Below are 70,639 nucleotides of genomic sequence, written 5' to 3' on the forward strand. Positions count from 1 at the left end.
TGCATGGCACAGCCAAAAGCATAGAAATTTACCCAATTTTGGTTTCTTTTCTCTGCAGACATTTCTCAAGTCTGCCCATTTATTATTGAGGTTCCAAACCATGCACAGCCCTGGTTGACTTGTTTTGAATTGATGAATACTCTTGCCCTGCATGTTGGCTCACACATAGTCTATATTGGATCTAAAGAAGCCAAAAATGCAAGACAAGTTTCAAGTTCATCTCCCTGGTCCTATTTACATTTTATCAACTTGCAACCTGAAGTAATTTTTTTCTCTCTTTTTTTTCTACACAGCTGTTTTGGATGTTTGCAAAGCCACTGGAAGATTCAGAGGCAAACGCCAGGATCTCTCTTAGTTGCCTACTGAGTTTCTCTTGTTCTTAAATGGTTTTGGGGTCTGAACTTGATAATGTTCCTAGAAAACTCTCAGGCATTTTCCTCATTGAAGATATCTGGCTAAAAAGGCAATGGTGTCCTGATGCCCAGACAGGAAGTTGGTGACAAGTAGAACATGTTACTGTGGGATTCTCAGTCACTTGATGACTAAGATCTTATTAATTTTCCCACAATGGAGATTCAGTATGGAAAAACTATGATTATGGAAGAAAAAAAAAAAAGGTTCTGATGCCTTACTGGAAAGAATGTGATTTTGTGTGACTTTTGCCCCAAACCGCTCTGCCCTGGGTTGCCCACCTTTGCTCCCCACTTGCATATTCCCTCCCTTTACACCTGGGTCTTGAAAAGCCCAAAACCAACACCGGACTCAGAGTAACCTCAGAGACTTATGGTAAAAATAAATCAACATCTGGGCCGTCTGCAGTGTCAGTGTCTTAACAAGTCATGGGGGTGGCATTATGATGATCGGGTTTCTCCTGCTTCATTCTGCACCGAAATAAACTCGATTCCCTCTCATTTTTCTTGAGCCTTTCAAAAATAAATGGCGTCTCTGCCTCAGTGCCCCACTGCACCAGCATCTGGAACTCTCAGAGAACATAAACTCATGCTGTTTCAGGACCCTCAGCTAGACTAGGTGCTGCCTGCCGAGGCACACCCTGATCTGGAGCTTGAGGCCCCTGGGTGGCACGCTTTCTAGGAGGGTCTGGAAATCTGATTCAGGGAGGAGCTAGGGGACGTGTCTGAAAGATGGAGTCTTGTGAGTAATAGTAACAACAACATTAACAGCAAGCACTTAACGGGTAATTCTAGATGGTTTCAAGGATTATCCTATTTCTTGCTCAAGACACACTTGTGGAGACGATTCTTTGAAATTCTCTTTTGGCAGATGAGGAAACTGAAGCACAGGGAGGTCTCATCCCTCATCCAGGGGCACAGGGCCACAGGTGGACAAGCCCAGCCAATATTCCCATCACACCCGCACTTTCTACCTAATGCTCGCTTTCGGAAGAAGCTAGTGGAGAGGCTCACCGGAAATCATTAGCAGGCTAAGGCGCCCCCAAACTTCCCTCGGGGCTGCCCCTGCGGGATAGGAGGTGGGTAACTTCTTCAAAGGACACTTGAGGTTTTCTCTAGGGTGAGCTAGCCATGGGCACTCGGGCAAAAGTGACTTCACCCCCCTGCCAAAGGTCACACCATTCAACTTTCTGCCAAAAATAACTTTTCGAAGGAAGCCCGAGAACTCTTAGGGGCAGCGGCGCGCAGGTGTCCCAGCGCACTTCCCCTTTCCTCTCCTCATCCCGTGATTCCTCGGCTCGAACTCGAACTTGGGAGGTTCACAGGGCAGCGGCCCTCCTCACTCTCTCCTCTCGGCTCTCGAGGACGGTTGGGCCGCGACTCCCCGGTGCCCCTGCGGCACAGCGCGGTCCCAGGCGGGGTGCGAAGGCGCAGCTGGAGGCGCGGACGTTTCCTCTGGCAGACGTTTCCTGGGGCGGCCGTGCGGGCGGGAGGCAGCCGGATCCGGCGACGAGCCTGGAAGAGCCCTGGCCCGGGGTGTCCGGGGCCCTTCTCATCCCCACCTGCTCCCACCACAAGGATTCCGCCAGTGAAAGGGCTTTACTGAGTGCGCTCTCCCACAGAGGCCGGGCGGGGGAACCCAAACAGCAGGAGAGGCTCCTCTAACTGGTCCCGGACCCCGAGGAGGGGGACCCTTCGGCGAGAGGGACGGGAGGGGGCGCTCATCCCAGGACTAATGGCCAAGGACCTCCTCCCTCGCGGCGCCCACCGACTCGGACGCGTCGCGGCGGTTCCAGTGGGCGTCACCTCGGGGCCGCTCTTTTCACACCCGCGCGTCGCCCTGGCACCTTTGCGCGCTGAGGTTCCTCCCGCAACCTTCTCTGGAGGCCTGCCGCCCTTGCCCTACAAGCTGGTTCTCCCAGGTGTTCTCGAAGGGAACCTAGCATCCAGAACCCCAAGAGCCGTCGTCTTCCCACTCAGAGCATCCCAAGCCCCAGCCAGGCCCTGGAGACCCAACTTCTCCCTCTTCCGGCCAGGCGGATGCGGCGCCTGCGCAGTAGGAGCAAGGGAGCCCGGCACGCGAGCGCCCGGAGGCTCAGTGACCACAAGGGAGGGTGGAGCAAGGCTCTGGTGGTTCAGGTGCTTCTGATACATCTGAAATAATTTCTCCAGTGGCCGGGCCGGATAAGAGAGCTTCTGCATCAGATGCTAAAACTCACTGAAGAGCCCAGTCTCCCAATCGGGGCTCAGAGAAGAGTCCTGTGGGCTGTAGCCGCACAGTCTTAGGGCTTGGCTCTTCGCAGCTCTCTGCAGGGAGTAGGGAGTCCAGAGGTCTGAGCATCCGCTACTCCCAGAGAGAGGAGCGTCCAGCTGGGAAGACTCCTGCGGGCAACTGTGCCCGAGGTACCCCATCAGGGCTTAGGGAAGGCTTGGAGCCAGCCCGCCCTCTCTTTTTCTTTGTTTTATTCCCGCCAGCTAGCAGACATTTCTCTGGGAAGTCAGAGGTGGTTTGTGAGAGGGTGCGCGGTGCCGCGGAAAGCAGCCTTTCTCGGAAGACACTGCGAGCATGGTTTTACGTTTTTCTCTTCCGCAGTGGAAACCGGTTAATGAGTGCCAGTGTCATTGGGGTAAAATTGGGAGCGAGGTAAGTCTTCTGTACGAAGGCTGCTTAGGTGGGTCCCTGTGTTTTTGTTGCCCCGCACAACTAGGCTTTAGAGTTGTCTCTGCGAAGCCCCGAGGGAAGGCAGGGAAGAAGACGGGATGCTGCGGAAGGGCCCCAAATCTCTCCCAAGATGATGAAGCAGTAACAGGACACTCGGATTCAAAAGGGGAAGGGGAACATCACATCGTTTATTTCCAAAGAAAATAGCAAAACGGAGCTCCATGTACACAAAAGCCTTTGGAGGGAAAAGGAATCACAGATTTTAATTCACTTTTACATATTTACAGCAAGATTAAACCACAGCTTTCAACTATGTTTTCATTCAACAATCACTTTCAGTCAAATACATGACAACTTTTTTTTTCTTTCAAGTTAGTTCATAATTTAAGGATGCTAAGGGGACAGGTGATAAATCACAAACAGTGTGGCTAGAGAGGGTACCAAATAGTCTAAGATTTCAGTCAGGCTTTCTTGCGTGTGTGAATTATGATTACAAAACATTTGCCTGTCTGTATAATTCACATTCATTGCAATCATTACATTGTCCCATAAATTAGCAATATAAACAAACATATGGGGACCTCCAGTAAACAAATAAAAATCAATATAAGAGACAACATTTTGTAGCAACTATAATAACAGCATGGGTTACAGCTTGGGGAAACTTCTTTACAAATCATTTAGTCAGCACACACGGGGTGGGGAGGCTGGAACATCCTTGTTTATTTAAACCACCTTTAAAACTACATCAGAAGGTTTGGGGAAAGCTGGACGGGTGAAAGTTTCTTTCTTGGGCACAATATGAAATGAAGAACTGCACATGTGGATGGGAGGGGGGCGTTTGCATGCACTTTGGGGTCGTGGACCTTCTGAACTCCAACTGCCAAGATTCTGAAGAAAACAGGAAATTATAAAAATGTCTGTCTCCCTCAAGCCACTCTCCTTTCTATTAATGGCAGAAAGAGCTTGCTGATTGCTGCTAGTGGGAAGAAACACACAATGGGTCTATTTTTAGCAAAGATTGTCTTCGAAGGAGCAGGAAATAGTAACAATTGCTTGGCTGCAGCCTTGGTTCCAAGGATTCGGAGCAAGAATATTGGGAGCTTGAGGGGTCTCTAGGTGACCTGACTTGGACTAATTGAGTGCAGACCAGAGAAGAGAGAAGCAGACATACAGTGTAGGCTTAGGGTGTATACCCTCTGCCTGCGCTGTCTCTGCATTCTTTCCCTCCTGTCCCAGAGCCTGGGCAAAGGGCCCCTCAACATCTGCACACCTCCGCAGGCTCTGGACCTAATGTCTCTGCATTGCTTTTGTTTTTCCCTTAGCAGGACTTGGCCCTAAGTTATCAGTTAGTGTAGTGTGCATGTATTTAAAAAAAAGAAGTTAGATTTTATCTCTTTAGAAACGGTTTGAAACTAACGGGGCAGAGGGAGTTTGACAGAGAGGAGAACAAATCGCTGACAAAGAACCTTTTACGTTTCATCAGCGTTGTTAGGACGACAAGCAGGAATGTCTCAGATAATAACTCCCACTTCAAAGATTTCTCAGCTCAATAGAAAGCGGACCATCCTTTTTATTCAACCACAAGGACTGGCACTAAAGAAGACTCCACTGTTTGATTTTTTTTCCACCGTGTTTATTTTTCCCCTATTCACTGGGGTACTTGGATAAAATAAACAACAAGACAATTAAGGGAACATGGACTTCTAACTTTCCTGCCATCTTCCCTATCCCCTTGGCCTTGGGCTCTTGAGTCTGTGCCCAGGGCCAGCGCAGGCCTGAGGGGTACCATACACCCCACCCTGCGGAGAAACAAGTTTGGGGGTCTGTGAGAAACTTCCGGGATAGAGGGGCAGAATGGGCTGGGCTGGGGGCCAGAGTGAAAATGTCCCAAAGGCACAGTCTGAACTCCCCAGACTCATCCAGGGTGGCTCCTTTCCTTCCCCCAAGTCCCATTGAAATTCAGGCCTCCAACACGCTCAAGATGCTGACAGGCACTTGGCACAAAACCTAGCTGGGGATGCTCATTTGTTAAGCTTCTGAGCTCGTCCTAAACTTATTTACTTCTGACCCTGGAGCCTCTTTGGGGCGCAGTCAAGATGCACGAGTCTGGCTCCTCCCTTTCCTGAAAGCTTCCCTGCTGCCAAAGCGCCCCTCCCCCGCCCCCATCGGAGTGCCAGGTGAACCCCTAAACGCTGGCGAGGCAGGTCCTAAGGAGGAAGTATATACTGGAGAGCACAGTGACAGTATTAAATGGCGTGAAAGCAAAGGTCAGCGCAAATGTATCTTAATAGAGTGTCTGCAGTGAAGTGTGCCGCCTTTGAAGCGGCCGCTCCCCGCGCGCATTTCCATGGCGAGCCTAACGCGGCATGCTGATGCACCGTCAAACTCACACTTTCAACCCCAAAACCCGACTCTTTGAACAACCCGAGCTTGATTAGACCTTTCTCCTTTTCTTTCCCCTCTTACAAACCATTTCCTCGCCTTTAGAAACTCGCCATCAAACCCAAATGCGCCCTCTGATCACCGCAGAAAGCAGAAACAAAGGGAGCTGAGCGGCGATTCAAGCGGCCCTTTTCTTCCCTCACATTATTATCCATTTTTATTATGATCGGGAACAAGTGCCCATTCGCGTGGGTTTTGTTTACCGGAAATTAAATGAAAATGATTTAGTCCGCGTCAAACAAAAATATATACTTGTATACACAAGAAAAAAGGCCTGTTAGACGTAAATATTATGTCCTTAATGAAAAGCCTGGACGGGCTCCAGGCTCGGCCTTTCAGGATTTCAGTGCGACTTGCCCATTGCCATAGAAATCCTAACTTACCATGAAGATGCACCGTGGCGAAGAAACATTGCTTTGTGCGCGGGCCCTTTGATGTCGCAGGCGCAAGATGCGGGCGCTCAGCTGCGCAGGGCGAGATTACCTTGCGAGCAACGCGGAGGACATCTGTAACAAGCAAATGAAAAATTAAAGGCGATTAGTGACCGACTACGCATTTTTATTTTATTTCATTATTTTGGATGGGGGTGGGAGGCAAAATGGGGCCTAGAAATAGAAGAGAAAGAAAGGAGTCCTCTTTGGAGAGGGGGAAATTTTTTAACATCTTCAGAAGAAGCAAGTTCCCCAGATGCCCTCTGCACCTTGGCGGTGGGGCGGGTGTTTCCCGATGGGAAAGAGTTGTTTGCTGCCGACCGCCGGCCCTTGGCTAGGAGGCCTCTGGGCCCTATTGTAGTGGCGGCAGGGCGGGAAGGGGATTGCAGACACCCTTCCACAAGGACGGATTCACTAAGGATGTATTTGGAAGATTCTGGTTTTTATTAGGAGTAATGAAAACAGTCCCTCTCCAGTTAGGACGTTATTTATCTGATGGAAGTGTGCGGCCACGGGGCAGGAGTGAGAATCTTCGAATGGTGTCTGAAGGGGAAAGAACAGAAGAAAATCCAGCAGAGTGGCAGAATCAGGGCTTGTTTGCTGGGCTCAGCTTTTTAAATTGAGCTCTTTGGGGGCTCCCCCTAGGTAGGAGTACCACATCCCTACTTATCTCCAAATTCTTAGGGGAGTGGGATGGGTCTACCAAAACTTTCTCCCCCTCCGTTTTATTCACGTTCCCCCCCCCCACCCCAAGTCTTAGCAAGAATTTGGAGCAGCACCATCCTCTCTGCAGAGGGTGACAGACTGGGAACCAGGCCCTGATTTTTTCCCCCCTTGGCAACAATTGCACAGACTTTTTCTCTTCCCTGCCCCCAACATCTGGTTCCTTTTCAGGGGATTTGGTACCCAGCATATCAAATACACATTCAATCTAGACCCATTGGGTGTTTGCCTTTAAAACATTTATTATTGCAGTTCATCTCTTGTTCCCCTCCCCCCGGCCTTTTTAAAACTAAGACCAACATTGTGCAATTTTTGACAAAGACCATCACAGAATTGATGTGATTCGTCCAGACACTGTAGCCTAAGCTGGATCCCTTTGCCGTGGAGGCCTGGCCTCAGTGACATCATTGGCCCATTCTGCACCCTCAATGCCAAGCACCCAAAAGATTCCACAGGCAGCTCCTCAACAATTGTGGGGTGTGAGGAGAGGGTGATTGGTCTGAGGAGGCCTCAGAGCATTGAATCCTAAAGCCCCTTTACCGCTCTTTTGTCTGTAATTCCTGTTGTTTGGACTCCCCTCTTACCCCGAGTATATAACGCATACAGAGCAGACAGACAGGCAGACAGATGTCTCTGTGTGCTTGGGCCAGTCTCTGGGGGAGGGGCATAAAATCCCTAGGGAAGATGCTGAACCTCCCCTCTCTTCCCTATCATCTCCTTTATAGAAGCAGTTGGAAAATTTTGCATCTGGGATTTAAATAGCTGGGGGAGGGGAGGTGTAGGGAGGCAAAAGGGGAAGGAAAGAGGACGGAAGACAACGGCTCAGGAATTCCCTCTGCCACCTTCCCGCCACAGGAACTTCCGAGGAGGCTCCGACTGGGAGCTGGGAGTGGAGTAGGGGTGGCTGTCGGGGCGGCCCAGGCCTCGAGGAAAACATTTCCCATTCTGTGAACCACACAGGGACTTTGTGGTGTTACTTTTGCCGACTGCAGTTGCCAAGATTGCACAGAAACTCTCCTAATATGTTTTTTTGTTTACCTTCTGCCTGTCTCTTTTATTTTCTTTACCCCAACCCTGGTTTCAAGGTACCCAGTTATGAGGGCGTCTGGGGTGGGGGGGTGGGTGCTGGATGTGACTGTAGAATCCATATGGGTACCATATTGATATTTTAAGACAATGGACATTATATCAGCATATTCACTGAGCTCTAACAACTATTAGTGGTGACCTTCCTCCCTTCCTGCCTTTCCTGCTTCCTTCCTCACTCTCTCTTCAAGCCTCAATAACCCGGCCTAGACCTGGCAGTCAGGGTACGCGGAAGCAGCAATCACAGCAGCAACCCTAGTACAGAAGGCGGCGGCGGCGGCGGCGGCGGCGGCGGCGGCGGGGCCGGGTGGCGGCGCGGGGCTTGGGGGCGCTGCGGGGGCAGCGGGGGCGGGGCCCGCGCCCTGACACACGTACCATTCGCTCAGGTCGGCGCTACGCGCCGCCACCGCCGCCGAGGAGGCCACCGGGGGCTCGCGGCCGAAGTCCGACGAGGGCGACACGAGGGCAGACGGTGTGGCCGAGTCGTAGCCAGAGCTGGGCGGCGGCGGCGAGCGTCCGTGCACCTTCATGTGCTTACGCAGCGAGCTGGGGTGCGTGTAGCACTTGTCGCAGCCGCGCACTTTGCACGTGTAGGGCTTGTCACTCGTGTGCACGTGCGAGTGCTTCTTGCGGTCGCTGCTGTTGGCGAAGCGCCGCTCGCAGCCCTCGAACTCGCACCTGAAGGGCTTCTCCCCTGGTGGAGGCAACGCAGAGACATTAGTGCGCGTGGGCTGTGGCCCCGGCTCGGCCTCACTACCCTACCCCAATTTCTCTGCCATTTTTGGGAGGAGAGCCACCAAAAAATTCAGAAACCTCTTTCCCCGGCGCCGCAAGCCCGGGACCCCTTTCGCCGCTCAGAGCGCGCCCCCTGAGCTCCCTCCTGCACGCCTCCCCCCCTCCCCTTCTCCCGCCGGGACCTGGGGGAGGGGACGGCGCAAGAGCCACAAAGACTCCATCTTAGTCGAGTTTCCTTCCTGGAAAATCCTGATCCACTCCGGTTGTTTTCCTCCAGATTTTCTCCACCTGGAGCCAGAAGCACCTTTGCCCGGAGAATAGAGTTGACTGAGGAGCTCGCATCTGCTCAAAACTGCTGTTCCAGCCAAATGTCTTTGCTCCCCACTCCCCGCCCAGCGGTCCACCCCAAACACATCCTGGCCCAAATTGTTTCTTAAAGTAGGTTTCCTGCAAACGCCAAGGCGATGGAATAATTTAAGGATGCGCAGCCGATGCACACGGCATGTGCATAATGTGGATTCGTGCTGCAGGGAAAGGTACTCCGAGCAATTCACTTCAGACGCGATTTTTACGGGGAATGGAGCCCCCTCCCCCTTCCCCTCTACCCCCTGAGGGCAAACATTTAGTAGCATTCTTCAAATCTTGCCTAAACCGTCCGGGATCCCTCCAGATACTCGCGCCGGCAATAATATTTTATTACGCTGCTCCAGCGGCTTCCCGGAGACTCCGCCGCGGAGAGCCTGCTCTCCCAGTCCGAACTGACTGTGAAAGGTCGAGCGGCCTCCCTAGACCACCCATGGCCCACGGTCCGGCCTCCCCAGCCTGAGCCGAGAAACCGGCAAGGCAGGTTCTGCCCGGGCCAAGAGGGATCCGGGGCCGTTCCCGCGATCGCACCCGTGGTCGCGGTGGCTTCAGGATGAGCGCAGCTGCTGCGATCAGGCGAGGCCTGGCTCCGCGGACCGGAGGGCAAGCGGGCAGCCGGGGTAGGCCCGGGAGGGGCTCTGATCAGTGGTGTGATGCCCTGTAGAGCCGCGGGAAGGCGCGAGCGCGCGCTAGGGTGGAAATATTGGCCGAGGACAGAGTCCCAATCCGGGAGCTCACCGCCGGCTGGATTTGCTAGCGTGTGGGGGAGGAAAGGACCCCAGGTTCCTCTGGAACTGCAGATGCTAAAGGAAGGAGAGAAAGAAATATCCGGGTGCTGCAACAAATGGATGCTGCCGGGCGCCCTGGGTTGAGGGAGAGACTACCAAGCGTCTGGCTAAGGAGGGAGAGATGCCCGGCTGGTGGAATGTTGCCTTTGTGGTTGCTTCTCCCGCCGCTTCCAGGAAAGATGGGTGCTTTGGGGCAGGTTTGAATAAACAAAGCCCCTACTCCCGAGTCCTGTTGAGGCTTAGGCAGAGTCAGAGTTTTACGCACAACCCTCGCCTCCGCACGGCAACGGGTTAGAAGCCCAGCGCTCCTGCACTGCGCGGCCGCTGCGTCCTCCCGCTGCAGGAGTATTGTCAGTACAGTGGAACACTGGACAGTGCTGGCATCTGCCGTTTCTCGGCATACCGGTATAGTTTTATTTAGAAAAATAGAAAGATGCAGAATAAACCCTATGTCCCTATGTGCCCCTCGTTTTCTCCCCTCATCCCTGTTAGCATCTGCAAAACTAAAACTTTTCTTCCTCCCTTCCTTCTGTCTTTTCTTTCTAAAATCACTTACAAGAACCATGTAATTCAGGACCTGCAAAAGAAAGCAAGATCTGCTAAGACAACAGAGGAGAAATAGAATTTGAGGTTGATTGCCACCCCCCAAGTATTCCCACCACCCCCCCCCCACACACACACACACTTATCCCATCTTGTGACCGCCTTGTTGGACATTCATGTAAAACAGAAACAATGATTTTGTCCCAGACGAGGTAACTGAGGCGAAAAAAGCAGGGCACTGAAGGTGATATGGGCAGCCTGGAAGTTCCAAGGCCCCTGGGAGGACAGGTGAGGCCGCGCCCCCGCGCCCTCCCGGCCTCTCCCCAGCAGCAGGAGGAGCCCCGGACTCCTCGCCTAACTCTGCACACCCCCCGCCCCACCCAACACGCAGCCTCCCTCCCTCTCCCTCCCACCAGATCTGGGCGCTGAGCCCTAGGTGGGTGGGTGGATGGATGTGGAGAAGCAGGGTTGGGCCGGGACCCCGCAGCCCGCCCTGAGTAGCCTGGGCCTGAGGCTGAGTCCTGAAAGGCCCGGGGTCTCCCCCTAGAGCCTCAGCAGCCGCGAGAGGTCTCTGCCCCGGTCCGGCGCCAGGCCCGCCCGACAAAGTTGGCAGTGGCGGGGCGGTTCGACTCGCGCCATTTTCTCGCACTTGTGGCTGGGCCGGGCTGTGCGAGCATTCCGCCCCGGCGCGGTCTCTTCTCCTCTGCCTCGGATCCCAGCCCTACCTCCCTCTACCGACTGCCTGGGAGAGTGGGGCGAGCCCCCAACACAGGGGTCCCGGGATGGGCGGCGGGCCCGCGTCTCCCTCGCGGCGGCAACATTGTTCCGGGATTTCTGTGACAGCCGCAAAGCGAAAGCTTTCGGAGTGGGATCGGAGCCGCTGCCTCCGAAGCCAGGCCCGGGATTCAGATCCCGGAAAATCTCAACTCCTGAGAAAGCAGCCTATTCGCCACTTCCGCGACTCGAGGAAATGAAACGCCATTAATATTTGAAAAGGCAATTATTTTCCTGTTGAATCGAGAACCGTCTTCATGAATAATTTGTAGTGAGGTCTATTGCCATTTGAGAAACATTTTGTTGTTGTTGTTGTTTTCTCCTCTTTTCATTACTTAGGAGGAGGGTTTGAGGGAAACGCCAGAGCAGGAGAGGCTCTGTAGATTTTTTTTTTTTTTTTTAACTCCGGTGATACTGAATCAGGACTGCCAGTGGAAAGGGAAAGGATGCACTTAGAATTCTGTTCTGAATAGACGCAAACCTGAGCCAGCTCGGGCGCACTGAACTTGATTCTCTGCTGTAGGTCGATTGCACTGAGAATTTAACCATTTTCTGCTTCACGGACTTCAAACAGTAGGCCGGCAAAGAGCAGTAAAAGTTTGTTGAAAACCCCCCTGTCATTAAAAATGAGTTCCTACTCTGGCTCAGGACTTCGAGTCTACCTTCGTGGTGCGGGCCGCCAGCTCAATGAATGGGGAGCCTGAGGGCGGCGATCTGGGTCTCACTTCTCTCCTTCTTCCCCTGGATAAAAATCGGAGGGAGGGAGGAGTGGGGGGACAAATGCTTGCGAGAGGTTGGGGGGGGGATCCCGGAAACAGCTCAGAAAAACTATACATTTCCGAAATAAAGTAGGAGACTTAAAAGTGGACTTTAATCTGGCCTCCGAGTGTGCCAATGTCCTGGCCAGGGACCTTCCCCAAGACTGCAGGGTTTGGCGGGAGAAGGTGGGATTTAGCAAGCTTCTTTTCCGGGTAGTGCCAACCTGGGTGAGTTCTTTGACTCTAATAATTGCTGATGTTTTCACCAAGAATAGAGGTGCGTAAGGCAGAGTGCCAGGGAGTAGAAGTGGGGCACCAAGCTGGAACTTATTTCATCCTCTCTGTCTCTCCCATCGGTCCCCTTCTCCCGCACCCAAAATGGAAGAGGGGAGATGTTGACTTCTTAAACTTTGAGGAAGCGAGGGCAAGAAAACCCTAGCTAAGAAGAGTACAAACATCCGGCTGCTAAACGAATTAATGTAACTTAACAGGCTGTTCTGGGAAGTGTGAAAACTTTCTCCTTGCAATTGCATTAATTAGAGATGCTTCTGGCCAGAGGAGTTCAACTTCGCAGGCTTTTGAGAGGGCTCATTTTCTTTCTGTTAACTAGAACTAACACATGTGGTTGACACATGTCCCCATTTCACTTAACAGCTCAGTAAATGACATTTAAGGTGAATGAGTCTCCTTGGGTCTCTGCTAAAGCAAAAGGGAGGGTTTGTGAAACGTCCTGAGTGTGGGTCACCAAGGCTCCAAAACAGGGGCAAAATTAGCCCATGAGACCCTCAAATACTAAAGAAGTCACTAAGGGCCTGGTGCACTCTCACTTCAAGTGGCAGTCAGGTTGTCAGGCTGACTATTGGAAGAGTGCACCTCACACAATTCCAAAGGGACAGGGAAAAATTAAATTGTTCCTATGTCTTTACAACTTTGGGGAACAGTGCCCTTTAAAATACCTTAAAATCAAACTCCGTAAGCAGGGACCACACATTTGCACACACAGAAACCCGAGCATCCCCTTCACAACCCCGAGAGCAGAAATCTCATACTATCCTTCCCACACACAGCCTCAGGAAACTTCTGTGATTCTAATTGAAGGGCATAATTAATATTTTATGAACTTGGCTCATGGAAACACCAAAATATCCCCCCTCTCCGCCCAGGTGGAACTTGAGGAAATCCAGCTCCGAGGGCCCGGAAGAGGCCCCCTGCCTCCCCAGAGGGTCCGAACGAGACAGACAGTGGCGAATACTGACCTGTGTGAGTTCTTTTGTGTATTTTGAGATTTTCTGATCTAGCAAAGACTTTCCCACACCCCGGGAAAGGACAAGGGAAGGGCTTCTCGCCCGTGTGCACGCGGATGTGATTTACAAGTTTGTATTTGGCTTTAAAGGGCTTGCCCTGGCGCGGACACTCCTCCCAGAAGCAGATGTGGTTACTCTGCTCAGGGCCTCCGACGTGCTCCACGGTGACGTGCGTGACCAGCTCGTGCATGTTGCTGAAAGTTTTGGAGCAGAGGCGCGGGGGTGCGGGGCCGTCGGCCGCCAGCCACTTGCAGATGAGCTCCTGTTTGATGGGCTGGCGCATGTAGCGGAAGAAGGCGCCGGGACCGTGGGGTGCGGCGAGGTTCATGGTCAGGTTCATGCCCCCGTAGTTGTGCAGGGCTGCGGCAGCTGCCAGGGCGTCGCTGCGGGCCACAGGTCCCGGCGGGAAGGGTTCGGGCCGTGCGTACATGTCTCCGGGGAGCCCCAGACGCAGGAGTCCGTTCAAAGTGCAGCTAGGGGAGGCCTGGGGAGGCTGCTCGTGAAAGCCCGGTAACACCGAGGGGCTGGAGGCGGCAGCGAGCTGGGGGCCATGGTGTCCGGAGCTGCTACCTGTTGTTGAGACAAATAGCGCGAGTGAGAACGGGTGGCGAGGGCTGAGCGTCCTACCCGGCCCCAGGGGGCAGGCCCAGCCCAGCCACACCACGGCCTCGGCGGTCAACGCCGGCACCGAAAGCCAGACTGCGGCGGCAGCGATCCGGGTGGACAACGCGAGGCCAAGCGCCTCCACCGCGGTCCGGCTGGGTGGCTGTTCGATAGAGCCCCCTGTCGCTTCATGAGCAGGAGAGTGATGGTGGCGGCGGGGTGGGTGGAAGGGACAGTGGGGTGCGCAATGCTGAGGCTGTGGGTTGCTGGGTGTCCCTGGGCTCTGCTCCAAAGGGGTCCGACTGGCGCTCCGAGCGCGCTTTGGCGGCCAACTCCCCCGGGCCCTCGGGGCCGCGGAGCCCTGCGGGGGAGTGGAGGTGGGGGAAGTGGTGATGTTGTAGGTGGTGGTGGTGCCCAAGAGCTGCGGCCATATATACGAATTTCAGCGCCCAGCTCGGCTGGGAGAGGGAGGCCTGCTGCATCCCGGCCGGGACTCCCCGGAGCTCCTTAGGTCGGGGCGCTCACGCCACCGTCACCTGACAGCGGGGAGGGGTAAGAACAGCCATAGACAACTTCTGCAAAGTTCCCCCCCATCAAGTTTTGGGTTGTGACTTTTTTTTCTCCCTCTCTATCAGTCTTTAATGCCTACTTGAAATCCTGTACACTACAGAGGCAGCAGCGGGGCGCGTGAGGAAGTGAATAGAGATTCGGGGCCGTGGCCCGGGCCCGCCGAGAGGAACAATCGCCTAGGTCGCCCATTGGCCCGCGTCCCGGTCCGACGTCAGCGATGACAGGTCCCTCAGCACGGGGACACACACACACTCACACACACACACACACACACACAGAGTCACAACTGCTCCCGCTCCCCTCCCCACCCCCCAGCTCGCGCTTCTACTGCACATGCGCTCTGACCCGGGCACGGATTCTTTTCTCTACTCGTGAGCCCCCTCCCCCTTCTCTCCCCGAAAGCTGGGCAGATCTGCTCTGCCTCGCCGCTGTTGGAAGTGAGCGGGGCTGGGTTATGCCTCCATTCCCCACGGCTTTGGGGAGGGGGCGTTGCGCTGCACGTAATGTCCTTCCGGGCAGACCGGACCCCACAGCCCTGCCGGGGCCGATGGGCAGCACCCGGAGCGCGGGGACTGCGGCCTGCTTCGGCAGCTTGTCCCGGGAGTCGGGAGGAGGCGAGGGCCGGGATCCAGGGAGGAAAGGCGGCTGCAGACTAGGAGGCCGGGAGCGGGGGAGATCCTAGGCTAACAGCCCTTGCGCCTAATTTTGTTTTCTCGCTTTTCCAAATTTTCTCGCGTCGCTCAGCTTTCTCGCTCTCGCTCTTTCTCTAGCTCTCGCTCTCAGTTCCACGAACCCCCTGACCACACTTCGCCTTCCTACTTGGATCCTTTCTTCTCCCCTCCCCCTCTGTCTTCTCCCCTCTCCATTCTTCCCACTTAGCCTTGCCGGCCCGTCCTCCCGGGTGCCTGGAGCGCCCAGAGACTGGCGGACCCAAGAATCTGGCCCTGAGCCGAGCCCCAGGACGGGGCCGGAGACGGTGATGAGCTGGGAGAGGCTGGCTTCGAACCCACACCGCCCGCCCAAGAGGGCCTAAGAATCCTTCCCGCCGCAAATCACACCGACCCGCGGGCGACGGGCCAGAGAAATAAAGGCGAGGGGAGCGCAGCGAGGAGAAGCGGGTCCTCACCCCAGGTCTCTCTCCCACTGTCAAATTGCGGTCCTGAGCTCTGTACCCTGCCGCCGGGCGGAGCCTTTGGGAAAGGGAACTTAAGAATCGTTTCCACTTTGAGCTCCCTCTGGCCACTTGTTGCCCGCGGCCGGAGTCTGTGTCTCTACTCGCTTGCCTAGAGCCGAGGCCACCTTTCCCGGCCCAGGCTGTGAGAGCGACCTCGGGCCACGGCCTTCTCTCGCGGGATGCCCTCCCGGGCTGCGGGTTCCGCTTTCTTGGGGTGGGGATCGGCCGGTGGAAGAAACCTTCAGTTCTGGACCAGCCGAGTGTGGCATAAACAGGGGGGAGTGTCCTTTGTTTGTGCCGACCGGCTAGGGCCGGCTGCATCGCCCGGCGATTTAAAGTGCTGCTGGCCCTCAAGCCTGCGTTGCACTCAGTAGCCGAAAATGCCAACCTAAGTTCTCTCGGGGCTCCCCGGCAGCCATAGAAAGCGCCCTCAAAGCAGTGAAAGACTTGGGTTTTTAAGAGAAGTTTGAAGGATTGAGTAAAAGACCCCGCTCCCCTAGCAGAGGTGAGAAGTTTGGACAGATTACAAGGAACTCTGATGAAGTTGATTGAGCTGCCCCAGCCATCTCCAGCACCAAGAACTATTCTTAAACATTTCCTGGTCAGTAAATAACGGTTTCTTTTAAATTTTTAAAAATAATTAACTTATTTATAATGGTTGGCAGATTCTTTGAGCCTTTCTTCATTTAATGCATTGTTCCTGGCTCAGGGCCGCAATTTAGCGAGGGATTAACTTCCACAACAATTTTCCTCGGCTTTGACAAGTCCAGGTCTTTTTGCTCCTCCGGCCGGAAGAGCTTAAGCAAGCTACCAATAGATGCTGAGTTAGCATAAAAAAAAAAAAAAAAAAGTTGAAGGAGAGCATTTGACAGCTGAAGCCCTTCTGCTCTGGAAACCAAGGGCTTCCACACAGCAGTGTTGAGACTAGACTTGGAGGATTTGTCTCCTTTCCTGGCTTTCACCCTCTCCCACACTCTCGCTTTCTGGGATTTATCCCTTTTGCCCACAGGTGCCTCCTCTCTGTTTTCCTGTCCTGTTTTCCCTTCCTCAAAGCGCTGGTTTCAAGGTTTCTCACCACACAGGTGTCTTTTGAATGATACAGTTGTCTAGGCAAACCCATGAAGGGTTCTGAAAACAACAAAAACCAAAACAAAAAACCAAACCAGTATATTCCTCTTTGGGACCCCTTGCCCAGCACTTTCTCCTAACCATTCATCAACACAGACCTTAGTCAGCTCCTCCTGCAGCATTGAGGCCTAAGTGCGGGGGCACTGATGCAGTAGTCCAACAGTGAAAATATTTTCTTTCCCATCCGAAAGTTGGCAATCTACAACCTACTGTTCAGGATGTTTGTCAAACTAACCATCTACTTTGGCTTCCATTAAAACTCTGATTTGCACAAAAACGAACCACTTAATATATACACCGTGACCACACCCGCATCAAAAGCTTTGAATAACAGTACAGAACAGGAGTATTCAAGTTATTTTAGGTTGTGGACACTTTTGAAAACCTGGTGAAGCTAGTGAACTTTAATAATCCTGTGCCTTTTGCCCACACTCGTAATAGAAGAAAGCTATAACATTCCATTAGAAGGTGGCGAAAATAAAGATGCATTTTTTCCCATCCAAATTTGTGGGACCCCCCCGCCCCGAATTCTAAGCACTGATTCCACAGACTCCAGGGATAAGTAGCAGAGGTTATATACAATAGACCGTTACTGCACTACACTGTCTCTCTTGATAAGTTTACCCTTGAAAAGCTTTGAACATGTGTCTGGCTTTTTGTGCCAACAGTGAAAGGGCAGATACATCTGATTCAGCCAAATTCACCGACAGTAACCTGGCCCCATGGAGCTCCTTCCCAGATGCAGACTTCTTTTGAAGCACTGAAAACATCTGGACCCATCCTGGGGAGATGCTTCTTGAATAGTCAGGGGTCAGTTGACCTAAGGTCACTAAGGTTGCCTAATCTTTGCAAGTGCCTTGGAGCCACGTGGTTCACACCTTGGTTGGCTGAACACAGCAATGGGACCAAGCATTCTCCCAGAGGGACATTTCCTCAGGGACAGAGATAGGGAGAAAAAAAAGCCATTTTACTCACTAATATTTATAAACAGGGAACTTTGGGTGATTACATAAGGGTCTTCAAGGCGTATCTCTGAAATAAGCCCCAAAGCAGTATCCAGCTTATCACAGACGACAGATGGGGCACCGACGTCAGTGAGGCATATTTTAGTTTTCAGGGCCATTCCTTTGAGTCTTCCAGTGCCCAGGGAGCAAGGATTCCAGGTTTCATTGACTATTCACTGGGCAGGCTAAGTAGTGGTGTCCCTCAGTGGTGCTCAAAATTTTTCTTTCAAAAGTTATCTCACCACACTTACCCCCAATACCAAATGTTTGGCTGAACCATTCTATTCCTAACCATGCTGGGGGTTATAGCATTGTTGAGTCCACATTTCTGCTTGATTTGCAGGAAAAAAGAGATACATTTGCAGCTCAGAGATCTTCAGCAGAGTTTCAAGAACCACTTGGGGTTTTCATGGGGGCCTATTTGGAGCAAGTTCCACCACCAGACTCCAAACATCCCTCCAGACCTCAGAATCATGCCCTAAGCACCTTTGTTTACCTCAGCTGTGACAAAGCAACATCATAAACTAAAGTGATTTCCTAGTCCTGCTGTATAGAAATATATTTGGTGGTCCTACCATCTGTTATAGCTCCTCACATCACTGGCTTAAGTGGGGGAATGTCTGACTTCCCTTCCTTGGAAAGAAAACAATGGGGGAGATTTCAGATCAATAGCTGGGATATTTTTTCCATTTTGATCTTTTCGACAATGCTAAATGATGATTATCTGTTGCAGCTTATGCCTGAGCCAGGATCCCAGAAGCTGAGGGCCACTGTACAAAGCCTGGCCAAGCACAAACCTTGTTGCGTGAATATTGTGCATCTAGGTCTGCAGTCACTTGTTCAATCCTTTCTTCCCTGTTTCTGGCGAGGGTACCATCCAAAACAAGGGGGCAAATCCCTTCGTAGGCTACTCGCAGACAGAATTCAAGATTCCTACAGTGAGAGGTTGTCTCTAGTCTTGCGGGAGAAAAAAATAACAACTTAAGCCCCAGGAGCCTTCCATAGGTCCATGCCCACATCGTACAGAGGAGAAGGGATCTGTCAGGATTTTGAAGATAAAGGAAGATATTCCTCCCCTCTTCTATGGAAGTTTGGGCTTTAATCATCATTAATGGAAGTACGTATGAAAGAAAATATGCTTGGATAAAATTTAATTTCCCAGCAAACCATCATTTGACAAATGATTAGGAAACATTGTTAAAGGATCTTCCAGAACAGCACTGAGGAATTAAAACAACGGAATTTACATAATAACCACATCTCTCTAGGGAATTTGCCATCAAATCATCCCAAAATAATAGGAGAGAGTCATTTCCTAAGTTGTCCATTTAACTTTTATTAAGAAGGTTGCATTTCCTACCAACAAGGGAATACCTTGGAGGCAACCGTCAGCTGGTGGCATAGTTGAAATGAGGGAAACTAGATGCCTGAAAGGGGAAACACCCAACCCTAAATCATATGCCTATTCTAAATGGAATATTAAATTAAATTCTTCACAATGAAGGTATTCCTGACAGAGCGGCTGTCAGTCACTCCCTGTTCAGACACCACATTGTGGGAACATCGTGGTTGCCACATTGCGGAAGGCTGGTGTCCCTGGTAAAGATGATGCATATCATGTAAACCCCATCACCAAGATCAAAGTCTGCTCCTTTCATGGAAGCCAATACATGTCAAACCTCATTCCAATCAAATCGTCCGGAAATGAATTCAAGATGAATATGTCATAGCATAATGTGACAGTGGAACTGCAGAAGGTCAGGGGTGGTTGTTTCAATGAGAGAGTCGTCAAATATTAATTCTAGAACGTCCAGATGAGTAGACATTGAGGGGGCTTAGCTGGCTGCTGGTGGGACGTTGTGTCGCTGATTTGTGTGCAAATGCATCAAACACCGAGGTGTTGTTCTAAGTTTCATTGGAATTCAAGAAACACCCCCAAACTCACAACCAACATAACCAAAAGACCAAAAAAACATACGAAAATAACTTCCTACTTAAAAAATAACTTCCGCAAACCAATATTCAAAAGAGGATATTAACTTACTTGACTCTTTCAGGGTGTTTCGGTAAAGCCGCATTCGTTTCCTCATCACCAAAGAAGTCTTGTATCTCATTTTCTGACTTTGAGCCTGTTTGGGAAGAAAAGAGAGACAGTCACTAGTTAAACGATTTCCTACATGCTCCTATGGCAAGATTGTGTGGCCTGAATGTATGAGTGAAAGAAAGTGTTGGTCTGAAGACCTTTTCAGTGTTTTCTTTGACTATTTTCAAATTTGGAAGTGAAAGAAGAGAATTCTGCTGGGAACTACCCATATTTACTGCAAAATAATATGTCCTGGGTGATAAAAAATGTTAAAAATCATCATTTCCCAACTAGATTTTTATCCGTAACTTATTTGTGGATCTCCCTTACAGGTAGAGTTAAGCACACTTTCAGTCAGTCAGTGTTCAAACGTCTCTCACTCCAGAATTTAAACATTTTTATCTGAGAAACCCCCATCATTTTAAGTTCATTAATTAATTGAGTTTAGTGAGAAGGAGGGCTGGGTGTCCTCTGGGAGGTTAGCAGGTTAAAAATTGAGTTGTAAGTGTTGGAACTGATAGGAGAGGAATTTCTTTGCAGGCGTGTAGCTCCTGTTGTGCCCAAAGTGGTGTGGAATCCCTAACCCTCACATGGCTTCCGCCCCCTCACCCATCTGGAAGCCATCGCAGTTGGTTTTTGAAAGTGAATATAAAATTCATCAGATTGGGGTGGGGGGGAGATTATTTCTATCAATTGGTCCTGGCTGTCCACAGTTTTTAGTTAAGCAGCTTAGAAATAACCCACCCCCACCCCCAAAATATTTGCATTCCTTATGAAATTCACTTTTTGGATAGAGCTACCCAGCCTTTGGTCATCTTAAAACCTTAAACTCATCTTGGGGACTTCTGCATCTGTCAGGCAAAGCTGAAAGCAGTGGAACAGCCAAACAGAGGCGATTCACCCAGCCCCAAACCTCAGTTTGGCCTAGAAAGACAAACAGTCATTGAAAAGGTCTCAGGCTGGACAAACACAGCAAGCTCTCTGTCAATGAGGACGTCTGCCTGTCTTGACACTCCAGCCCACAGAACAAGCAGTTGTTTAACTTGTTGAACTACAGGCCAAATCCAAGTGGGCCTCTGCTATCTCAAAGACTTTCCAGTTCTCTATGCTCAAAGATCTCTTTCTCTCTCCCTCAACCCCCAACCCGGGCTTGAACTAGCTTAGGTATTTTCACCTTTCACTCTCCCTTCTTTTCTGGGTCCAAGCCTGAGGGGTGGGAGTAGGGGTTTAGACTCACCTTTTCCCAGAGGGTTTTATTTATTTTCGATTCTTTCTAACCAAAAAGCATCTGTCCCCAAAGGTAATAAGCTCCTTCCCGCACAAATCAGGAAAGAAAGAAAGCCCAACTTTGCATTCCTACAGAAGGGCAGCGTGCTGGGTGTCCTTGCTCTAAAATTTCCTCATGGCAGGATGTCTGGCACAGGAAAAGTCCTGGTTGGTTGGAACTAATAGAATTTACTTTTTTGCTTCAGAGGGAAATGGGTGTGAGTTTCCCTAAAGAACTCTGTCCACACCTACAATGCTGCTCGAGCCCTCCCTTTAAGAGGCCTGGGTCACTTCTATCCCCAGGTCCTGACAATCTTTTGTGCATTATAAACCCACAGGCATGCAAACAAATGTCTCAGAGGCTGGACTTCAGGCAGGCAACTGGGACCAACCTTAAACTGCTCCTGTAGCAGCTCCATCACTGGGCCTGTGCATGGAACCCGGGTAAATATCTTCTCCTTTGGTTCAAACTCTGACCCCACTTAGCAAGCCAGTCATCTCGCTGAAGGAGGGGTGAGAGAATCTAGGAGCAGTCCCTGGGCCCCTGGACCTGAGATCCTTGCCAACCCAGGAATATAAAAGCCCTGAAAATGCTCAGCTTGGTTTTCCCCGAATGATTGCTCCTGACTTGTCTCCTCACACCAGCCCTGGGCACTGAATCACCAGTCAGGAGCACAACCTGGAGACTTATTGGAATCTGCCTTCTTTCCCTTGAGACAAGAAAAGTGTGCCAATGAGCTTCAGTAATTGATCCTGCTGGGGGAGAGCTATGAAAGTGGGCCAGTGGGTACAGGCAAAAGGCATCATTTTTCTTTTGGGGGAACACCAAGCCTGCACATTGCGGGGTCGCCCTAACAGGCGCAGGCCTGCCCAAGGTCAGAGGTCATCTTCAGCCTGCTTCCCAAGCCAGCGACTTCAGCCCCCGAGACTTCCCCGCTGCTCCACACTGACTAATCCGCAGGAGCGCCGGCAAAGGCATGCCCGCCTCTCGGCCACAGCTCAGCCGGCGGGGCGGGTGCAGAGCAGGGGCCCGGCAGGCTGTCTGGGAGCTCCCTGGCTAAAGGCCAAACGTCTCCGGCCTCTGCCCGTGGCCTGCTGTCGCCAGCTGCACCCGGAACCTCCCCGACTCCCCTTCATCGGGCCCTCAAACACCAGGAATTTGGGCTTTGAGGCTGGGTTGTGCAAAGGCCTTTTCTCATTCTTCTGTTCCCTAGAGGGAAAAGCTGAGGTTCCTCCAGCTGGGGGCTGAAGACTGGGCGACCTCCGTGTGCCCAGAATAGAATCTGCGTTAGTGGGTCTCTTGAAGGACCAGCCTGGACATTTAACCATCCCTTTGAACCCCCCCCCCCCCGCCCCACAAAACTGCCGGCGGCCAGACAGAGGAAGGGAACATGGTGCCTCTTCGCAGGTCGCTCTGAGGCCAATGCTATCGGAAAAGGGGTAGAAATATGACCTTGCGATCCAAAGGGAGTTTCCTGCAGACGGTGCAGGCCAAGTTGCAGCCCCTCCAACGCCCCTTCTCCATTCCAAAGACCTCGCTGGCTCCCAGATGTCCCCATGGACCATTCATCAACCCCAAACTTTCCCTTTGGGGCAGTTCTAGCTTTCTTTCACAGCCTGACTCTGTTCCCGCCCCACTTGTCCCTAATTTCCAGGGCTTCTATGTGTCTAGGGTAGTGGCCAGAATCCCAGGTAGCTACGGCCTTCTCCTTTGAGAGCTAGTCATAGCCCTCGTTCGCATCCCGGAAAAAGAAAGTCAAGTCCCAAACCCACAGCCCGCCGCGCGCAGAGAGCGGATCCCGGCGGTCAGTGTCCTGAGGCAGGACCAGATTGCACGAAGGCGAGGATGCGGGCCCCGCAGCTGACCCAGCCGGCATCCCCCGTCAGGTTGCGGTGGAGAAGCTCCATCATCTTGCTGCCAGCCGGGGTAACTTGGCTCCTTTGACCCTGGAGAGGGGAAGCCGAGTCTTTCCCTGCCATCCTCGCGGGGGCAGGACGGAGAAGCAGTCTGCAGGGGCCCCCTCCTGCGCAGGCCCAGCTTACTCGGGGCGAGGGAAGCTCTGGGCCATGACTCCCCTTCTTGGGCCAACGGTGGGGCACCCAGGAGATTTACAAAGAGGGGAGGGAAGGCGGGCAGGCAACAAGCTGCCCTTGGTCCGCGTGCCAGTGGGAGCCCCATTCGTCCCCCTTGCACCGCCCCCCAGAAGAAGGGATGGACTCATCTCCAGCGTAGCCTCTCGGTGGAAGGGCCCCCTCCTCCCCTCAGTGTCAGCGGGGTGGGGCCTGTACCCACGGTTGGGGGGCTACGGAGGGAGGGGATGGGGGAAAAATCTAGCTGGGCCTCTTACCCCAGTGGGGTTTGGGTGCCAATGGCCGCGATAAGGGTGCTTCCTACCCCGCTGCTGGGGGTACAGGTCCGGTCTGTCTGCCCCCCGGACTCACGCACTTACCCCGCTCCACCTGTTGCCGGGATCGCCTCATTTCTGCACATCACTTTGAGGTGGCTGAGGGGGACCACAAAACCCTCCAAGCCTCTCTTCTGTGGTTCCAGCGAGGCGGTCATCTTTCATTTCTCCTTTTCCAGCTTTCGGGAAGCAGTTAGGGAATGTATGATGAAGCAGAAATGAGCCGTCAGGATGATATTTTAATGGCTTATATGTCACGTTGGTGCATGTGGCTTTGAACTGGAGCCGCTTGCGTTTCCTGCAGAGAGCGCCGCAAATCCCACTTGATAACTTCTACAACCCACAACTTTTTTTTTCTCACATTCACTCTTACTCTGTATATTTGGACGCGTTTCCTAAAAATACCCTCTTGTCAACGTCTCCCTTGGATATTCCACGAACAGGAGAGGAGAGGACTGACTTTTCTTTTTTGAAGAATTATTTCCCCTCTCCCCCTCCCAACGGCGGCTACCCTTCTCCCCTCAGGTCCCCTCCCTTGTTGGTTTTTTTTTTTTTTGAAAGGCAAGAGAGGTGGGTTCAAGATTTGTTCTCCCTGGTGAAAGCAGTATAGCCTCTAGAGAAAGCTTCTCCTTGCAGATAAGAGTTTTACAACGGCAGTGGAGGCAGGATCCAAATTTCCCTTGTAGGCAGCAGAAAATACTGAGTGGCTCCGATATATCTTTTTTAAAAACAAAGTATATAACATTTTTTTTAAAACCACCCTTCAAGCCCCAGCCCTTTGCCTTCATCCACCATCCTGGTTCCACTCAAAGCTGGCAGGGAATTCGGGGGCTGCTGCACTCAGACTTGTTGCTGGGGACCGAACATTTGATTTTTTTTTTCTTTCTCAAATTTCTATTTCCCAGCACAACAAGCGCAAATGCTCAGCCAGTTTCCTTCAGACACCAGGAAACCATCCCAGCTAACAGAAGTCCAGTTTTTAGCAGGGAGAGCCCAGGGAAAGGGCAGCTCAGCTCGCCAGCCCCAAGCGAGAATCTAGTCGATGAAAAGACCAGGAAACCAGAAAGGAGGACAGGCCAACGCTGACCCTGCCTTCTTCCAGCCTGTGCAGCCCGAACAGGCGACTGGGCAAAAAATCTTCATTTTCATTTTCCTCTCGCCCAGGCACTGGTGAGTTTCCTAACGGGGCCGCCTGTGAAAGGATGAGTTGAGGTCTCTTTGTCTGAGAAAAGAGTTTAGGGCTGTGATTCAGCTGCAAAGAAGCCAAATGAAGTTAGAAACAAAGGGCAAATTGAAGGATTCCGACTCTTGGCTTTTTGTGTTTTCCTTACTAGAAAATAATTAGACCTAATGAATATGCAGACGCTTCAGCTAAACCCTCGGCCTGGGCTGCTGGGTTTTAAACAGAGCTGCGGAGAAATGCAACCTTCATCCCCCAACCCCCCGCATCCGCATGCATTTTTTGAAATGCATAAATGTTGCTCGCCTTAATTGATTGAGTCACAGGGATTTTTTTCCCCTGCTTTTAAGTGCCATACTCCTCTACCTTTCAACAATCATTTTAATATATAGTCAATGGCTCTTTGTGGACGGGACAAAAAGCAACTACGCGCAGTTGTTGAATAGACTTTGCGCTGGGCAAAGACAGGTTAATCGAGGGCCGCATCGCGAAAACAAGCGAGTGTTGTATGTTTGCACTGAATCCAAATGTCTGCATTTTCCTAACTAAATCAAAGGGAGTGTTATTTCTTTTTCTGCTCACTCATCTGAAGGTAAGTAAATTTTCTCTGGCGATCAAAAGCCTGGTCGGCAACAAAGACCGCGCCCGCTTTTTCCACTGTCCTGGTGTGGCGAGTTGCGGAATTTCAATAACTGTGACAAGGGTGACTGATTTGTGAACTAGAAAAGGTTTGAATGCCACAAAATTTACATTGGTCCTATCTATCGGAGATTTAAATACCAAAAAAAGTATTCGGGGATTTCTAGGGAGCTTTGGGCAGTCCTGAAGAACAATGGCGTGTTGGGAAATTTACAGTTTTACCTGAATGAAAGGGGCCAGGGCTGGGTACAGGAGTGCAGAGAGAGGGGTTAGTGGGGGCAGACAAGGGAGACTAGGGAAAAGGGAGAAAAGAAAAGAATAACACAGGAAAGGAAAAAATAAAAATTCGGCAACAATGTTTTCAATTTGCTAAAAAAAAAAAAAAAGAAAACCCACAAAAACAAAAAACCCTGAACCTGGAAAGTTGGAGCTCTCATCCACCTGTGCTTATTTTGGGGGGGGAGGAGGGAGCAGGAGGTCTGATTGATTTGATAACAGTGAGAAAATCGAGGCAACCGGTTATCCTGAGAAATCACATTTCTGGTAAAGAGAAAGTGGTGTGCCTGTGTGCTCCCTAGATCTTAAATTATAAACAGGAGGGGGACGAAGCAAGAGGGAAGCGAACTTCAAAAGGAGCAAATAACAAAAGCTTCCTTTGCTGCCCTTCAAGGCGGGGACGGGGGAAAGAAAGAAAAGAAAGTTGCTGAATCGGGACATTCTGGAAGTGCCTTAGCTGTGTTTACCAGCCCCATCCCCGCCTCCTGTTCTCGGAGACGCCCGAAGTCGCTAATCGCTCAGCTAAGAGCAGGTCTGAAGAAGGACAAGATAGAGAAAGAGAGATGGAGAGGGAAAGGGAGAGGGATACGGATAAAGAGGAGAGAGAATGTCTATGAATGCAAAAAGGAAAAGAAATCGTGGCAAATTTTTTTTTTCCATAAGAAGAGGGAAAAAATTTGGCTAAAAAAAAAGTTGCTACTCCTGGCAGCCCTGTTTGTCAAAAGGGGATGTCAAGCGCTTTACAATACCTGGGATTGATGAGGCGGGCGGGCCAATGAAAGGCGCGCGGCGCCTCGGCGCGCCCTCCGTTGGCGCGGCGGCCGCGGGCGGGGGGAGCGCGGGCACACCAATGGGCGCCCGCGTCGGCAGCACGTGACGCCTCCCCCTGCTCCCATTCATCAAGGGGGGGACGGTGTCGTCCTTTCAATTCATTTATCTGCAGGAATGATTGCTGCTATCAGTCTCGCGCTCACCGCCCGGCTGAGGAGGTGAAAGTTTCTCCCCAGGAAGATAAACCGCAAAAGACAATATTGTGCATGATTTGCGCCTTTTCTTTGGCTTTTTCTTTCTTTCTTTTTTTTTCTCCCCCTCCACCACCCCCCCTTTTTTTTTTTTTTTTTTTTTTTTTTTTTTTGCAAAAAGCAGAGGGGGAAAAAGGAGAGTGAAGGAGCGAGGAGGCGAGCCTGAGAGAAAGGAGAGAGAGAGAGAGAGAGAGAAAAGAAAGGGCGAGGGGCTAGTGGAGAAGTGAGGAGGGGCGTACGGCGCGAGGCGGAGAGAGGGCTAGCAGTCGCTGCTCCGGCGCTCACATTCCTCTATGCTGCAAATCCGGGAGGAAGTTTTTTTGGGGGGCTGAGATGCTCCATGCCTTTCCCTGGGCAGCCTTGACGCGGGGTCCTCTCGGCAGAGACTGAGCGGCGAGAAAGTGCTAGCCGGGCCGGCGGGGTCTGCTCGGCGGGCGCCGGAGCCCGCCTTGCTCGCGGCCCGCAGCAGTCAGGCTTCCCCGCGCTTGGCCGGGCGGGCGCCCCGGCGCGCCGCGCCGCTGCCTGCGGGCTAGGACTTCGCGAGGTGGGTCGACTCCTCCTCCCTCCTCTTCTTCTTCCTCCTCTTCCTCCGCCTCCCGTTCCTCCTCCTCCACTACCTCCTCCTCCTCCTCCTAATTTTCCCTCCTCGGCGGGCGAGGGTGGGGGGGGCGGGGGAGGCCGGGGCTCGCCCCGAGCAGCCACGATGCTCCTGGACGCCGGCCCCCAGTACCCCGCGATCGGCGTGACCACCTTTGGCGCGTCCCGCCACCACTCGGCGGGCGACGTGGCCGAGCGCGACGTGGGCCTGGGCATCAACCCGTTCGCCGACGGCATGGGTGCCTTCAAGCTCAACCCCAGCTCGCACGAGCTGGCCTCCGCGGGCCAGACGGCCTTCACGTCTCAGGCTCCCGGCTACGCGGCTGCGGCGGCCCTGGGACATCACCACCATCCGGGCCACGTCGGCTCCTATTCGAGCGCAGCCTTCAACTCCACGCGGGACTTTCTGTTCCGCAACCGGGGCTTTGGCGACGCGGCGGCTGCAGCCAGCGCGCAACACAGTCTGTTCGCTGCTTCAGCCGGGGGCTTCGGGGGCCCACACGGCCACACGGACGCCGCGGGCCACCTCCTCTTCCCCGGCCTTCACGAGCAGGCGGCGGGCCATGCATCGCCCAACGTGGTCAACGGGCAGATGAGGCTTGGCTTCTCGGGGGACATGTACCCGCGGCCCGAGCAGTATGGCCAGGTGACCAGTCCGCGTTCAGAGCACTATGCCGCGCCGCAGCTGCACGGCTACGGGCCCATGAACGTGAACATGGCCGCGCATCACGGCGCCGGCGCCTTCTTCCGCTATATGCGCCAGCCCATCAAACAGGAGCTCATCTGCAAGTGGATCGAGCCCGAGCAGCTGGCCAACCCCAAAAAGTCGTGCAACAAAACTTTCAGCACCATGCACGAGCTGGTCACGCACGTCACCGTGGAGCACGTCGGCGGACCCGAGCAGAGTAACCACATCTGCTTCTGGGAGGAGTGTCCGCGCGAGGGCAAGCCCTTCAAAGCCAAATACAAACTGGTCAACCACATCCGCGTGCACACGGGCGAGAAGCCCTTCCCCTGCCCCTTCCCTGGCTGCGGCAAGGTCTTCGCCCGTTCTGAGAACTTAAAGATCCACAAAAGGACGCACACAGGTACGGAAACGGCTGTCCTTGACACCCCTCGTTCCCTATCCCAGGCCTGGGACCCGAAATCCAAAAGTCAGCGGCGTGGGCGCACAAACCCGGCCTCGGTTGGGTCTGGAAGTCAGATTCCAGCAGGCAGACAGCGAAAGTGTGCGCTGGTTTTTAGTTTGAAGCTTGAAATTCTGGTAAAGTACAGAGAGGATCGGATTAGAGGGATCTAGGGATATAGATTTTTAAATGAGAACTAAAAAAAGGCGGGGAGAGCTGAGAGACAAACCCGGTTTTGCGGAGTCCTTGGTGCGCGCGAAGCCGGGAGAAGTGGCCGGCTCCCGGCGGCGGCGGCAGCGGCAGCGGAGGCGCCAGCCGCTCCAGCTGCAGGCAAATCTAAACGTTTGCTTTCGGCCAACATCCCTTCTCCACGCACCTTAGTGAGGACTTTGCCAAAGGAAGGAGCTGAGGAAATTGGAGGAGATCAGATGAAGGGGCACAGAAAGAAACAAAAAGAGACAGAAAAGAGGGGGTGGCGATGGTGAAAGGAAGTCAATCGGGCCTGAGGAGGCTTATGCATATTTAAAGAGCCCCGATTTTAGTAGTGACTTGTTTGTGGGCAGGCTTCAGGAGTCGGGAAAGTCAGCAGAAGGCGGAGAAGTCCGTTTTGTCAATTAGATTCTATGAGGACTTTTCGAAATACCGAATACCCTGAGTTGGCCTTTAAAAATAAATAGACCGGTCGGGAGCAGTTAAAAGAAAAGTTCGCGGCGAGCTCAGGGCTCTAGTGTGGGTCGAGCAGGCCATTCTGGGCCTCTTGGGCCAACAAGGCCGGGAATCCGGTCTGCTTCCCTGTCCTGGTTTGCCCGGGTGATTTCTGAGTACTGCGTTTGGAACTTGGCGTTTTACGCCGGAGCCAGGGAAGAATTTGCGGCGCCGAGCTCTCGGCCCGGATTACCCTATAAAATGTGAGTGTGTATAGGGGTGGGGTGGGGGCGGCGACGAGCGGGGTGCGGAGCGTCGGGGAGGGGGTAAGGGGAGGAGAGAAGAGCAAAACAGCAGGAGAATCAGCCCGGAATGTGAAAATTAGAAACCTAGAGCTAGGTAGAAGCTGCCTGAAGTCGTCTGTATAGTCCCGGGCCTAAAAACCAGCAGCCAGACCTGCTGCTACTCTGGGATCTAAAAAACTACCACGACCACTAATAATAATAATAATAAAATAATAAAATCTGGATCTAATTGGATTAAGGGTTAAAATAGTTCAGATGTTTAAAATTCCAATGCAGATATATGACTTTGTTAAAGATCCGGGTTTTGAGCTTGCAAAGTGTTAACCCTGGGCCGCTGCCTTTTTAATTTTTGTTTTTATTTTTTCCTTTTGTTTAATTTTTTAAAAAGAGCCGCGGGGTTTGTTCTAACCAGCCCTCTCTCTTTCTTGCCTTTCGCACCAGGGGAGAAGCCCTTCAAGTGCGAGTTCGAGGGCTGCGACCGACGCTTCGCCAATAGCAGCGATCGCAAGAAGCACATGCACGTGCACACGAGTGACAAGCCCTATCTTTGCAAGATGTGCGACAAATCCTACACGCACCCCAGCTCGTTGCGCAAACACATGAAGGTAATCGCCGCGCTCTCGCCGCCCGCCTTGGAGCCAAGAGCCCGCTCAGCTAGCTCTTCGGCCGGGGTCGGCGGCGAGTGGCAGCCGGGCGGTGGCAGGAGCCGGCAGAGGCGGAAAGGCAACGATTCCTCTCTGCTGACTGGGGCTGGGCAGAGAGGGCAGGAGCTGGAAAAGGAGATGGGGGCACCCAAGGCCGTTCTAAATTTACTGTTTAATAATAAAAATCAAAAGAAGTGAGCACTGTAGCAGAGGCCGCGACTGATGGGGAGCCAGGACAGCCCCAGCGGGATGATTCTGACGAAGCTGCGGCCATGGCGGCTTGGCTGGCAGCGTTGGGCAGAGAGCTGGGGTCTTGCACGTGGTCCTGAGCGCTGGCTCACCTAACCCTGAGCAAGCAACGTTCAGCGGCTGCCGTGAGGACCATCTCAGGCTCTGGCCTCACATCCAGCCTCCCCCTCCCTAGATATTTTCTTTTGTTGAGTCCCCGGGGCACTGTCCCTCCCCGGAGCCCAGCCTCTGCAGGGCCGAGGCGGGGCAACCAAGCCCAAGTCCCGCGGGTCTGGCCTCCCTGGAGTTCAAGGGGATCCAGGGCTCCTGGGGGAGGCAGCGCTCGGCCTTCACCCCCCCCCCACCCCCGAGGCGGCCGCCGCGGCGGGTCTTTATCTCCGTAAAAACGCGACTTTATTCCCGCAGGTCCACGAATCCTCCTCGCAGGGCTCGCAACCTTCGCCGGCCGCCAGCTCGGGCTATGAGTCCTCCACGCCGCCCACCATCGTGTCTCCCTCCACAGACAACCCGACCACCAGCTCCCTGTCGCCCTCCTCCTCCGCGGTCCACCACACAGCCGGCCACAGCGCGCTCTCTTCCAATTTTAACGAATGGTACGTTTAAAATCAGAAACAAAACACCGAACAAAACCCTATTTAAGAGACTGAGCACACACACACATACAAAATATTACTGAAAGAACCCTGAGCATCAAAGCAGTCCCCTCCCCACCCCCTAATCCTATTTTTTCTAAACCTGCCGATAGACCCAGGACCGAGTAAGAGAGAAGCACCAAACCTTTACTTTTTTTTTTTTTTTTTAAATTTTCTTTTCTTAGTTTGGCAAAGGCTTGGTAGCCAAGGGGTGGGAGGGGGGTGGAGGAGAAGGCGGTCGCCTGACCAAATGCCGCCAACCCCGAGGGCCAGTTTCTCCTGGGAATCTGAACAGGCTCTCTGGGAGTCGGCTTTTTTTTTTTCTTTCTTCTTTGCATTCTTGTAAATACAGAATTATTAGCTTAAAACTGTACTGTTGGATTCTGTATATAGTTATATCTTGGTTGGAACGGGGGGTGGGGTGGGATCGTGGCGTTGTGGTCTTTGCATTGGGGGAGGGGGGAGGGGCTGGGGGGAGGGGGAGGGGGAGGGGTGGGCGGCCGAAAGCCAACTGTTTGTACTGAATGGCAAGAATGTTCTAGTAAATGTGTACCAAAATGTGAATTACTTTGTACGATTACAGTCTCCACGTCGATCTAACAGAATATTATTGGTATTAATGTACTTTTTTTGTATAAAGTGCAAACATTTCGTCCCAAAGTCTAAGTACTTTAGTGCAGTAAAATGTTGTTTTCACGTCCTGTCAAGAATTCGTATAGTACGAGCTTGGATCTGCGTGTCAAACTGTTCCATTTGTTTATGTAAAGTGATATTAAAAAAAGATATAAACTATAACTGTCCGTTGCTTTTGGCAAAAGATACAACCACATAATGTATATAATTCCTAGTTTCCATATTTATCCGCATGTAAAGGGCCGGTTTATTCATGTTACAGCTATTCAATATTTATGGCTAGAAGAACTCGTATGTACACTTTAGTTTCCAGAACTGTTTGGTAACCTTTCGTACGTTATTAAAGATTCTTAAATCTCAGTGATTGTGGTAGGAATTTCTTCTTCACCCCCAGCAACCTGCTGCCTCTTCTGCCAGCCTTAGTGGGTCTTGGGAAAAGCTCACCAGTCTTCCCTTTCTGTCATCGCAGGTCGTATAAACGTGATAAATGAACGCTACCCTGCTGGCTCTCCGAGAGGGTGTAATTAGTATTTATATCAAAATTTATGAAACAAATTTTCGGCCGCAGTATAATTTAAATGACCTTTGCAGACATAGAATAACAACCATAAAAATAACAGAAATAGATTGCGCAGGCGACATCAATATTAATGTAGGCGAATTGTCAGAAGCTCAAGGGCTCGCTCTGCAGCTTTGCAAATGAACTTGCAGCCGAGGGTTCTGCTGTCCCCCAAATTAAATTCCCCGAGTTGAAACCAAGTTGCAGATTTACAATATCATATTTTAAATTGCTGTCTTCAATTAAACCATTTATGGCCATAACTAATTTTCAGGATGTCGATGCATGCTTTTCCAGGCCTTCCTTCTTTGTACAAAAGTAAACCTCCATAAAGCATTTTATTTATATTTCTTCAAACGTGATGCTAATTTAAATTAATTACTTCCTGTGATATGTTATTATTCCTATAATTTTGCCAGTTATTAGTTCTCTCAAAAATACATCTAGGGAAGATAATTATTTTATGTAATTTGATTATCTTTCTATCTCTTTTATTTATTTCTCATTTACTTAAGAAATTCGTTCCATTGGCTGGCGTTGATACAGTAAATTTGTAAATGAGGAGACAATATAAAAAATCTAAATTACTTGTGCTTAATGACTGTAGCAGAACGCCTTTTCTCTAAATCAGATTGTCTTTCTTGCAGTTTAGTTTGATAGATTTGCAAGCTATGCTGCTCCCTCGAAGTTAGCTGCGCTGGTAGGAACGCGAGCTTCTTTGTCTCTGGTTGTAGCTTGCATGATCGCCCCATTAAGCAGACAGCGTAGCCGGAGATCACAAATCAGGGCCTTGGCTGTAGCTGCAAGGGTGCTGATGTGTCAGAGCACGAGACGGAAACTGACCTCACTGTAGGCAAGTAGGAACCCAGACTTGCATCTTTAATATACAGTGTTATGTGTGACTCTGAGAAGGAAAGCAAGAGGGAAAAACCCTCAAGAGTATGAGAACCCCTTAAGATACTCATATCTGTTTCGAAGTGTACCATTGACCAATTACAAAATCAAAATGTTAAATTTTTTTTTGACTCGTCCTTTCATTGCTTGCTATTTGTATTTGTCACTTTTAGGCAACAAAGTTTTACTAGGTAAGGAGGGGATTTGCTACACTTTCTGTAGCACATCAAAAACTAGAGATGGTGGTGTTTAACTTTTAAAAAATTGTTTTTATGATCTTTAAGAGTAAAGATCAACCTTTCATGAAAAGAGCGCCACCTTGCAAGGTTTGGTGAGATTTAAGGAGGTTGAACACCTAAGCAGAAATTGCTGCTGGTTCCGAAAATTTGTGAGACTGTAAGCTGGCCCCAGTTGGCTCTGGAGGTTTAAAATTAACTAACAGCATAGTAGTTGAAGTGACTCCAGACATTAGGGCCAATAATTAATAAACATAGAAAATAGCTCATCTCTCTAGGAAAGAAAGGTAAACACCTCAATTAATAATCCTTCCCTTTCCTTTAGAGATTAGAATGTCTGGGAGCCTGATATAAGTATAATAATAATAACAACAGTATTTTTGTAACTTTGTTAGTGTATTTAGGAAGATAGTCAATGAGTGTATTTTTCCTTTGACCATTCCTGAAAGCAGTTTACTTCAAATTTGGAAATATAAATGTCTCATTATTTGTTATGTACCTGATGCCCTTCTAAACTTTAATATCATAGTATAATAATTAAATATCATACTATGATATATGATTTAAGTAGGATATTTTAAAGATAAATTTTAGGGATAAATGTTTACTTCAAAACTACTTCATATTAAAAAATTTTTTAGACATTGAATGCCAAATAATTTTTTTTTTAAAAAACCATTTGAGGAGTACTGTGTGTGTGTGTTTGTGAATAACCTCACCAGAAAGGAACTTTTATAGTAGAAGCCAATATTTACGCCAGTCCCCCTTACGCATTCTCTTCTCCAACACTTATCACAAAGAAAAAGTCATTAATGATGTAGGTTGCCTAAAATAATGCTTCAAATTTAAATGTAGTCTATTATTTTGCTGGTACCTTTAATATTTGCTTCTTGGGATGTATTCTTTCTACTTTTCTTCATGGGCTATTAGGTTTTGAAATACATGAATGTGAACAGCGAAATATATTGTTAGACCCTATTTAGCAGGAGCTGAAGATGCTGCAAATGGCTGGTTTGTGTGTGTAGCTGTGGATTTTGATTTAGGCAGAAAGCTGTCCTGGTTCATATTTTGACTGCATTGTTTTCTATCACTATCAAATGATTAGAACAGCTAACAAGTTATTAAAAAGTTATATTGCGTCAACAAAAGATGCCTGACTACAAGCAACCATATTTGAGAAATGAAGAGAAATGAGTTGTGGTATGTGTTTGTGTGTACATTTATAGAGTAAGCATGTAAATATACAAGCACCATTTATATGGGGGCTAAGTAATTTTCAAACATTTCAGATCCTTTGTTTTCTTCTTCAAAAGCTACCCCCAACTGCTTTAAGCGTTTGCAGCTGATGATTTTGATTTTTTAAAGTCAAGCATTCAAGTTAACCTTTAAGAAGCAAACCACCTCCAAAAGAAAGATGTAACCTTTCAATTGCCCCATATGCTTATCATTTTTTTTCTTTTTCTTTCTTTTTTTTTTTTCTTTAGCTGACAGTGTAAATAGCACTAACCTTCTTTGCTCATGGGCCTGGCATTTAGATGTTTTTATTTGTTGATGGTGAAGTTTTCTCAGAACTTTTAAAGGGCTGGCAACAGAACTACATTCCCCAAATACCTTGCCCAGCCCTGAAAACCTTCCTGATGTTCCCTTTTAGAGGTCAAGTTGTAATCAGTGTCCTGGTCTCCTTGTGAATCAGTATTGGTGGAGTTGGTACCTGAGCATACTGCTTTCCAGGAAGCAGCTTGGGGAAGGCTCTGGTCCTTACAGAGCAGAACCAATTTATGATGGGCTGGGAGTAACTATATGTGGTCTGGCAAACTCAAAATGAAGGCACTGAGCTTGTGCCTTTGATTATTTGTGAACTAGATATGAAGTCAGCAGATTCCCAGCTCACATTTCTTTTTTTTTTCCAACTCAGAATACTAATTACAAATTTATCTTGTCCTCTCTAGGTACAGAGTTCTCGCTTGCTCCTAGCATCAAGTGTAGTTATTAGAACTATGTGTTCATATTAGGAAAACAAAGTGTTGTTTTCATAAAATTTGCCACAGTTCTTATCACTCTCTGGTTTTAGAATTCTTGAAAACAGAGTGGCAGTGGAAAGATCTATCTCATCTATGCCAGGCAAACCTGGTTCATGTTACTATAGGTTCATATTACTCAGGGTGCTGAGTTTTTTTTTTTTTTTTCTAGCTTTTTACCACCCTATTCACTATCAGTAATATGTACCCATTTAAACTGGTTAGATATAGAATGTAAGATTTTATAAGAGTAACTATACAGCAATCTCTTTTTTTTTTTCAAATGATAATCACTAGTTTGGGGCAAGAAATAAGAAAAAATGGTAATAACTTTCTATAGCATGCCACATTTGAGCCTTTTCCTCAAAGTTTATTGCAAGTATAACGGCATAATATACACAAAATATGAGCAGTGTTCCCCATTAATCTGTGCAAGTCAGGTTCATTCCGGAGTGTCTCACCAAGCAAGAGGAAACACGATCAGCCCAAACCAGGGCCTGTTTTTACCATGCAAGTTGAATTCTGGCATTAGTTCCTAACGTTTATTTCCACTTTAGAGCAAGGAGCAAAAACAGTATGAAGTTTCCAATTGATGCTATACTGGAGGTGGGTTTTTCAAGAATAAGAAACTGAATTTAGCTATCTAGTATGGAAATGACATTGCTTGTCAATGGTACTAGAGACTTCAATTGTCTGTCTCTTGTCCACAAAATTTTGACTGCCTCTGATATTGTGGGTCATCTTTGTAAGTATATGCAGAAGAATTCACAGGTTGTGAAACTTACACAGTGATATTTTCACCTACAGCATACACAAGAATCAACTATTAAGCGTGGATATAAACAGATGGGAATTATATCTATAAAAAGAAAAACAACAACAGACGTTCGAAGGCCAGCGACCTTAGCAAACTAAAAAAAAAATTATGATTATTTTGCTTCTGTCTTTTGTGTAATAATCCCCGTTGAGCTACAGAAAACATAAGGACATAAAGAAGGTGAGAGAAGCTTACATCCTAACTCCTTTTTAATTTTTTTTCTGTCTATCCGGGAAAATCCTAGCCTCTGGCAAAGAAAGCTGAAAACTGTGGAGGAAGGTAAAACCACGAAAAAGGATAGGGGTGGGTGAGTCTGCGTCAAGGGAGATTTTTGTCCTGGAGAATTTCTTGAAAATATATAAACACAGGCTTTGGAGGTGAGTTTGTGGCGGTGGGGTGGAACAGCAAGACTGCCCCACAGCCCCTCCACAGAAGGCCTGGCGGTCAGCGTTCGAGGGGCCCCTTGCGCCACCCTGCAGCCCTGCGGGGCGCTTTCGAAGTCGCTGCCGCGGGCTGGGACTGTGGCTGGGAGAGCAGTGCGCAAGCGCGGCCCTGGGCCCGCGGTTCCACGTGCTAATGAATATGCATGAGGCGCCCCGCCCGCCCACACGGGCCGCGGGGAACAGCTCTGCGGCTCTGGCCCGCGAAAGCTGCCGGCCCGGCTGCCAAAACAGCGCGGCGAGGAAGCTGCACGTGTTTGTTTTGAAACCGCACTGGTTTAAGTGAGTTCACAAAGCCAGGCAGACAGTGTAGGCTCCAGCCATCGAGTGGGCCGGCAATCTCCCCCTCTTTAAGGGCCGCCCCAGTGGACTACGAGCCCTGCCCACTTAGGAGCTGTCCTCCTCCTGTCCCCTTCCAGGGAGCTGGCACCCTGGCAGTTCTTCTAGCTCCTTGGAGAAGACGTCCCCTCCAGTCACCTGGCCCCCCTCCAGTCACAGACCCCACGCCTGCGGTGGGAGGGCAGGGCACTAAGGGTTTTCCTATCGCCCACCCTCTTTCTTTGCTCTGATCCAGGCTTGAGTGTCCCCTGTCTTTGTCTGTCTGTCTCTTTATCCCCCTTTTCCTCTCTCTCTCCGGGTTCCTATTCCTGTCTCTGGCAGTCCCCCAGCCCCTACCCACTCATGCGGGGGGCTATCAGCCGCTTGCTTGAACGATTGCTCTAGGGTTTTCTCTCGACCCTTCCCAAATAATACTCATCAGCTCGCGCATGCTTAAGAGCTGGTATAGTCCTGTTGAGCTCAAACGTGCTTACATGGTGCAAACGTGAGAACTGGTGGAGGAACTGCCCTGGCCACGAGACCTGGAAAGTGTAGGGTGTGGTGAGGGAAACCCAGAGTTCAGGCGCTGAGCTATTGCTTTCCCCTCCTGGTGACATTCCTGGGGTTCTGCACATTGCATAATATTTTGTGGTCAATGTACTGACATTTCCAGAGCAAGTGCCTAATATGTCTGGTGGAGTGACCAACACCTGTAAACAAAGGGGAGGGGTAGTGGAGAGTCCCTGGGGCACTCTATCCTCACACCACTGTCTATAGAGCTATGCTTTTGGGTGTTTTGGTCAAAAATCGTAGATCCCATGACATCAGAAAATGGCTGCCAGACAGGTTCCAATCCTCCTTTGGATTTTACTTTCAGCTGGAGGGACAGACCCATTCCATGGGGCCCACGCCTCTCACTTCCCTCACTGCTAACAGGAGAGGGCTTTTGTCACTGCCCGGTTCGCACTGCAGCTAATCCAGGGCCAGCTTCATTCCTGCCAGTTCTGAGATCCGGGGGCCATAGCATCATTTCACCTGACAGCCACCATTCGCCACGTCTTCAGCTTTGAACCTGGAGGTGTGGCAGAGGGGTTTTGGAAACGTTACTGCTAGGAAAAGTCCTATCCTCCCACCCAGCATCCGAGTCTCGGAGCTCAATAACATAGGGGTGGCCCGAGAAGAGCTGCTGGGGACCTGGGCCAGGGAGGCCTGGCAGAAGCCAATCAGCCTGGGACTGGTCCCAGGGACTCGGTGGAAAGGGGGCTGGCTCACCAGAGTTCTCTTGTCCGAGGTCCCCGGAGGACAGAGCACCTGGCGTCTAATTACGGGCGAAGAGTCCTTCCATGCACCGAATCCCCGCCACAAGGGCCACCCCACAGGAAACCCATTCCCGAGTTGGGTCCTTTTATGTTTTAATATGTTGGGAGAAGGGGGCGATCTAGACTCTACGAACTCCACGCTAATTATGAAGATCTGGGTCGGGCTCGCTCTGAGCCGCTCTAACCCAGCGTGGGTTCCTGCGTTCTTGCCCAAAAGGCCAAGGCCCAAAGAACCCTTTGCATTTGGCGGAGGGCTAGAGGGAAAGGAGGGGCGGGGGCGGGAGCAGGCCGGGGTCTGCAAGCCGGCAGCCCGGCGCGGCGAACTTGGGGCTCCCGGGCTTGGCCGCCGCGTCCGTGGCGGCGACGCGGTTGCCCTCTCCGGGCCAGAGAGCGGGGACGCCCCTTCCCCGCCCCTGGCGCCCCCAGCGCCCCCGGGGTCGGCGCCAGAGTCCCTGAGGCCCAGAGGCTCTGACTTCAGGCGGCGAGGCGGGCTCTGGGGCCTCCCCCGGGCCAGGCCGAGTTTGGTCTGCGGAGGCCATAGCGCGGGGGGTGGGGGCGGGGGGGGGGCGCGGGCCAGGGCCAAGGAACGAGGGACCCCAAACCGGACAGGCGTTTTCCTTCCCTCCCCCTTCCCCCCGCCCCAGCCGCGCCTCAGTCCCTGCCCAAACTGCCCGTCTCCGGGAGGACTGACTGTCTGCCCGGCCTCACTCTGCTGCCAACCTTGCCCGAAATCTAGACCCCAGACCCGGTAAGTCGCGTTCTTTCCCCCACCCCGTCTCGCCACCTTCCCGGCGGACTCGGCCCGCGGCTGCGTGTGCGCGAGGGGCCCGAGGCGCGCGCCGAGAAGTTGGGCTGACGTGGAGAAGCCGCGCCAGCCCGGCCTCTGCGGCTGGTGTGTAGGAACGCCGAGCACCCCAAGGTAGTCAGAGATGTCGCGGGGCTCCCCAGTGAGGAGGGACCGAAGAGGGTCCAGCCTCGCTCTCCTGGATCCTCTTTGTCCCTGTGAACAGCCACTAAAGCTATCTTTTAAGAATAAGCTTTCTGCTGGTCTCTAGTGTGTGTGTGAGTGTGTGTGTGTGTGTGTGTGTGTGTTGGGGGAGGGGAGCGGGGGAGGAGAAGTGCCCCTTCCCCCAAGCAGTTTCTAATCCCTAAGGTCCCCAACAAAGTTTACTTATGGTTTCCATTTGAATGCTGTGAAGTTAGTATTATTATTACTATTTTAAGTGAAGATTTCTAAGAGTCACAACTTCTCAAATATACGTGCCTCTTGAGAGCATTTCGACAATTACCTTGTCCACTAACTCCCCTCCTTTCCCACTGGAAAAAAATAAACTTAATTTTTCAGTAGTTGCCTTAGGACACGTCGTTTACAAATCACTAATGTGAGGGAAGAAAGGAAGAAAGAAAAACAAGCTTGGCATTTCTCGTTGGGAGTCCGCGTGCTCTATTACTGAAATGTGCAAGATGGATTTTTTGGGGGGGAGGGAGAGGCAGGGCGCTGGAAGAGTGCTTCTGAACCGCGCTGCCCTGTTGCACGGGGCTGACCTTTGGCTGACACGGCCACGGAGCGGGCCGTTCGTTAACGAGGATTTGATACATTAGACATTCGAGCTGGGCGTGTAAACCCACACTCTGAATCCAGATTTCGCTCAAATTAGTGTACGAGGAAATGATCTTTTTAAGTCCTGAGGCTTAACCAAGTGTCAGGAGAGCCGATTGCTGCCTGAAAAGGGCAGCGAAGGACACTGGGTAAAAGGCACATTCCTAGCTCCTTAAAAAACAAACAAAATAAAACCCCTAAATCTTCTTTGAATAATTCCTGAAATCCTCCAAGTCGCCACTTTTAAGTAATGCTTATAAATAAGGCTTATCATCTCGTTCTAGTGAATTCTGTTGTATTAAATCCTAATGCGAGGCAAAGTTGTGAAGACAGTGTCACAGTTATGGATATATATATATATACACACACATACACATACACAATATATTATACATATATTCATAATATATGCATGTATATAATTTTTTTCTCTTTTACTCTCTGGAAATGCTAGAATGTGACAATTTATATCCGCCAGGCAGTGGGGTACCTACGGAGGGGAGAGTCACAGATTTTAAAGCCGTTTAAAAGTTGACGCGTCTCGATTTAATTTGGTTCGACTCGTGTCCAGACTTCAGAGCCCAGAAAGGGAAGGCAGGCTGGCCACAGGGACCCCGGCCTGGCGCGCGGTGGCGGAACCTGCAGCTCCCCAGCAGGCTGGAGTTGGGGACTCGGCTGTGCAGTGGCAGTGGAATGGGAGGCCAATTGGAAGATGCGGCGACTCCCGCGGTATTTACTGGCTTGGGAAAGGTATCATTTTATTTAAGTTGGCAATAGAGCTCCAACTTAAACTTTTAAAGAAAGCACCCCCCAGAAAATGTTTTCCTTCTCTTTCTCCTAATAGCAGAGCCCGCGAAGTGCTCTGAATTGTAGAGGGGGAGAATCGCTCCTGCCGGAGTTCCCAGCCACTCTTAGGGTGGAAGAGGGAAGACGAAGGGAAATCGTGTTCTTGCTCTGTGTCCCGCAGCCCTGCAACGGCGATTTCCTTCAGCTACTGTCCTGGGGGAGGATCGCAGCGACAGAGGCACTTTTCTGCACCTGAGTGTTGGCTTCCGCTGCTGGGTTTTGCTGGCGCTGCACAGAGGCGGTTGCTGGGACCAGAATTTATTCCAGGCGAAAACGTACGCGAAGCAGTTTTCGGCCTCAAATCTTTGCTCGGGGAGTCTCTGCCTCCACTCCCCTCTGTCCTCTGGATGTGGATAAAAAGACGAAAAATTAAGCGAGAAAGGCACTATCTATAATGAAAAAAAAAAAAAAGATAGTTTAAAAGCAAGGATTCTAGGGGAGAGAAGTGATTCTCCCAGACCTACGATGAAGAAATCCAGACAGGGCCCACGAGAGCTACAGGATTCGTTCCAGACCGAGTTCTGTAGACCTAGTCCCACTCACAGACTGACGGCTCGCCAAACTCGGGTCCCCGATCTTTAGGACAAGGGCAACTGGGCGGGTGGAACACTTTTCGGGACAGAGGCCCTGACCCCCTTTGGAGAAATCACACCTCTCCAGAATCTTGAGAACGCCCCTGGCTTGCGAGGGTTGCAAAAGCTGGTCTTAGGGTGAAGAGGCGAGGTGGGGGAAGAGGGAAATGTTGGGAGAGGAAGGAGAGAGGAAAAGTTGTGGCTGGTCGACTGCGAGATCGAGTTCATTTCCCCCCAGTGGCGGGTCCCAGCATCCTTCTTCCCCAGGTCTGGAGCACCAGCGAGCGGTGTTTGGGGGAGAAACTCCCCGGATCACCGACGTTCAAGTTGTGTCAAGTTTGAGGTAGAAAAGGCGGGTCTATTTCATTTTAAGGTCCACTTTTGGAGTCAGTGGAAACAATCTACCGTTGACTTTCATAAAGAGTGGAAGGGAGGGAGCGCCCGCCACTTGAGGACTTGCCCGAGTTTCTTTGGCCCTCTGTCTAGACCGCCCACGAACGTCCAGCCCCGGGCGTCTCCCCCTGGCTTGGGGCCTCCACACGCGGTCTCGAGTCTGGGTGCCCGCGTGTGTCCGGAAGCAGCGGGCGCTGCGGTTTTGCCTGCGGCAGGACTTTTTGGTGGGCACGGGGGCAGCCCCTTTCGCCCCTTCTGGGGTTTCCTCCGGCCCTGCCCCGGGCTCCCTCCCCGCAGCCCCCGCTGCCCGGGGCCCGGCCACCCGGGGTCTGCTCTGGACCTGACGCAGGCAGCGCGGTCGCTGACGTCAGGGGCTCCCGGTGGCCCGAGCCCCGGCCACGAGGCACCCGGCGCGAGCGTCATTAATTATCAGGCGCCAGATATTGCGAAGAAAGCTCAAGCTTTTCAGGCGGGAACTGATTTTGAGATTTATATGTATATATATATTTTGGTGTGGGGAGCGGGAAAAGAAGAGAAAAAAAAGTGGAGTGGGAAACAGTGATTCGGTTTCGCAAAGCATAGTTAGTAACTTCGCACCCTCCAGCGTCCAGGTCCGCCCCCTGGGTGCACCCTTCCGTAGGTGTGGGCTCCTTATTTTGTACCTGGTTTGGGAGGTTCCTGGTGGACGCGCCAATATTTGTTCCTGCGAGACTCGCATCGACAACTTCCCTGTAGATTCAAGCTCGAGGAGTTCAATCATCTCCAGCACCCAAGGGGATGAGATGGAGTTGGGCATTGCGTCCTAAACCTGGATCTAGGATGTTCATAGCACCCTTTCCATTTGGTTAGATCCTTAGCCAGAGATCTGATATTATTATTGTTGTTGTTGAGTAAAAAGAGGGGGGAAACCCCCACGTACACCGATAGGGCCAAGATAAATGAGCAGTGCGATTCGGTATCAGCAACGAAACCTTTCATTTGTAGCATCGAAAGCAGCTCTCCTTTTTTCTTTTGTTTTAAAAGGAATTAGACATATAGTATTTAGCTCAAAATAGAATTTTAAGCGGCAAAAACTTCTTCAAAATCACACCAGTTCTTGGTTCTAGCTCTAATACATTTTCAAAAACCCTTTCTCTGAGGATCACTGCCGAGTAAACACAGGGCACAGCAGGGTCATTGTGAGGCGAGTTCCCTCTTGGGCTCTTCCCTGCAAAGGGGGAAAAAAAAAAAAATCATGCAATATGATAAATTCCACAGGTGATGGTGAAGTGATTTTCTGAAAAAAAGAAGAAACTGAAATTAGAATTAAACTAAAGACCCACCCAAATTAAGACAATTTTTATGTAAGTGGAAATAATAATCCACAAATTCAAATGTCTTAAATATTATCTTATTTGCCATAAATAATTTCCTTGAAATTGGCTAGTTGAATTAGCCATTTGGAAGATCCTGAATATAAAAATAAAACTCATATATATCACTGCATATAGTCAGTAAATAGAGGCTCTCACAGATATAAAATTATCTTCATACATATGAATACAGAATGTATTTGATAGTACCCATGGAGTCAGAACACAAAGCCTCTCTAGTTATATCTATAGGAGGTTAGAAATATCCTGAAAAGTACTTTAAATGGCAGGTAATTTGTTTAGAGTTTCACAGACAGAAAAAGAATGGACTGAACTTTAATTTTTCTTTTGAAACTTTTAGAGCCCTGTAGGCAGCTTTTGATTCAGAACTGTGATGGTGACCATTTTATTCTGAAATCAGTAATTTATTTTTAACCAGTAATTATATGATAAACGTTTAACAAGTATATACTGATTTCTCAGAAGTGTACAGCAACTATTTTGTAAAATATGAGGAAAAATGGAGCTCATTCTTAAACAAAGTGTAAATATATTTGTAGTATTGAAATCTTTATGGAGAATTTTAAAAAGATTAAAAGGTCACATTAATAAATGTACAAAATTCCACAAACACGCACCAATAAAAATTTCCAGGAATTGTGTGTTAAAAGTATTTGAAAAGAGATACCCGCACACAAAAAGAAAAATAAAAAGGAACCTTAGGGTAAATAAAAACAAAGGTCCAGGGTCCAACCTTTTTTCTCTTTAATTATTATTATGTTTTTATGGCTTGTAATACCTAGACTTTTGTTTAAAATTCTAAAAGTGTGTGTTAACTGTAATAAAAGATATTTGAAGTTGAGGACAACAGTTAATCAGCATTCAACAACTTCAGTTTCTATTTTACGTGCTACTACTTTTATATACTATAAATATTTCCAGAGAGCTCTGCTCTTTTTTGGTACAGTAGGATGAAATTTATGGGTCTAAGATGTTTTCTGGATTATGTATATTATACTCTGGCTGAGAAAAACCTTAAGGTATTCATTAGATTAAAAAAGTCAGCTAATATTGTTATAGTTCCTGAATCAATAAATATTTACAGATTTAAGGCAATAATTGAATTGAAGTGCCAAATTTCAAGGTCATTATGTGTGTATGTATATCTTCACATAGTAATTTGTACAAGTTGGACAGTATCCTATGGGGTTTATGTGATTTTTGGTGCTGCCTCAGTCATAATTTCACTTGCTGACCTGGTAAAGTCAGTTGATATCCTTGGCTCTTAGATTTTTCACTTGTGAAATCAGTGCCCTAGATAAGATGCTCACTAAATTTTTATATAGTTCTTAAAGCAGTGGTCTGTCTTACTCTTACTTATGGATTAACATTTTAAAAACTTTTAAAGGTAGAATTTTATTTGTGAAAAAAATTTAATCAGGGAAATCTACTTAACTGATTTGGATATAAATGCAATCGACTAGCAATTCCGATTGTAAAACCTCATCATTAAGGTTTTTTTGTGAGTCCTGTTTTAGAAATATGCATTCTATTAAATGGGGCAGGGCGGGGGGATACAGGAAACCTATCTTTCTCTCTTATCTTGAAAAGGAAATAACATACATTCCTAATGTTTTGTTTGTGTGAATTACAAAGAATATTTTCATAAACCTGGGGCAGAGGGTACTTAGGAGATGGAAACATTATTAAATTCAGTTGTTTAAGGGCATGCATTTGGGAATTGTGAACTTTCAGTCCTGGTCATATGCAAATATATGTTTGCTATATGTATTAATTCACTGAATTTACAAATCCCACTATGTAAAATAACAAAAATAAGAGGAAAACACAATTCTCCTGCACACTCTTATGGCTGGATCAGTGTGAAGAGCTAAATATGTTGAGTATATTATTCAATTTACAGGTTTTGCAGCTGTAGCTTGTTACTTACCTATCAGCTGACTGCATTTGACTGGACCAATTAATTGATTAATTAATTAAAGCAACAAACTTTAAAGTATGGTCATTGTTATTGAGACTATGGCATTTCAAAAAAAAAAAAATTCCAAATGCTTTCTTCCCTCCAGGAATATAATAGGAGAGACACATAGAATTAAACAAAATGTAAGGTAAGATATGGTATTTGTCATAAGAGAGGCATAAACAAAATTTGATTGGGCAGTGTTTGACGTTTTGATCACTTGCTGATTTACAAAATCAGAACAAAATTTCACATCACAAACTTTTCCTTCTCTCTCTTTCATACTCTCCTTTCCTCCATTCCCTCCCCTTACCTCCTCCCTTTTCTCTTCCCCTCTCCCTGGCTCTGAAACCTAAGGCAATATGACATTTTCAAAAGACCTTTCTTGGGGTGGTGGCAGTGGGTTTGTGAGCTTGCTGCCTGAATCCTCTCCAGGCTTTTGTCTTTTGGGGGCAGTTTTGTCCGAGTGCCCATCTGTAGCCAGCTAGCCTGGGCTCCCATAGATGAGCTTAAGCTCTGTGAATGCTGGGTCTAAGGGCTGGTCAGAGCTTTTCAGCTACGAGGGTGTCCATTTTTATGGTTGAAGTGGGTCAGACCAAGCAGAGACCAAGTTCTGACAACGCCAGACAAATATTTGAAAAGAGGACACTTGTCACCAGGACATTCACACTTGCAGAATTGTGCAGGATTTCTCTCTCTTCTATTATTTGTTTGATCTAATACAGATTCCCTTGTCACTAACAAAAAGGCCTTTTTCTCCTTTTCATGATGGGTCATTTGTTTATTTTTATTGTTTTAAAAATATTTACTATAAAAATTTCAGCATACTGACTACTTTTTTTCATAAATTTTCTATCTGTTCTGAAATGTTAAGTGGTTGAGCCATGTTTTTCCTTTCCCCGAGGCTGACTTGATTCTCTGGCAGTATGTTCCAAGGAAATTTTATGTCCTCCTTATACTATTTCATAGTCACCCCATGAAACCAAGGAATAATTAATTTTCTCCAAAACGGGTTGCATTCAAGTGTTTTAGAAGCTCTAAGTAGGACTAACCTGTAGCTAATCAAAGATGTAGAAATAACTGGTCAGTTTATATGTTATTTCAGATTCCTCTTTTTTCTCCTTTGTTGCCATTCTTTGGGTCACTTGGAAAGTGGCACAGCCCAGACCAGTCTGATTAGTACTTGCTGGCTGTTTGGATGAGTAGATTCAGGCAGGAGGGGTTGCAAAGTGTGTTTGAGGACTTGGTTTTGTCATTTTCATGTGATTCCTATCCTGTCTGTAAAATAAAGTCTTCATTCTGAACAATTTCTAGCATATACAAAAGTAGAGAGAATAATGTAATAAATCTCCATCACCCAACATCAATATTTATCAACTCATAGCCAATTTAATTTTGTCTATATTTCCATCCACTATTCTCCCCCAGGATTATTTTAAAGCACATTCTAGACATATTATTTAATATGTAAATATTTATTATTTAACTAATATATAGTTAATGTTTGCTACAAAGCCGAGTGGCTTTTTCAAAGCAACTAGTGTGTCTTTCTGAAACACTGCCTGGTTTGAGCTTTTAAGTTGCTGTTCTTGATCCTTTTAACGGTTTTGCTTCCAATACCAGAGCCTTTATTAGCCACTGGAATCAAGGAGCTCTGTAGTTCTCAAGAGAAAAAGAATAATTCAGTTGATTATCATCATAATCAATGAAGATGGAAGCTTCAAGTGGGAAATCTCACAATTCCCAGAGTCTAGTAGTCAAAGTGGAATCAGAATAATTTACTCTGAAGTTTCTGAGTTTGGGAAAATGTGATGACTATAAATTTCTTTTATAAAAAAATAATATGAACTTGTGCTGGTATGGAAAAACCATTGCACTTGAAAAACTATCACCTATGTGCATTGGATTTCAGCTTCAAACTACCCAAGGCAACCCCCCAATTATCGATACAATAATAAATATGAATTTGTGCACTGTGTTTTAAGTGTAATGTTTTCTTATCTCATTAAATTGTATGAAGCTGTATGCTGTGGTTAATTTTTAAAAAGAGAGTACTGATCCCTTAGAAATCTATGCCAAACTATTTATGGATGAAATAGTATGATGTCTAGAATTTGCTTCAAATAATCTTGGGTGGGGGGTGGTGAGTGAGTGTAGGAAGAATCAAGATTTTTATTGCTGGGTGATGGGTACTTGGGGGTTCATGATAATATTCTCACTACTTCTGTAAATAATTAAATTTTTTCTTAATAAAATAGTAAAAAAAAAGGAAAAAAGCCAGGAAAATCCCACTAAAGTGTCTATCTATCCATTCATCTATCAGCAGAGAAGTCAAAAGTTAGAATGAAAATGTTTGGAATTTAAAATTAAAAAAGTGGAGGTTTATTTCCTTCACCTTGGACTACCTATGTGTATACTTGGAAAAGCCAATGAACCTCTTTTAATTTGGGTTTTCACATGTATAAAAATACTCCACCTGGTTTAAACAAATGCCAGTATTTTTCCAGATACCCCTATATGTTAGATATCAATTCCTAACACCTTGCAAGCAAAAATGTTGCTTAATAATTTAAACTTGCAGTTACTTGAATGTTTGCCATCTAATTGTTTTGAGATCTATGGAAAGATCTAGTTGTTACTTTCTGCTTGTAGTTGTTTTGTGCATTGATTATGATAGAACCTTTCTCAGTATGTGGGGAAAATAATGATTGCTATAGATTTTAAAATGAGATTATTGCTAGAGCATAATGCTGGGCCATCCACTTTCCTGGTGGGAGATGTGGACTCTTGAAGTTCACGGTTAACCCCTGCCTCATTGTTTCTTCCTTTATAGCATATCTGCCCTTCAGACTTCATTTCTGGGCCATTCCTGCTGGAGGTAGAAAACATAATCAGCCTCCTCAGCTTCAATTCATTGTGGAACTTGGAGTTGAATCATGATTTTCAGTCTTGGGTTTTCATAGCAGGTCTCTGTTTTTAGATTATTGTTGCCCTTCCTCATTGTCTAGCCAGGTCTGCAATATTAGGGATGAGAACTAGTAAACCCTTCAAAGTGGCAAACTTACCTTCCTCCTAACCTGATCTTCCTATAGATTGAGACTCTACATGAGCTGGCTATGCCAGATTTTCCTGCCTGGGACTCAGATCTCCCCTAGGGTACAAAACAGCCCTAGACCTTACGCTGAGACTAGAACATTAGAAGCATTCTAGTCCTTTCCTTCCTGGGGCTAGATCCTGGTCCGTACATCTCCAGTAGCTGTGGTTCTCCTGATAGCACTCAGAAATGGTGGCTTTTCTTATCACTGTGCTATGCCTGCTGCAACAGACTTCTGGTACCAAACCATATCTGAACATGCCAAGCTTTGGAAGCCATGCAGTGAACTGACTGACCTTCCTTGGTCCAACCTTTGCCATCAAGTAAGCGTTTCCCAGAGGGTTTGCATCAGAATCATCTGGGGGATGTTTGTAAAAATTCATATTCCTGGACTTTACTCCAGATCTAATGAATCAGAATGTCTGGGTCAGGGTGTTCATCAGGAATGTGCATTTTATTTTATTTTTTATTTTTTCGGCTGCGCTGCATTGCTTGTGGGATCTTAGTTCCCCGACCAGGGATTGAAACCACGCCCTCTACAGTGAAAGCACGGAGTCTTAACCACTGGACTGCCAGGGAATTCCCAGGAATGTGTATTTTAATTAAATGCAGTTTAAAAATCACTAACTAAAGCCCTAGACTTTGCCCTTGGATTTGAGCTTTTCTCTGAACCCAAGTTTTCTTTTCTTTCTCTGGTTTCCATTGCTATGATTTTAAATTGCCTGATTCCTGTGCTTTCTAGTGTCTGGACTTTAGTAGAGATTCAGAAAAACAACAGCAACAATAATAAGAAGACACTGGACTGGTTTTTAGCAAGCAAGGCTAGTTGTCTCAAACATACTACTTGTGTTACCACCAGTTCCCTTACTGAAATTCACTGTCTTCTTCTTGATCTAGCATTAGAGTATGAATAAGTGCATGATGCTAGTAATAATAACTCACATGAAAGTGCTTTTCAGAAGGTTTAAAATCACTATATAAGTGCAATGTATTATTTAACAAACAGTTAATGAACTCATAGTCTATTTGGGGGCACTGTACAACTTGCCCCCTGAACACAGTACAAAGGAAATGAAGGATATATTTTCTGCCCGAGGAAAACCTATAATGAAGGTAACAGGCACACATAATGTTACAGGAAAACAATCGGAAAGCAACATACCTGATCAGTATCCCAAATATTCTCTTTAGTGATGCAAATCTGAGTTCCCTGGAAGATATTGGATAACCATGTGTTTATGTACCAACTGTTGTATCTGTTTATGTTATCTATGAATTTATGTAGTCATCTCTATCAAATGCCTACTATTCATTATATCTATATTTTTCTGTTTTTAAGTGAATGTGAGGTGCTTAGAATGTAAACTCCATGCGGGCGAGCATTTTTCTCTGTTTTCTTTACTGATGTGTTTTTACTACACAAACTGTGTCAGCTACATAATGTACGTTCAATAAGTATTTGTTGTCTGACTGACTGTCCTAATGGTTGACTAAATGAAGTTAATCAGAAAATAGTTTCAAAAGGTGATGAGTGTAAGGGAGATCTCACAGGTGTCCATAGATACATAGGAAATGGTTGTAGTGGGGGGACTGTGGGATTGTAAAATAGAATTGTCTTGGGGAGGGGCGGGGTGCATGTCTCCACATTTGACAGTTTTGGTCTGCCTCCTATGGGCCAAGTCAGTTACTGACGACTTGGGGTGGTTGTAATTGTGATTCTCTGGCTCTGAGGAGGAAACCCCCCGCCTTTAGATCTGAGACTGTTGAGTAGTGAAACTTAATTCTGTTTGGGGATGTAGGCATGGGGAGGTGCTTTTTGGAATTGGAGATTTTTTTTCCTTTAGGAATTTTGTCTGTTTGCCTACACAAATACTTTGGACGGTGGCACACATTTGCCAAGTTTGACTGGCTGTGGTTTCATTTGTAGCATTGTCTCCTTTGCAATTTCAGTTTCCAATCCATATGAGGAAAGAGAGGAAGATTTTCTCTTGGAAACTATTCGTGAGGTTAGTCAACGTTGAACCAGCTACTGATCATACACCGCTTGTACCCAACCAGGATTCTAAATCCATCTGGAATATAATTCGGCAATCTTTTGATCTATATTATACGTGAAATTTTAATTGTTAAAAAAAATTACTTGCACATATAGCAGTTTGTTGTTTGTATCCCAGTACTGAAGAACAGTGATACCATGTGTGGACATATATTTTAAAACTGCAGTTTTCAACCTTTCATTCACTCAACAAATATTTATTGCCTGCCTCCTAAGTGCCGGGCCCTCTTCTAGGTTCTGGAGACAAGGTGATCAACAAGTCAAAGTTCCTTGTGGAAATTACATTCTAGTGGGAAGACAGGTGATGATAATAAACACGGAAAGAACACATATAAAAGGGAACTTCAGATAGTCTTAAGTGCTCTGTTAAACCAACATAGGATAATGTGTTAGAGAAAGCCTTGAGGGGTGGAGAGGCTAGCGTAATCAGTGGCCTTTCTGAGGTGTCAGCGTTTGGGCTGAGACCCAAATGATGTGCAGGAATTAGCTATGAGAAGAATAAGGGGTAGGGGATTCTGGCTGAGGAAAGAGCATATAAAGGCCCTGGTCAGGAACTAGCTTGATGTGTTCATTAAAGCATTCATTTATCCTCTAAGCAAGTATTTGCTCAGTGCCTATTTTGTGCCAGGTACAACATACTCTAAAGTACTAGGGAAATGTTGATGAATAAAACAGGCATTTTCGGTTCCAGCTCTCATAGAACTATGTTCTAGTGGGGAAGAAAGACAAAACAAAAACAAACAAGAAAAGTATCAGATGATAATAAATGAATACTAAGTGAGAAGGAATAACGTGATAGGAACTTTTTGGTGGGGCCAGAGAATGCCTTTCTGAGTAAGTGACCTGTATATTAGGAAGGTGGCAATATGAAATTCACACTTGTGTCACATCCTCCCTTTGGATATTTCAAGTGAATGGGTTGGTACATAGTAATACAGGCTGAGGATAATGTGTGACACCTGTAGATTTACCTGTAACCCCAGTACTTTCTCTTCCGCTGGTGAATGCATATGGGAATGCAAGGAACTACAACTGTTTGAGTTTACAAAAAAGAGAAATAATTTGTAAATTTATGTACTTTATTAGTAATAGTAAATTACGTACAGCTCTCCTCTCCAAGGGTTTGGGATATTTAGGGTCAAAATATCTGTTTTAATTGATGGGAATGTATAGCAGAATTAAGGAGCTTTTGCTAAATAAATATTAAAGAATAGCTTTAATAGTGATGAAACTTAAAATTAAATAATGAGGGTATGCAAATTAATGTGGATATGAGCAATCCTGCAAAGGCAAGAGTCAGCCTTGGTTTTAGCCTTCTTATACTTTTTTATTAAAAGCAGTGGATTCAGCATTGAGAACATTTTTTGTATAATTTTTTTCAAATGTTGGGATATTGCCTTATTTTATACCATGGAAAATGTATTGGATATTTAAGTTAAGAGTCTAACATTGCAAGGAATCCAATTCTGTTTAAAGTAGTTCACGTTAAAGGGTGTTTACTGATAGGAAAGAGCGTAAGGAAACAGAGCTTACATTCTGCATTGGATGGCACTGAAAAGTAGAAGGCCACATGCATCTCTGTCTCTACACATCTGCTCCATCTATTCTCCTGTTCCTCCCCTCTCATAAGCTTTCTTTCCTTACGTATCTTTTTCCCGTCTCTCCAAAAATTCACTTTACATATGGTGTTGGTTGATAATGGTCTCAAATTCTACATGGCCTATAGTTCCAGCCCTCACAGTAGTCTGACTGACTTAATCTCTCCACGACCCTATTCCAAATTTTTGGAAGAGTTGATCTGATTTTTTTCCACTTTGAATCAGATTGGTCCAATCTAATTAGACTCTGGTCCAATCAGCTGTAGCTGGAGTGGGGAAGCAGCAGATAGGGGCTACATAGTATGTACCTGTGATATATTAGGTAATTATTAACAAATAATATCCCCTTACATAAAAAGTAATTAATGACTATATCACGTTTAAAAACTTGAAACAATCCTTACAAGGATAAAGTATCAATACTCTATTGATAGACTTTCCATCCACACCAATCATGAGCCCATTCACCCTTTCCCTACTCACTACTCTCCCTAGAGCTAAACTAGATTTGGAGATATACACATATACACACATTCCATAGAAAATACATAATATTATATAAATTAATGTCTCTGTTTAACAAATATTAATTGAATACGCTGGGGATTAGGCATTGAATAAAGTGAATAAAGATCCTTGCCCTCATGGAGCTTACCTTCTAGGGGATGCAGACAGAGATAAAACTAAATAAATAAATGTGTTATGTGGTATTTGAAAAGATCGTAAGTGCTGTGCAAAAAAAATAAATCCTGAGGATAAATAGGAAACAAGCAGAGTGGTCAGAGAACAGTTCTAATTGAAGGTGACATTTGAGCCAAGACTTGTAAGAGGTCATCTAGAGAAAGGACATTCTAAACAGAGGGAACAGCAAGTGACCTGCATGTTCAAAGAACACAAATTTCTGTGAGTCTGAAACAGAATGAATGAGGGGAGAGTAGGAGCAGTCAGAGTGATTGGGAAATTCTGGGAGCTGGGGAAGGAGTTGGGTGACTGATCATTCAGGTTCTTGCTAACAAGTTTAAGGCCTTTGGCTTTTATTCTCTGTGAAGTGGAAGACACTGTTAGGTTTTGAGTAGAGTAAGTTGATCTGACATATTTTAAGTGGATCATTATGGTTTCTGTGTTGAGACCAGACTGAAGGAGGCTGGCAGCGGCCGGATGTTAGGAGGCTGTGGCTACGAGGCAGGCAAGAGCTCATAGTGACGTTGACAAAGAAGTACGTAGCCGAAAAGGTGGTGAGTAGTCAAGATTGTGGACTGATTCTGAAGGGAGAGCCAACAGAGGTTTCTTCTGGGTTAGATGTCCAGGTGAGAGAAAGCAAGAGGTCAGGGTTGACAAGTTTCTGAACTTGAATAACTGCAATGCAGTTTTCAGTAACTGAGATACAGTAGACTGTGGAAAGGGAAGGTTTTTAGTATGTGTGTGTGTTTGTGGGAAAATCAAGAACTCGATTTTGGGAAGGTTAAATTAAAGATGCCTTTAGACATTTGGGTCGAGTGGTTGAGCAGGCAGTCGGATTTCAGTCCTCAGCATAGTGACAGTATTTAAAGCCTTGAGACTGAATAAGACCAGCAAGAAATGAATTTAACGGTAGAAAAGAAGAGGTTTAAAGCCCATCTTTGGCACACCAATATTTATTTATTTTTTAATTAAAAAAAATTTTTGGCTGCGTTGGGCCTTCATTGCAGTGTGTGGGCTTTCTCTAGTTGTGGAGAGCGGGGGCTACTCTTCGTTGCGGTGCGCAGGCTCTAGGCGCGTGGGCTCAGTAGTTGTGGCACGCGGGCTCTAGAGCGCAGCCTCAGTAGTTGTGGTGCACAGGCTTAGTTGCTTCACGGCATATGGGATCTTCGCGGACCAGGGCTTGAACCCGTGTCCCCTGCATTGGCGGGCGGATTCTTAACCACTGCACCAATAGGGAAGTCCCGGCACCCCCAATATTTAGAAGTCTTAGAGATTTGCAAGAATTAGCAAAGGAGACTGAGAAACAGTGAGAAAGGAGGAAATACAGGAGAGGGTGGTGTCCAGGAAGCCAAGTGAGGGAGGTGTTTCAAGAAGAAAGGAATGATCAGATGTGCCAAATATTGATTATAGGCCAAGTCAGATAAGTGATCATTTGATTCAGTAACACAGAGGCTATTTGACGTAAGCAGTTAGGGTTGTGATGGTGGAGATAAAGATCTCTTTGGAGTGGATTTGAAGGAGACAATAGGAAGAAAGGAATTGGAGACAATGAATATATAGGATGAATAAAATGGTAATAGTATGTATTCTGCAAATTTTTCACAGAGCAATATGTGCTAGGGATTCATACTATTCTTTACAGCTCTATCTCACTTCTCTTAATCATTCCATAGCTTTCAATTATATGAATGACCACAAAGTGTTTAAGATGGTTCTCTGAACAGGCCCTAACTCTCTGTTTTAGTAGCAAGAATGTCATTGATCCCTACCCTAACGCACTAATACAGATGAAATGTTAAGTGGAAATCCAGAGATAGTGGGAGAGGCCAAAGCATTTTCAATAGTCTATATGCGGACAAGAATAGACAGCAGCCTGGCTGCAGTGGGGATTTCATAAGAAAACCAGTAGAAAATAAAGGTTCCTAAACTGGTCTCTGAGAGCTCTCCTCCTTGGATTAGGACTAACACTACACAGGCAAACATAGTCCTATACCTCACAAGAGACACCCTTTCAGGCCATAGATACTTCTGCCAGTAATATATTTTTTTCAAAACATGTAAGTTCCCATAATTTGGTTATGAAACCAATTATAGCTCTCCATTTCCTTTGTGCTAAAGAGTGAAAGTTTTTTCAGTTGTTGTTTGGGTACCAATCTCTGGGATGAACATCCGTGCTCTCTGATGCTATTCTCTCTACTCTCAAAACAACTCATCCTATTTTGGAATGCTTTCTAGCTCGGAACCTCTTTTAGTTCCAAACTCTCTCTTATGAAGACAGGAGCTGTCCCTCCCCAACCTCCCACATTGCACAGCTGTTTATGAGGCTTGTAATTAATGAAGATTTGCTAACAATCACACACCCAGTGATGTTCCGGGCTTGTTGAGAGAAGCAAGGGTGGGCAGCAGTCACTGGGCTGGGCCTTCAACTGTGCATTTTGCCAATGGGCTGTAGATTAGCTATTATATTTTTTAGTAAGAGAATTTCTGGAAGCTCTACTGGTATAGTTCAGGCTATATTACTTGGGAAATATGAAACGATCTGAAATGTAGAAAAATTAAAGGGGAATTTTCTGAACAGAATTAGGTTTTGTTGCTGTTGTTGTTGTTAGGCCTATTTAAAGGTAGTAATACTATATCCCCTACCAATTCTTTAGAATTTCCCCATTTATTATCTGGGTTGGTTGATTTCTATTTTCAATTGATTATAAAATGATAGCTTCTGCAGCCAACCTCACTTTCTTTGTTCTGATGATGAGAGCTTGATGTAGTATGAAGGTTGAAAAGTCAAGTATCTGTAGGAGTCAAAGAAGGAACCAAGCAAAGCAGCCCAGCATTAGAAGTCAGTAGATGGCAAAAAAAAAAAAAAAAAAAAAGAAATCACTGGAGAGAGATGAGGACTGGGGTGGATTAGTGAGAGAATGCTCTGCTCCATTCAGTTGCCATGTGAGAATGTGTGCCTGCTCTGAATACTCCTCAAGTGTTTCAAGAGAAGCTAGGAATCTGGATTTTAACATGACAGCTTTCAGCTTGGAAATGTTGGCAACAAACTCAAAGTTTTAAGAAAAGCACTCTGTAACCCAATACGTTGCGGGCCAAAGCAAACACATCTGCAGGCTGGATCCAACCCCAGGCCATCAGTTTGTGACTTCTGATCCAGATGGATCAGTGGTTATGGCGATGATTTGGGACTGGTTCTTTTCAGACTTAAAAACAACTGGTTGCTAGTGATCGAAACGTTCTCACTTACAAGTTGTTCTCTTCGTTTCCTGTTTTTATAACAAATCTTAAATCACATTAGTCTGATATTTGAAACCTGCTGGTTAAAAGTAGAGGGACCATACATCCAGGACTGCCCAGCACAGCACTGGCTTAGGCTTGTAGCAGTTAAAATTATTAATACTGTTCCCTTTCATTCCTGACATGTTCCAGTTTGGACAATAAATTATATAGATGCTTTATTTAAGAGTCTCTTTTATCCCCACTCCCCCATTTTTCACTTACTTTTACTTTTTATTTATTTTTTTAGAGCGAAAACTTTTATGTTTAGAATTAACCAGCTGGACTCAGTTTAGGTGACCCCAATTTTGCTGGCAACATCCAAAGCATCATACTCAGGAGCCAGTGGAACATATGCCTTCTTCCCTCCATCAGGCCTGATCAGAATGTTGACTTTGGCCATGTCAATGTCATAGAGCTTCTTCACAGCCTGTTCAATTTGGTGCTTGTTGGCCTTGACATCCACAATGAACACCGGTGTGTTGTTGTCTTCTATTTTCTTCATGGCTGACTCGGTGGTGAGGGGGAACTTGATGATGGTATAGTGGTCAAGCTTGTTTCTCCTAGGGGGCGCTCTTCCGAGGATATTTGGGCTGCCTCCTGAGCCGCAGTGCTTTGTGCCGTCCGAAGGTGTGTGACGTCCGGACCTCCTTTTTTTTTTGTGACTGTGGATGCCTTTCAACACTGCTTTCTTGGCCTTCGAAGCCTTTGCTTCGGCTTGGGCTTTCGGAGGAGCAGGGACTTCCTTCTTCACCTTTGGCGCCATCTTTGTGAAAAGGGGTCACTTATTTTTATTTTTTATTTATTTATTTATTTATTTATTTAATTTTTATTGAAGTATAGTTAATTTACAATGTTGTGTTAGTTTCAAGCATACAGCAAAGTGATTCAGTCAGATTCTTTTCCATAATGGGTTATTACAAGATATTGAGTATAGTTCTCTGTGGTATACAGTGGGTCCTTGTTGTTTGCCTACTTTATATATAGTAGTATGTGTCCATATATATGCATTTTGTGTGTGTATATTATATATATATATATTTTTTTTAAACAGCTTTATTGGAGTATAATTGCTTTACAATGGTGTCTTAGTTTCTGCTTTATAACAAAGTGAATCCGTTATACATATACATATGTCCCCATATCTCTTCCCTTTTGCATCTCCCTCCCTCCCACCCTCCCTATCCCACCCCTCTAGGTGGTCACAAAGCACCGAGCTGATCTCCCTGTGCTATGCGGCTGCTTCCCACTAGCTATCTATTTTACATTTGGTAGTGTATATATGTCAATGCCACTCTCTCACTTTGTCCCAGCTTACCCTTCCCCCTCCCTGTATCCTCAAGTCCATTCTCTAGTAGGTCTGTGTCTTTATTCCCATCTTACCCCTAGGTTCTTTTTTTTTTTTAATTTACTTATTTATTTATTTATTTTTGGCCGTGTTGGGTCTTCGTTTCTGTGCGAGGGTTTTCTCTAGTTGTGGCAAGCGGGGGCCACTCTTCATCACGGTGCGCGGGCCTCTCACTATTGCGGCCTCTCTTGTTGTGGAGCACAGGCTCCAGACGCACAGGCTCAGTAGTTGTGGCTCACGGGCCTAGTTGCTCCACGGCATGTGGGATCTTCCCAGACCAGGGCTCGAACCCGTGTCCCCTGCATTAGCAGGCAGATTCTCAACCACTGCGCCACCAGGGAAGCCCAACCCCTAGGTTCTTCATGACTTTTTTTTTTTTTTTTAAGATTCCATATATATGTGTTAGCATACGGTATTTGTTTTTCTCTTTCTGACTTGCTTCACTCTGTATGACAGACTCTGGGTCCATCCAGCTCACTACAAATAACTCAATTTCGTTTCTTTTTCTTTTTCGTTTCCATTGTATATATATGTGCCACATCTTCTTTAGCTTTTCATCTGTTGATGGACACTTAGGTTGCTTCCATGTCTTGGCTATTGTAAATAGAGCTGCAATGAACATTTTGGTACATGACTCTTTTTGAATTATGGTTTTCTCAGGGTATATGCCCAGTAGTGGGATTGCTGGGTCATATGGTAGTCCTCTTTTCAGTTTTTTAAGGAACCTCCATACTGTTCTCCATAGTGGCTGTATCAATTTACATTCCCACCAACAGTGCAAGAGGGTTCCCTTTTCTCTACACCCTCTCCAGCATTTATTGTTTCTAGATTTTTTGATGATGGCCATTCTGACCGGTGTAAGATGATATCTCATTGTAGTTTTGATTTGCATTGCTCTAATGATTAATGATGTTGAGCATTCTTTCATGTGTTTGTTGGAAATCTGTATATCTTCGTTGGAGAAATGTCTGTTTAGGTCTCCTGCCCATTTTTGGATTGGGTTGTTTGTTTTTTTGATATTGAGCTGCACATGCTGCTTGTAAATTTTGGAGATTAATTCTTTGTAAGTTGCTTCATTTGAAAATATTTTCTCCCATTCTGAGGGTTGTCTTTTCATCTTGTTTATGGTTTCCTTTGCTGTGCAAAAGCTTTGAAGTTTCATTAGGTCCCATTTGTTTATTTTTGTTTTTATTTCCATTTTTCTAGGAGGTGGGTCAAAAAGGATCTTGCTGTGATTTATGTCCAAGAGTGTTCTGCCTATGTTTTCCTCTAAGAGTTTGATAGTGTCTGGCCTTACATTTTGGTCTTTAATCCACTTTGAGTTTATTTTTGTGTACGGTGTTAGGGAGTGTTCTAATTTCATTCTTTTCCATGTAGCTGTCCAGTTTTCCCAGCACCACTTATTGAAGAGGCTGTCTTTTCTCCATTGTATATTCTTGCCTCCTTTATCAAAGATAAGGTGACCATATGTGCATGGGTTTATCTCTGGGCTTTCTATCCTGTTCCATTGATCTATATTTCCGTTTTTGTGCCAGTACCATACTGTCTTGATTACTGTAGCTTTGTGGTATAGTCTGAAGTCAAGGAGTCTGATTCCTCCGGCTCTGTTTTTCTTTCTCAAGATTGCTTTGACTATTTGGGGTCTTTTGTGTTTCCATACAAATTGTGAAATTTTTTGTTCTAGTTCTGTGAAAAATGCCATTGGTAGTTTGATAGGGATTGCATTGAATCTGTGCTTTGGGTAGTATAGTCATTTCCACAATGTTGATTCTTCTAATCCAAGAACATGGTTTATCTCTCCATCTGTTTGTACCATCTTTAATTTCTTTCATCAGTGTCTTATAGTTTTCCACATACAGGTCTTTTGTCTCCTTAGGTAGGTTTATTCCTAGATATTTTATTCTTTTTGTTGCAGTGGTAAATGGGAGAGTTTCCTTAATTTCTCTTTCATATTTTTCATCATTAGTGTATAGGAATACAAGAGATTTCTGTGCATTAATTTTGTATCCTGCTACTTTACCAAATTCATTGATTAGCTCTAGTAGTTTTCTGGTAGCATCTTTAAGTTTCTCTATGCATAGTGTCATGTCATGTGCAAACAGTGACAGCTTTACGTTTTCTTTTCCAGTTTGGATTCCTTTTATTTCTTTTTCTTCTCTGATTGCTGTGGCTAAAACTTCCAAAACTATGTTGAATAATAGTGGTGAGAGTGGGCAACCTTGTCTTGTTCCTGATCTTAGTGGAAATGGTTTCAGTTTTTCACCATTGAGGACAGTGTTGGCTGTGGGTTTGTCATATATGGCCTTTATTATGTTGAGGAAATTTCCCTCTATGCCTACTTTCTGCAGGGTGTTTATCATAAATGGGTGTTGAATTTTGTTGAAAGCTTTCTCTGCATCTATTGAGATGGTCATATGGTTTTTCTCCTTTAATTTCTTAATATGGTATATCACATTGATTGATTTGCGTATATTGAAGAATCCTTGCATTCCTGGGATAAACCCCACTTGATCATGGTGTATGATCCTTTTAATGTGCTTTTGGATTCTGTTTGCTAGTATTTTGTTGAGGATTTTTGCATCTATGTTCATCAGTGATATTGGCCTGTAGTTTTCTTTCTTTGTGACCTCTTTGTCTGGTTTTGGTAATCAGGGTGATGGTGGCCTCATAGAATGAGTTTGGGAGTGTTCCTCCCTCTGCTATATTTTGGAAGAGTTTGAGAAAGATAAGTGTTAGTTTTTCTCTAAATGTTTGATAGAATTCGCCTGTGAAGCCATCTGGTCCTGCGCTTTTTATTGTTGGAAGATTTTTTTTTTTTTTTTTTTTTTTTAAATATAAGCAACTTTTTTTTTTTTTTTTAAGATTTCTTTATTGATTGATTGATTGCTATGTTGGGTCTTCGTTTTTGTGCTATGGCTTTCTCCAGTTGTGGCAAGTGGGGGCCACTCTTCATCGCGGTGCGCGGGCCTCTCACTATTGTGGCCTCTCTTGTTGCGGAGCACAGGCTCCAGACGCGCAGGCTCAGTAGTTGTGGCTCACGGGCCTAGTTGCTCCGCGGCATGTGGGATCTTCCCAGACCAGGGCTCGAACCCGTGTCTCCTGCATTAGCAGGCAGATTCTCAACCACTGCGCCACCAGGGAAGCCCTGTTGGAAGATTTTTAATCACAGTTTCAATTTCAGTGCTTGTGATTTGTCTGTTCATATTTTCTATTTCTTCCTGGTTCAGTCTTGGAAGGTTGTGCATTTCTAAGAATTTGTCCATTTCTTCCAGGTTGTCCATTTTATTGGCATATAGTTGCTTGTAGTAATCTCTCATCATCCTTTGTATTTCTGCAGTGTCAGTTGTTACTTCTCCTTTTTCATTTCTAATTCTATAAATTTGAGTTTTCTCCCTTATTTTCTTGATGGTTTATCAATTTTGGTTTGGTTTATCAATGATTTATCAATTTTGGTTATGGTTTATCAATTTTGTTTGGTTTATCAACTTATCAATTTTGTTTATCTTCTCAAAGAACCAGCTTTTAGTTTTATTGATCTTTGCTATCATCTCCTTCATTTCTTTTTCACTTATTTCTGATCTGATCTTTATGATTTCTTTCCTTCTGCTAACTTTGGGGTTTTATTGTTCTTCTTTCTCTCTAATTGCTTTAGTTGTAGGGTTTGGTTGTTTATTTGAGATGTTTCTTGTTTCTTAAGGTAGGATTGTATTGCTATAAACTTCCCTCTTAGAACTGCTTTTGCTGCATCCCATAGGTTTTAGGTCATCGTGTTTTCATTGTCATTTGTTTATAGGTATTTTTTGATTTTTTCTTTGATACCTTCAGTGATCTCTTGGTTATTAAGTAGTGTATTGTTTAGCCTCCATGTGTTTGTATTTTTTACAGATTTTTTCTTGTAATTGGTATCTAGTCTCATAGCATTGTGGTCGGAAAAGATACTTGATATGATTTCAATTTTCTAAATTTACCAAGGCTTGATTTGTGACCCAAGATATGATCTATCCTGGAGAAAGTTCCATAAGCACTTGAGATGAATGTGTATTCTCTTGTTTTTGGATGGAATGTCCTATAAATATCAATTAAATCCATCTTGTTTAATGTATAATTTAAACCTTGTGTTTCCTTCTTTATTTTCATTTTGGATGATCTGTCCATTGGTGAAAGTGGGGTTTTAAAGTCCCCTACTATGATTGTGTTACTGTCGATTTCCCCATTTTTGGCTGTTAGTATTTGCCTTATGTAGTGAGGTGCTCCTATGTTGGATGCATAAATATTTCAATTGTTGTATCTTCTTTTTGGATCGATCCCTTGATCATTATGTAGTGTCCTTCTTAGTCTCTTGTAATAGTCTTTGTTTCTTTTTTGTTTGTTTGTTTTTAAATATTTATTTATTTATTTATTTATTTATTTATGGCTGTGTTGGGTCTTCGTTTCTGTGCAAGGACTTTCTCTAGTTGTGGCAATTGGGGGCCACTCTTCATCACGGTGCATGGGCATCTCATTATCGCGCCCTCTCTTGTTGCGGAGCACAGGCTTCAGACACGCAGGCTCACTAATTGTGGCTCACGGGCCTAGTTGGTCAGTGGCATGTGGGATCTTCCCAGACCAGGGCTCGAACCCGTGTCCCCTGCACTGGCAGGCAGATTCTCAACCACTGTGTCACCAGGGAATCCCAATAGTCTTTGTTTTAAAGTGTATTTTGTCTGATATGAGAATTGCTACTCCAGCTTTCTTTTGATTTCCATTTTCATGGAATATACTTTTCCATCCCCTCACTTTCAGTCTGTATATGTCCCTAGGTCTGACGTGGGTCTCTTGTAGACAGCATATATACAGGTTTTGTTTTGGTATCCATTCAGCCAGTCTATGTCTTTTGATTGGAGCATTTAATCCATTTACATTTAAGGTAATTATCGATATGTATGTTCTTCTTACTATTTCCTGAACTGTTTTGGGATTGTTTTTGTAGGTCTTTTCCTTCTCTTGTGTTTCCTGCCTAGAGAAGTTCCTTTAGCATTTGTTGTAAAGCTGGTTTGGTGGTGCTGAATTCTCTTAACTTTTGCTTGTCTGTAAAGGTTTAATTTCTCTGTCAAATCTGAATAAAGTCCTTACTGCATAGAGTAATCTTGGTTGTAGGTTTTTCTCCTTCATCACTTTAAATATGTCCTGCCACTCCCTTCTGGCTTGCAGAGTTTCTGCTGAAAGATCAGCTGTTAACCTTATGGGGATTCCCTTGTGTGTTATTTGTTGTTTTTCCCTTGCTGCTTTTAATATTTTTTCTTTGTACTTAATTTTTGATGGTTTGATTGATATGTGTCTTGGCATGTTTCTCCTTGGATTTATCCTGTATGGGACTCTCTGTGCTTCCTGGACTTGATTAACTATTTCCTTTCCCATATTAGGGAAGTTTTCAAGTATAATCTCTTCAAATATTTTCTCAGTCTTTTTCTTTTTCTCTTCTTCTTCTGGGACCACTACAATTTGAATGTTTGTGCGTTTATTGTTGTCCCAGAGGTCTCTGAGACTGTCCTCAATTCTTTTCATTCTTTTTTCTTTATTCTGCTCTGCAGTAGTTATTTCCACTATTTTATCTTCCAGGTCACTTATCTGTTCTTCTGCCTCAGTTATTCTGCTATTGATCCCTTCTAGAGAATTTTTAATTTCATTTATTTGTTGTTCATCACTGTTTGTTTGCTCTTTAGTTCTTCTAGGTCCTTGTTAAACGTTTCTTGTATTTTCTCCATTCTATTTCCTAGATTTTGGATCATCTTTACTATCATCACTCTGAATTCTTTTTCAGGTAGACTGCCTATTTCCTCTTCATTTGTTTGGTCTGGTGGCTTTTTGCCTTCCTCCTTCATCTGCTGTGTGTTTCTCTGTCTTCTCATTTTGCTTAACTTACTGTGTTTGGGGTCTCCTTTTCGCAGGCTGCAGGTTCATAGTTACAGTTGTTTTTGGTGTCTGTCCCCAGTGACTAAGGTTTGTTCAGTGGGTTGTGTAGGCTTCCTGGTGGAGGGGACTAGTGCCTGTGTTCTGGTGGATGAGGCTGGATCTTGTCTTTCTGGTGGGCAGGTCCATGTCTGGTGGTGTGTTTTGGGGTGTCTGTGGCCTTATTATGATTTTAGGCAGCCTCTCTGCTAATGGATGGTTTTGTGTTCCTGTCTTGCTAGTTGTTTGGCATAGGGTGTCCAGCACTGTAGCTTGCTGGTTGTTGAGTGGAGCTGGATCTTAGCATTGAGATGGAGATCTCTGGGAGATTTTCGCCATTTGATATTATGTGGAGGTAGGAAGTCTCTTGTGGACCAGTGTCCTGAACTTTGCTCTCCCACTTCAGAGGCATAGCCCTGACGCCTGGCTGGAGCACCAAGAGCATGTCATCCATATGGCTCAGAATAAAAGGGAGGAAAAAAATGAAAGAAAGAAATAAGATAAAATAAAATAAAATAAAGTCAAATAAAATGAAATAAAGTTATGAAAATAAAAAATAAAATATAATTATTAAAAAAATTTTTTGAAAAGTAATTAAAAAAAGAAAGAAAGAAGAGACCAACCAAACCAAAAAACAAATCCACCAATTATAACAAGTGCTAAGAACTATACTAAAAACAAAAACAAAAACAAAATGTGGACAGACAGAACCCTAGGACAAATGGTAAAAGCAAAGCTATACAGACAAAATCACACACAGAAGCATACACATACACACTCACAAAAAGAGAAAAAGGGGAAAAATATGTATATATCGTTACTCTCGAAGTCCACCTCCTTAATTTGGGATGACTGGTTGTCTATTCAGGTATTTCACAGATGCAGGTACATCAAGTTGATTGTGGAGATTTAATCCGCTGCTCCTGAGGCTGCTGGGAGAGATTTCCCTTTCTCTTCTTTGTTAGCACAGCTCCTGGGATTCAGCTTTGGATTTGGACCCACCTCTGCATGTAGGTCGCCTGAGCGCATCTGTTCTTCGCTCAGACAGGACGGGGTTAAAGGAGCAGCTGCTTCGGGGGTTCTGGCTCACTCAGGCCGGGGGGAGGGAGGGGTACGGAGTCCGGGGTGAGCCTGTGGCGGCAGAGGCTGGCGTGACGTTGCACCAGCCCGAGGCACGCCGTGCATTCTACTGGGGAAGTTGTCCCTGGATCACGGGACCCTGGCAGTGGCGGGCTGCACAGGTTCCCGGGAGAGGAGGTGTGGATAGTGACCTGTGCTCGCACACAGGCTTCCTGGTGGCTGCAGCAGCAGCCTTAGCGTCTCATGCCCGTCTCTGTGGTCCGCGCTGATAGCTGCGTCTGGCGCCCATCTCTGGAGCTCCTTTATGCGGTCCTCTTAACCTCCTCTCCTCGTGCACCAGGAAACAAAGAGGCAAGAAAAAGTCTCTTGCCTCTTAGGCAGCTCCAGACTTTCCCGGACTCCCTCCCGGCTAGCTGTGGCGCACTAGCCTCCTTCAGGCTGTGTTCACGCCCCCAACCCCAGTCCTCTCCCTGCGATCAGACCTCCAAAGCTGGAGTCTCAGCTCCCAGCCCCCGCCCGCCCCGGCGGGTGAGCAGGCAAGCCTCTCGGGCTGGTGAGTGCTGCTCGGTACCGATCCTCCATGCGGGATCTCTCCACTTTGCCCTCCACACCCCTGTGGCTGGCTCTCCTCCGTGGCTCTGAAGCTTCCCCCCTCCGCCACCCGCAGTCTCCGCCTGCGAAGGGGCTTCCTAGTGTGTGGAAACCTTTCCTCCTTCGCAGCTCCCTCCCACTGGTGCAGGTCCCGTCCCTATTCTTTTGTCTCTGTTTTTTCTTTTTTCTTTTGCCCTACCCAGGTACGTGGGGAGTTTCTTGCCTTTTGGGAGGTCTGAGGTCTTCTACCAGCGTTCAGTAGGTGTTCTGTAGGAGTTGTTCCACATGTAGATGTATTTCTGATGTATTTGTGGGGAGGAAGGTGATCTCCATGTCTTAATCTTCTGCATCTTGAAGCTCCTCTGGTCACTTATTTTTAAATTTGTTTCTTTTTAAAAAAGCTCTCATGGAACATTTAAAATATTTAAAAAACTGATAATGCCATAAACATCTATGTAGCCATCATCCAGTTTCAGCAACTATCAACTAACCACCAGTAATGTTTCTTCTATACCCTCAGCCACTCCCCAACTCCTGTATTATTTTGAAGGAAATCCCAAATTCTATATGATTTCATCCATAATTTTTATGCCCTTTGAATCAATATTATTTAAGTACAACCTCCCACTAAACATTTGCATTTTACCTCATTACATTTCAAATTTCTTATCTTCCCCAATACCTTGACTTCTTTGTAGCCTCTTTCCTTTCCCACTGTCTGCCATTAGTCTGTCGTTCTGTTCCTGAGTCCTAGTATTGAGAGACTTTATCAATATTTCTCAAGAACTTTTCAGGAGTCATTGAATACTTGTTGCTGCTGAGGGAGATAGCCAATATTTGTGTCTAAAAACAAATTATTATATTTATTATAAAAATAAAAGATAATATTTTGAACTTTGTTTTTTCTAGTCTGTTAACTGCATCCGTCTTTTCAAATATTGATTTTTCCATTGGTTTTTCCCTTTGAATTATTTTTGGTGAATTTATCTCATTGCTTTGTTACACAGTTGGAAGAGTGTTGCCAGATTCCAGTTCTCTGAAGACTTCTGTTGTCTATTGTGGACTAATCTTGGGGTCTAATTTCAAGGTTCATTTGACATTTTGGTGGAAAATGTGTATTCTGGTAACTATGTCCTTTGAAAAACTTTGTGAGTTGCACATGATCAGAGAGAGAGAGAGAGAGCGAGAGAAGGCATGACTGTTAAACTTTGATAAATTTATTAAGGACTCAAGATACTTTTTATGTTAGAATTTTCTTCATAGTTTAAAACAATGTTGTGTTAGTTTCTGGTGTACAGCAAAATGATTCAGTTATATACATATATTCTTTTTCAGATTCTTTTCCATTATAGTTTATTACTATATTGAATATAGTTCCCTGTGCTATACAGTAGGACCTTGTTGTTTATCTATTTTATACATAGTAGTTTGTATCTGCTATACCCAAACTCCTAACTTATCCCTCCCCCTCCTTTCCCTTTTGGTGAGTTTGTTTTATACGTAAGCAAGTCTGTTTCTATTTTGTGAATAAGTTCATTTGTAACACTTTTTGGATTCCACATATAAGTGATATCACATGATATTTCTCTTTCTCTGTCTGACTTACTTCATTTAGTATGATAATCTCTAAGTCCATCCATGTTGCTGCAAATGGCATCATTTCATTCTTTTTTAAATGGCTGAGTACTATTCCATTGTATATATATGCCACAATTTGTTTATTCATTCATCTATATACGGGCACTAAGGTTGCTTCCACATCTTGGCTATTATAAATAGTGCTGCTATGAACATTGGGGTGCATATATCTTTTTGAATTTGAGTTTTCTCTAGATATATGTAAGGGCAAATAATTTCTACACTGCTATAATTAGTGCCATAGATACTTTGTTTTAAAAATCAACTTTATTAAGGTATAATTCACATACAATAAAATGTACCTATTTTTGGTGTACATTTTTGAAAAGTTTCAAAAAGTTTTCTTTTTCATTAGAAAATTCTCACTTAATATAATTTTGCAATGTTTTTTGGTCTTAATAATCTTTATATTTTGATTATATATACATATATTTAATTGAAAAAAGCTGTTAAAAGGTAGAAAATACTACTCTTTTTCTAGCTATTGATACAAGTTTCCAGTCTTACTCTACGTACAAATTTTTCTGGCTAAGACTGGCCCTGGGTAAAATTTGGAAACAAGCAAAGATTTTGCTTTAAATTTCCTCTTGGAGTCCATTTCTGCTTCCTCCTCCTCATCATTCCAAGGTGGCCTGTCATTACAAGCCACACCTCCACCTCAGATGTTTATCACTTTGGGACAGAAGTTTTTACACTTTAGATTCCTGATTTTGTATTTAATTTGCTAATGCCTTTAGTGGTAGAGATTTTCAGTCAAATATATAAATGTCCCTTAATCATGTGTTGTTTGAAGACTTATCCCTTCTATAAAGTTACCTCTGACAGTACACTTGGTCATTTCTAGATTTTCTCTGACTTTTGCAGGTATCTAATTCCTATCCTGCAAGGAGTGCATGAAAGGACAAAGCATCATGAGTGTGTGTGTGTGTGTGTGTGTGTGTACCAACACGTGTTTTATTGCCTTGGAAAGAAGAGGTATCCTTCTCCAATATCTTGTGTAGGATGAGTTGGAGAGTTTTCTACTTTTCAAACTTTTATAAATTCTCTAGTCCTGACATATCCTGTTCTTTGCCTGGCTGGGTAGATAAAGTGCAAGCTTGAAGGGCTACGCTGGCAGAATGACCTTTCATTCTCCCAGGTGGATTGAATCAGATACTGCTTTCCTCAAACACTCAATCACAATTCTTAGTCACAGACTAGGTCACAGCCAAGCAGTCAGCCTCAGGGTATGGTCATGTTCAAGTTCAGCTCATTAGTACCAACCGGGGCTAATGTCTTTTGTTTTTGTTCTCATAGTTCTGTTAGGAAAGTGCAGGATTTAGGCTGCTTTGAAAAATTTAATCCTCCCTTCCCAAGTTTTTGACTGTGGAACAGCTAGAGAGGGATGGACTTTGGAATTAAACAGACCCATCTGTGTGTGTATTTATTTCCTCTCTCCCTCCCTTCCTGCCTTCCTTCCTTCTTTCCTTCCTTTTTACCTTTCTTGTTTATTGTTTCATTTGTTTATTATTGAAAAGAGATAAAAGAGCATGGTACAATTTCAAACAAATTTAAGAGTATGTGATGGAAAGTAAGCAGTCCCTCTATCTCAAGTCTCTAAACTCCTTTCCTAAAGGCAGCCAAACTTAGCATTTTCGTATGCGTCCCTCCGTAAAATTTCATTTCATAATCAAACACATATTTGTATTTATACCCTTTAATTTATATCCTGTTAAAAAGCTCAGATGTACCTGGCTTATTTTCACTTGAAATGTGTCCAGAATATTGTTTCAAAACAGCACCTACAGATCTACCGCATTCTTTCTAAAGACCATGTTTGGCTACATAGTGTTCTATTGCATTGTACATACTTTGTTGAACCAATCTCCTGTGGAGGGAACTTAAGTTATTTCTAGTCAAAAAATTCTTTTTGGTTATTAAGGATGATACCACAGTGAGTATTCGTAGAGATACATGAGGATAATTATTGGAGACATTCCTGAAGTAGATTGTGATGTCTAACATTAAAATTTTAATAGTTATTGCCAAATTGTCCTTCAATGAAGTTTCATCAACTTATCCTCCCAGTAGCAACATTTGAAAATGCTTGGTTTCAGACTATTAGTATCAAACTTTTCCAACTTTGCCTACAAATTCATTTTTCTTCAATAAATAACAAGCACTTTCCCTTCCTTTCTCCATTCTCCTGCCACCTTTGTCTTATTTTTAATCACAGAATAAGATATTGAAGGTTATAGCTTATTAGAGTTAAGCATAAATTCCAAATGTTGACTATGCAGTCATTCCTTGTAAGGAAGAAAGAGGTGTTTCTCTGGGCCTACATTCAATTTCCATGCTTCAGTCCCTCTTTGCTTTAACTCTGCCCACATGCTGCTTATGTGGCAGTGTTAATTGGGCATTCTGCCTTTTGAATCTCATGTAGAGTGTACATCTAACTCGTTTACTACAAAATTTAAAACAAAAATGAAGAGAGTGAACACAACCATTAGAGTTGTTGTGAATCATTTGAGTTAAATGTAAATGCAGAAAGAAAATAGGAAAACTACTATTAAGTGCACCTTGCCCTTCTCAGTGTAATACAGTACAGATTTACAATGTTAACTATTTCCACCATCTATCTATTTAAAAGCTGTGAGATTGAAATATGAATAAGTCAGGTATTTAAATACTAATTTTACTTAAAAAAATCTGTACTTTTTATTAAAATATCATTATGCATATTTTAAAGTTAAAACTCTGTGCTATGTAAATGTAGAGGTAAAATTCCCATTTATCGTCCACTGAATGTGAGGGAAATTGGATTTGTCAGGAAGCTGATTGATATCTCGAAGTGTTTTGTTTTCAGTGACTGGCACTGCCGAGCTACAACCATCTATCATCTAACAGGTAATTAGTCAGATTTCTCATCATGAGCCTTCAATCCTGCTGTTTTATTGTTGAAATACCACAAACCAGTAGGCAATTTGAATGCAGATAAAGTTCTCTGTCATGGTCTTAAGGACAAAGACAACATTTTGCAATTCAGCAGTAGTGAGTTTGAATAAAAGTCACTGAAATGTAAGTTTGGGTCTTATAAGAAAATAAACATAATAAAAAATATAATTTGATACCCTACTTGTCCTCTAAAGTGACAACTGAGAAACTGGCTATTTACAAAGCCACTTAATGTTCTAAAATGAACTTACTTTATTATAACATTTTATAAGTAGAAAGTTAAGTGGAAGAACATTGATCGCATGAAAAATAAAGTTAGATAAAATAGATGAACCAGGTCCTGAATAGCTTTCATCCATTTTCTAAAATATTTTAGATGGTAGATAAAAATAATCTGTAATTAATAGCAGCTAATCATATGAAAAGTTTACTCCTTTTTAAATAATTTTATAAGGAAGTTTAGAAATTAAAATAACTGGAAACTCTAAAGATGAATTATTTGATCACTCTTACATGTGTTTTGTACTAAACAAGCTTGCTCCTGAAATTGGTGCTAAGACACTTTTGGGGCCTTCTATGGTTTATAGGTTTCAGACAATTGATTCACATTATTGGATCCCAACAAGGTTGGTAACTTTATACCATTGAATATTATTTTCTTGACTTAATTCAAAATCGTTTATTATCTTTCAGAAAAATGGATCTCAAAATACTTCAGCTTTCCAAAAAGTCACAGATACCATAGTCATTACTTCTTAATGAAGTGTACATATAACGTGTCTTCTTTCAAACATTTTGTGTGGAAATGAATATATTTACATGATTTCTCAAACCTTGGTTAAATAATAATTTCCTTTATGCCACAAAGTAATGTATATGCAGCATGTGTACATTAAAATTTATTAGATAAGCAATGTTTTAATTCAATTACATAGTCATATTTTCTGGTAAATAATAGACTTTACCAGAGAGAAAATTTTTACATAATTGAGTTTGATTTTAAAATATAAACTAAACTTTAGTTTTGTATGCAGATTAAACACATACTTTACGAACATAGTATATAATGTGGACATTCAACAATTCCTATGCAATATGTAGAATATAATATCGCATATTATCAAGTTGTTTAGACTTATCTAAAATATGGCACTATAATTTTTCTTGTATTATCTTTATTAAAAATACAGCAATTTATACACATATCTCTGTGTTTCCTTAAATAGCATAAGCTTTGGTTCTACCATGAATATTTCATAAAACCTTTTCATATGAAAACAAATACCAATTTATTATAAATCATGATTTCTTTCAACATCTTAATGCAATGTAAAAAAATACTCTTGTAGGTATTATCACACGAGAATAAAAAGTTGAGAGTAATTATCATTAAATAAGTACTCTTGTTAGACAGATAAATAGAATATTACATACACTGTTGCTCAATATAGATCTGTATTATCACACAAAAGGCAAAGTTACTAGTTCCCGGAGAATTTTATTTAAATATTTTTATGCAACACCGAATAAACACAAACTGAAAACTTAAGTCAAACTTCTAGGCTCTTACAGGCATCACAATGCAGCACACACACCCTGTTGGGGGAAGAGCATCTAGTTAGGGTTCTAATAAATGCAAGAACCTGGGAGTAAGAGCATACCTGATGGTTCCCGGAATAGCAAGGGGGCCAGGTAACTGGAGGAGAGTGAGCCAGGGAAGACTAGTAGGAGATGAGTTCAGAAGTGGGGTGATTTTGTAGGCAGGGCTTGTAGCTGTCGTGAGAACTTTGGTTTTGCCTCTGAATGACGGAGAGCCACTGCAGGGTTTCAAGTAGAAGAGCGACATGGTCTGCTCTATGTTTTAAT

At 45.7% G+C, this 70,639-nt stretch overlaps 2 protein-coding genes and 1 pseudogene across 6 annotated transcripts; 1 reads left to right on the top strand and 2 right to left on the bottom strand.

The window, feature by feature from the left end:
• Positions 1-3,240: 3,240 nt before the first annotated feature.
• ZIC4 (Zic family member 4) lies at positions 3,241-24,481 on the bottom strand. 5 transcript variants are annotated; one of them, XM_057545615.1, is made up of 6 exons: positions 23,301-24,481; positions 22,620-22,797; positions 19,546-19,630; positions 12,975-13,592; positions 8,133-8,451; positions 3,241-6,023 (listed from the first exon to the last, which is right to left on the bottom strand). In XM_057545615.1, coding segments are annotated over exons 2-6 (1,131 nt in total). In that variant the 5' UTR covers positions 22,728-22,797; positions 23,301-24,481; the 3' UTR covers positions 3,241-6,022. The 5 variants fall into 5 exon arrangements, with proteins under 5 accessions (XP_057401598.1, XP_007188167.1, XP_028023793.1 ...); XM_007188105.2 differs by lacking the exon at positions 22,620-22,797; XM_028167992.2 differs by lacking the exon at positions 23,301-24,481 and having other exon boundaries at positions 22,624-22,752.
• Positions 24,482-26,294: 1,813 nt separating this feature from the next.
• On the top strand, positions 26,295-31,020 carry ZIC1 (Zic family member 1). Its single transcript, XM_007188171.2, has 3 exons — positions 26,295-28,057; positions 29,488-29,651; positions 30,345-31,020. Exons 1-3 carry the CDS (start codon positions 27,076-27,078, stop codon positions 30,540-30,542), a joined length of 1,344 nt encoding a protein of 447 aa, XP_007188233.2. The 5' UTR covers positions 26,295-27,075; the 3' UTR covers positions 30,543-31,020.
• A 24,526-nt stretch (positions 31,021-55,546) lies between these two features.
• Positions 55,547-56,020, bottom strand: LOC102999762 (60S ribosomal protein L23a-like; annotated as a pseudogene).
• Between the last annotated feature and the right edge of the window lie 14,619 nt (positions 56,021-70,639).

Source organism: Balaenoptera acutorostrata, chromosome 4 (assembly GCF_949987535.1).
Source record: "Balaenoptera acutorostrata chromosome 4, mBalAcu1.1, whole genome shotgun sequence".
Lineage (NCBI taxonomy): Eukaryota > Metazoa > Chordata > Mammalia > Artiodactyla > Balaenopteridae > Balaenoptera > Balaenoptera acutorostrata.

Bases quoted from the DNA above. Each gene is read 5' to 3' on its own strand.
- ZIC4 (XM_057545615.1), bottom strand. From the start codon at position 22,727: ATGCCGGCTGGGTCAGCTGCGGGGCCCGCATCCTCGCCTTCGTGCAAT. The intron at 19,631-22,619 runs GTTTGGGACTTG...CTTCCCAAACAG, and splicing joins CTGCGCGCGGCGGGCTGTGG to GCTCAAAGTCAGAAAATGAG. The intron at 13,593-19,545 runs GTAAGTTAATAT...TCTCAACAACAG, and splicing joins AAACACCCTGAAAGAGTCAA to GTAGCAGCTCCGGACACCAT.
- ZIC1 (XM_007188171.2), top strand. From the start codon at position 27,076: ATGCTCCTGGACGCCGGCCCCCAGTACCCCGCGATCGGCGTGACCACC. The intron at 28,058-29,487 runs GTACGGAAACGG...CTTTCGCACCAG, and splicing joins CCACAAAAGGACGCACACAG to GGGAGAAGCCCTTCAAGTGC. The intron at 29,652-30,344 runs GTAATCGCCGCG...TTATTCCCGCAG, and splicing joins CGTTGCGCAAACACATGAAG to GTCCACGAATCCTCCTCGCA.